Source organism: Dryas octopetala, chromosome 5 (assembly GCF_963921425.1).
Source record: "Dryas octopetala chromosome 5, drDryOcto1.1, whole genome shotgun sequence".
In the NCBI taxonomy this organism is placed as follows: domain Eukaryota; kingdom Viridiplantae; phylum Streptophyta; class Magnoliopsida; order Rosales; family Rosaceae; genus Dryas; species Dryas octopetala.
This window is the reverse complement of record NC_141370.1, coordinates 10123879-10186462: the sequence shown is the minus strand read 5'-3', so window position 1 is coordinate 10186462 and position 62584 is coordinate 10123879. Positions and strand designations below refer to the sequence as shown.

The 62584-nt window shown below is 37.7% G+C and overlaps 6 protein-coding genes and 1 pseudogene across 6 annotated transcripts; 2 read left to right on the top strand and 5 right to left on the bottom strand.

Annotated features, from left to right (window-relative positions):
- Positions 1-6559: 6559 nt before the first annotated feature.
- LOC147284154 (transcription factor MYB106 pseudogene) lies at positions 6560-8409 on the bottom strand (annotated as a pseudogene).
- Positions 8410-23421: 15012 nt separating this feature from the next.
- LOC147284153 (uncharacterized) lies at positions 23422-24061 on the bottom strand. Its single transcript, XM_086245658.1, has 2 exons — positions 24044-24061; positions 23422-23964 (listed from the first exon to the last, which is right to left on the bottom strand). Exons 1-2 carry the CDS (start codon positions 24059-24061, stop codon positions 23422-23424), a joined length of 561 nt encoding a protein of 186 aa, XP_086101784.1.
- A 3845-nt stretch (positions 24062-27906) lies between these two features.
- On the bottom strand, positions 27907-29529 carry LOC147284152 (uncharacterized). The gene is made up of 3 exons (XM_086245657.1): positions 28881-29529; positions 28336-28763; positions 27907-28125 (listed from the first exon to the last, which is right to left on the bottom strand). The coding sequence occupies exons 1-3, from the start codon at positions 29527-29529 to the stop codon at positions 27907-27909; spliced, it is 1296 nt and encodes a 431-aa protein (XP_086101783.1).
- Positions 29530-33899: 4370 nt separating this feature from the next.
- On the top strand, positions 33900-38845 carry LOC147284151 (suppressor-like protein). The gene is made up of 5 exons (XM_086244386.1): positions 33900-35137; positions 35301-35639; positions 36592-36731; positions 37722-37888; positions 38420-38845. Exons 1-5 carry the CDS (start codon positions 33978-33980, stop codon positions 38597-38599), a joined length of 1986 nt encoding a protein of 661 aa, XP_086100512.1. The 5' UTR covers positions 33900-33977; the 3' UTR covers positions 38600-38845.
- Positions 38846-41890: 3045 nt separating this feature from the next.
- Positions 41891-44555, top strand: NIC1 (nicotinamidase 1). Its single transcript, XM_086243831.1, has 5 exons — positions 41891-42324; positions 42535-42718; positions 43059-43192; positions 43332-43517; positions 44130-44555. Exons 1-5 carry the CDS (start codon positions 42184-42186, stop codon positions 44217-44219), a joined length of 735 nt encoding a protein of 244 aa, XP_086099957.1. The 5' UTR covers positions 41891-42183; the 3' UTR covers positions 44220-44555.
- A 233-nt stretch (positions 44556-44788) lies between these two features.
- Positions 44789-48951, bottom strand: LOC147284149 (protein NETWORKED 2D-like). Its single transcript, XM_086244899.1, has 2 exons — positions 48563-48951; positions 44789-47826 (listed from the first exon to the last, which is right to left on the bottom strand). Exons 1-2 carry the CDS (start codon positions 48654-48656, stop codon positions 44999-45001), a joined length of 2922 nt encoding a protein of 973 aa, XP_086101025.1. The 5' UTR covers positions 48657-48951; the 3' UTR covers positions 44789-44998.
- Positions 48952-50959: 2008 nt separating this feature from the next.
- LOC147284148 (uncharacterized) lies at positions 50960-54033 on the bottom strand. The gene is made up of 2 exons (XM_086245504.1): positions 52585-54033; positions 50960-51480 (listed from the first exon to the last, which is right to left on the bottom strand). The coding sequence occupies exons 1-2, from the start codon at positions 53054-53056 to the stop codon at positions 51425-51427; spliced, it is 528 nt and encodes a 175-aa protein (XP_086101630.1). The 5' UTR covers positions 53057-54033; the 3' UTR covers positions 50960-51424.
- Between the last annotated feature and the right edge of the window lie 8551 nt (positions 54034-62584).

Here is a 62584-nt window from a genome sequence, read left to right as displayed (position 1 = left end):
TCTCAGCAGTTCATCCTCATGCAAGTAACTTAACATTCACTACTTCTTTTGTCTATATAAACCCACTTATATGCACAAAGGAAAGGGTTCAGATTTTTACTCACAAAAAGGCCTATCAAAATACACTCAACTTGCTGAGAATAAACCCAGAAGATCTTACCTTGTTCTTCCTTATTCTCTCAAGTTCATCATTTGTTCTTCCTTGTTCTTACTCAAACACCTTCAAATACACTTCAATGACTTCATCATCGGAGCGTATTTGGCTGGTACCACACCAGTCCTTCTCCTTGATCTTGTGTTTGTGCAGAAAGATCTCAAGTCTACATCCACATCCACTTCATCATCCAGCAAGGCTTCCAATCAGTCAGATCATCCTCCTTAAGTTGTCGCATGTCCCTTACGAATTTTTGCATCAACACTAACTAAATTACCGCACTTTATTTTTTTTAATTTCAAATTTCAAGTGCTGAGCAATTGGCAAGGGTGCCGATCCCTTGATGTCATTTTTTTAAAATTGGCCGTTGATCGCATCTTGTAGCGACCGTCTTTGCTTCCACCATAGTTTTTTATCAAGTTTTTCGACAGATTTATCTTTATAAAGGGGTAGAATTACTTAAGTTGGTTTTAACTTTGTGATTTGGTTGATTGTAGAGTTGAACTTTAACTTTAAATCGACAAATCAGGTGCCGATGGCTTGGAGTAATATTAAAATATACTGCTGCCAAGCTTATAAAACACATCATCAATGTTCAGGTGAAGGCAAACCTAGAATTAAGCAGTTTAATTACCATTTGATATACATATAGGGAATACGATATTCTCTTAGGATCAATCAATGAACACAAAAAACCTTAAATTAGATCACTCTTAAATCTTATTTTAACAAAAAGACCTCTCATTATATATAATAACGATCGAGATCAACACAGAAAAATCAATAACAGTGTGTTTGGATGAAGTAATTTCAAATTTCATAAAAATTCTTAAATGCTGAAATTTATAATTCAATCATTTAAAATTTCATCAATTGCAAATTTTATTATTTGGATGTCATGGATTCGGAATTTGAAAAATGATAGGAATTACAATTTTTATTGTTTGGATAACTCATAAAGTTTATGTTAAAAATTTAACCTATTAGGCTATTACTAACTCATACGAAAAAAAGCAAACAATTCCTTGGATATTTACTAGACATATGTTTACCAAAGCAATTAATCAAAAGAATACTAAATAGTAAGCTTGCCTCTTCACAAACAAAGAATGGTGCCTCCCTATTTTAATGGAGAAAATTCTTGTGCTGAACATATACATGCATTTCTTGGTGTTTATGGCTTCAAATGAACCCACTGATACCGACCCTCCAAAGGCACGTCCTTGAAAAAATCAAAGTGTACTTCTCTGTAAAGTGCTTTTGCTCGTACTTCTCGGCTGTGGCAAAGAACTTATCGATCTCCTCGCTCGGAACTTCGATTCTCTCCGGGAGTCTCCGAAGGAGAGACGCTACCGGTGACGAGTCCATTTCTAGCATAATTAAATAGGAAACAAAAGCAAATAACAACCGTAAAAATGACTGTAAGAACCAACAACCATAAAAATGGCAGTATGAGCCAACACCACCAAATGTAATCTACACAAGTTAACATCCAAAACTCATATCAATAGCAGGAAAAGCATAACCGACATCAATTTATACAAATTAACTCATATCAATTTATCTAATCCCAAAATTAACCGAACCTGTATCGAATTCAAACAAGAAAAAATTTCAGTTTCACAAAACCCATTTGGAAATCTACAAAAATTACACAATCTATTCAGAAAGTACGAAGATCAGAAACCTATTCTGAAGTTTTGAATTAAAAAAAAAAAACATAAATATAATGAGATGCTCAAAGTCTAATCTCAAATCTGATGAGCGTTTACAAAAAACAGAAAAATAGAGAGCAGTATTGAAAAGCAGGATGTTTAACTCAGTGCTAATACATCAAAGCTTTGATGTGTAGGAAAGTGAAAATTCCTGCTTGTGTGAAATTCACAAAATTCTATCAATTTAGATGAAATTTAAATCTGGAATTCGAGAACCTCAATTCCATCACTTTTTCCCGCACGTAATTTCAACTTTTCCATATTTGAGTTGCCAAACGAGGTAATTAGCGTGTATAATTCTTGAAATCCCAACTTTTTTTCTTCTATCCAAACACACGATAAAGGATATCGAAATCCTTTACATATATATATATATTAATATACGATTTTTTTCGTCCAAGAAAAAATAGGGCATTATTTGTAGGCGCCCTCATACATATAAAGGTATTAGCTTGAATATTGATTGAATATTAAGGTACTGATCGAGCTTGAATACTGATTGTTTATGAATAAATTCACTGAGTCCAAGTCGACCAATGACAGAACTGCACGTGATTAAGGTTTAGTAAATTACTTGGCACTCTGACTTGTCAACGTTTTGACTAGTCAAAACACTGACTGGACAAGTGAAATACTTCAGATGGTCCACCCTTCCCATCGGGTCGGCCCAAGCCCTCTGTAGACTGCAGGAGCCGACCTTGCCAAACGCCCTAAGGCAGCATTCAGATATTACTTCACCGCGTACCCTTGAGTAGCTCCAACATTGTGTAAGATCCATTATGATAGTTTTAGGTTTGATGGGACAACCTCGATCTCAATTCCCACTACATCCGCATTATTGCTTGAAACATGCTTTAGGTTGAGACTTGTATTTAGTATGTTATCATTTAAAAAAAAAAAAAAAAAAAACTTGTCTGCAACCGTGCCACTGAGGTGGCATTCTAGTGCATAGAGGAGGGTGGGCATCAGTGGGACCCACCCTTTGCCTAACCTTCTCTCTGCACCGGGATACCACCTCAGTGACACTGGTGTGGATAAGTTTCTCTCTATCATTTAATGTACCTTTCATGGTGATTGTGCATATTACTATTCATAATTGAGGACGTGGCACCATCCATGACTCACATCTTCATACACGTAAAATATCTCACCCCTCTACTTTGCCTATAAAAAAACATGCTCATAACCATTTCAAGGGATATATCTCAACTCTTTTTACACATTCAAAACCTCCGTCAAAATCCTTTTAGACTTGCCTAACTTCATCATTGAAGAGTACCAAGCTGATATCATATCGGTACTTCTTTGGAGATAGTTTGTTCTTGTTTATCTAGGAAATGTCATTAGCAAAGAATCTTCAAGCTTGATCACCTTAACCCGAGGAGGACCCAAGCAAGGAAGATAGGGAAGACCATCCACCTCACATGCATATCGACTCTTAATTTTTGGCATCAACAGTGATCATTAACTGGATAGCAGGCATGTCATCATATAGGCTGCAGGTCCATAATCCATATATAGTTAGCTGGTCCATTTTGTTGAAAGAAAGATCTCACATAAAAAATGTGAGGCTTATAAGGGTTTGGGCTACTCTTCCTCTTTCTAATTAGTTTTGAAATGAATGTCTAAATTCCTTCGCATTTTATTTTCATACCATATATAGGACGTGCTACATATCTATATAATGTATGACATCAATACTTAATAATAATTAAGTCGCAGATCGAGTAACAAGCTAGCAAGATCAATCATTTTACTACCATTCCATATGGCCGGTCATCGTGGCCAATAATGCCGCTGTAGCATGTTTCTAGTAAACTAGACTATAAGACATACACAAAACCTTTAGGATTAGTCTAATTTTTTTGGAAAATTAATTCCTTTTCCTTTTTTAGGGGGAAGAGAATGTAAGATTATCATTCCCCCGTTTGGTAATGTTGGGAAAATAAACCAATAATTCTATTTTCATTTCATTCCATTGTTTGGTTTGTGCAGGAATAAGAAATAAAATTGGTCTAGTTTTCCAATTATACCCTTATTTATTAAACAAAAGTAATATCAGGGTTAGTTTAGTCCACAAAATAAGCAATAAATGTTTCCCTAAGAGGAAGAAAACAAAACTCAAGCTCCATCAAGCGTTTCATTTTCCCTCCAATAAGGGAAATCATTTCCCTTGGACCAGGAAATGATTTCCCTTCCATGTACTTACCAAACATGAGAATAGAATTGATTTCTTATTTTCAAACCTCCAAAACTTGAACCAAACAGGTCCTTAATAGGACAAATTTTGAACAACTACAAGCACTTAATATGTTTAATGATTGGATAAAAAACAACGAGTTATCAATACAGAAAATCAATACATATTCAATCCACTCAAAATCTATTTCCAAAGTCGTTGAAGCATACATCGCCAACCTCAAACAACTCAAACCCCATGTTGTGGTGGACTACCGGGGTGTTAATCAGTAGTTGTTGAACCATTAAAACAATTGAAATAAAATGGGGATAGAGCCCCACGTCACATAGGTGTGTGGCTGGTGCCACAAATTGGATAATGTGGATTACCTTCACATTTTGAAATGCACAAGTTGATAAATGTGAGAATGCTATATTAAAGAATAATTAGGAGATAATTATCAATTTTGAATTGAAGGTTATCAACCTATGATAAGATCAGTTTTATTTCAAATAAGGAGTTATCTCATCATATCCTCATCTCTTAGGCTCTCATGTTGCCTATAAAATAAGGTGAGCAATTTCAGAAAAGGGATTTAGAAAATAGAAAAAAAGACTGAAATGCTGAAGGAGAAAGTACAAAGAGAAGAATGTTTTATTGTTTTTTCAATCCAAGAGAGATTTACTGCGAGATTGTAGCTGAGGGTTCTATTCTGAACCCTCCATAAATCAATCTTCTCTCAAGTTGGGGGTTCAGTACAGAACTCTCCATAAATCATTTTTCTCTCAAGTTGGGGGTTCTGTTCTGAACTCTCCATAAATCAATCTTCTCTCAAGTTGGGGATTTTGTTCTGAAAACCTTCCATAAATCAATCTTCTCTCAAGTTGGGGGTTCTATTTTGAACCCCCCATAAATCATTTTTGTCCCAAGTTATACGGAACCCCCTATGAGACCTTGAAATTTTTTATAAATTATTTTGGAGAATAAGTAATTTATTTATATTTATTATGTTAATTTGGAGACATTGGAAATTATTTGAGATATTTTGGAGGTTAATAAATGGATTTGAGATTGTGGGAAAATAAAGTTACTCGAGACGAGTTCACAGAATTGTAATGAACGTTTTTCGGGCCTCGGAGTTAATTTTGGTGAATTATTTGTATTTTAAATTATTTACGTAAACCGTTGAGGAACAATAAAAATTAGGAAATCAAATTATCTGGAAAGTTCTCGAACTCACGAGTGCGTAGACGCAAACGGAACGTGATTTGGAGTTACGGTTTGAGAGTTTGGCGGGCATTATGGTCATTTCGCACCCTATGGTTTTAAAACCCAAAAGCCAGAAATTTCTTCTCATTTTTCCCCAGTTGCGTCTCTCATTTCTCTTTCTTCTCTCTCCTCTGTCTCTTTCTCCGATCTCCTTCTTAAGCGTGTGCGCTGCCGTTCAGCGGCCAACGCTGGAGATCTTGGTCTCCAACTTTTCCTCTTCTCCTCCTCAATCTCTTTTCCCCTAGCCTCCGATTGCCGACGACGAAGAAACGATGCGAAAACCGAGATTAATTAACCCTCGCCGGCAATCTCTGTTTTCCAGCCACATCTTGACGTTGGACCACCACCAATAGCTCCCTCTCGACGTACTGAGCACTGTGGTGTCTTCCTTTCACGCCGACGACCACCCACAACGGCGGATCAAAGCCACAAAGCCGGTGGCGTTCTTGGCGATTCTCCGGCAAACCTGATGGTGAAATGGGTCGAGTCAGGTATTCATTTTAATCCTATCTTCATCCTCTACATGATTATGTGATTGATTTGAGCCAATTGTAAGTAGAACAGAAAACCCCAAATTGAAACCCACGTACGACCGCCGTGGGCTCCTCTGTGTATGGTGGCTGGTTTAGGCTTCCTTCATTCGATTTTCCTCCTTTTTCAATCCTTGGACATTAGTGAGATGAATTCTAAGAATTCAGTTTGGCTGTTGTTTTGTATAAAACCCATGTTAGGTAGCTGCTGAAAGTGGCAGCCATTGTGAATTTCGGCCACCCTTGACTTCCCGACAAGTATTGGGTCATTCTTGGATTGATTGTTGACTGGTTGGTGATATTGGACAGGTTGTAAAAGCTTGAAACTCTTCGATTCGAGGTTGATCGATTTCTGAAACCCTAACCGAGTCGCGGAAGGTATCGAACATGAGAAAATGTATAATTCAATTCTGTTTATTTTGCGATGCTTGTGGGTTATTGGGTTGTATGTGAAATAATTTGGTTGTGATTGATGATTAGAAGTTTGAGCATATTCGAAAAGCTCAATTATGTAATTAGTCGGTTACCGAACGTGGAACCGAATTGACAAGGTGGTTTAAATAATTCGGTGAAGCTAGGTTTGAAGACGTACGTTGGTTTTGTACAAAACCAACTTTCTCAAATTGTACAAAACCATTTCTTGGTACAAAATATTATAAATATTCAAATTGGGTAATACAATCATAAATATACTTAATTATCACATTTTTATTCAACAGTAGTAGTACTGACTGCAATAATATTCATTGCCAGATTGGCCTAAGAGTTGATGATGATCATCTGAGATATCCACCATGCTTGATACCGATGCAGCAGATATTAATGTTGGAGGCTCAAAACCACATGAACTAACACCAACATTAACATTACCAAACGAAAGAAAATGATCTTGATCAGTGACGTTGGTGGCACCACCGACACCGCCATCTTTGCCGCCTACAGCCGCTGTGACTGACTTTGACATCAACAGGCTTTCCCAAACTCTTTTTAAGTCAAGACATTGTGGTAGTGCAGCAAGCTCATGATGATTAGCAGGCTTAGAGTAGTAGTACTCTAAATCTGATGTTGGGTCTGCAGGATTAATGGCATTAATATTATTATCATGTTGGTGTATTGATTTAGAGTCGCTCACAAATTTTGCTTCTGCTTCAAGCCTAGCACTTTCCCACTGAGCCATGTGGGCGAGTTTTGACAAATTCTTGGCTGCAGCCTTGGGCTTGTGGGTTACAGGATCGAGCCCTAACTTGGCCAGTCGCTTCTTGAGATGTATGTTCCAGTGGTTCATTATCTCATTGTCTGTTCTCATTGGCAAGTGCGCAGCTATAGCCGACCACCTACAGTCGACACATATATATTTACATGCACTCATATACCATTAACATCAAGACTTACTGGAACACATCATCTCTATTATATATATTTAACATGAAGACTAATATATTGAAACACATCATCTCTACTATCTCAAGTATATTATAAAGCCAAGACCCACACTTTGGTTACAAACTTCATCAAAGTGTTGGGTTCACCTAAAATAGTCATTATTAAGCAAACTAGCTATTAAAAGAAATGAAACTTTAATAAGAATATGAGCTTTTCGTATAAACCTGATCTTTTAAATTCTAAATTTAATCCTTTTTCAAAATACGTATTTGAAAATACCTAAACCTATACACCTAATTGAAAATACTAAACCAGTAACTAGGTACATACTACATATATACACACAAGATGATACAAGTAGATAAGTTAAAAGAGGCTTTTAGATATCCAAATACTCAAGTCGCTATTAGAGTTAGCTCAGTTTTTGTTTTCCTTCCGTTTAGGATTTTAGGCCCATTGACTTTTTAGTCTAAGTCAAGATAAATAATTCTTTATTTTTGTCTTTTCAATTTTCCTCTTAAGAAAAATAGGGAAAACAAATCAAAATCTTGATTTTATATAACTTTTTCCCAATTTTGAATTACTCCTAACATACAAGCTGACAAATTAGAACTGAGCGCTTATGTAAAAATATTTTACACAATCGAGTGCTCGACAATAGTCATTAAGCGGTAGGCATTATGTGCAAACGTCCACACCTAAATGAGCATGTATATATATATTAAATTAAGACACCCTAAAATTGTCCATATATATTATATATGCTTAATTACCTGTTGCCTAGAAGTGCATGAAGTCGAATGATGGTTTGGTCTTCGGCCAAACTGAAATTTCCCCTCTTAATATCAGGTCGTAGGTAGTTTTTCCACCTTAGTCTGCAGCTTTGGCCGCATCTTTGAAGACCTATATATAAAACACAGGCAGCAAGTCCCACATACAACACAAAACAATATTAATTGTTGAGATCGAATAGAATTGAAACTGTGAAAGAATAGTAGCTTATTAAATAGCTATATATAGCTTGAAGAGTTGAATTGCACCAGCTTTCTGGGGCAAGGAACGCCAGTTTCCCTGGCCATGTCGTTGAATGTAGGCTAAGAGCTTCTGGTCCTCTTCAGGAGTCCACAGACCTCTCTTTTTGTCCCCCGATGATGCACCACCGCAAGTCGACTTTCCCATCTGATGTTAATTAAAAACTATACAAAATGAAAAAGGAAGAAGATCAATTCATGAGTGTCCGATTGATACGATTGTAATTCGATTCTTTGAGCTAGCTTCAAGTACAGTACTATTGAGAAGTTAGCTAGCTAGCTAGATGGAGAGTGGTATATATATATATATATATAGAGCTCAATTCTATGTGGGATTCCCATAAATAATTTTATTTATAAAATCTCTCTGAACGCTTATTCCATATAGTATTTCAATGATCCGAACGTTTATTCTTTAGGTCTCTATTCAAATATCATCTTTTAAAAAAATTAACTGAATCGAAAATAATTTGTCTATTTAACTTTGACCAAACAAATAGACGAACCAAATATTTTTGACAAAATCATCTATTTGTTTGATCAAAGTTACATAAGCAAATGATTTCCGATTTGGTTACTTTTTTGCAATGATGATCTATGAATAAAAACCTAAAAATAGACTGTTCATGTGTTCAAAAACTACATAAAGTGGGCCCATTTACCCCATCCCACAATTAACACTAAATGTGAGATCTCACATTTGAAGCTCTTTATATATATATATATATATTACATACCACATTAATAATTAACCTTTCTCGATCATTTCCCTTTCTACCACTGCAACATATCATTTCTATTTATTATATAGTAACTTAGAAAAATTCCCTTCAAATTCATATTTTCTACATTAAAATCTATGTCATTATTTTTTCGCGTGTGTTAACCTCTTTGACTACTTACCAACTAATCATTCTTTTATTTTTAATCAGTATTTCTTAAATTTTAAACTTTGTGAATTCCTCATATGTCTTCCGAAGTTGACTTTTTATTTTAGGTAACGTCTGTATTTACTCTTTACAATTTTTTGTGCTTTAAATGCTAATATTCATTGTTGGACGTACATTTTTTTCGAATGTCAATCATGAATATGTCCATATATGATTTTTTTTGAATTATGTTAATAATCAAACCCTTTCCATTGAGGAATTCCTTAAATAAGCTTATCTAAAGGATCTTTTGTGGAGTCCACTTCACATTGTATTTTGATGATCGGAACCGTCTATTTTTTTTTTATCTCCATTTAAAGATCATCCTTATAAAAAATTAAGTTAATCGGAAATCATTTGACCGTTAGTTAAATGGTCCTCATTTCACGTGTTTATCGAAAATATTTTGTTCGTCTATTAATTTGATCAAAGTTTGATAGTTTAATGGTTTCTAATTTGTCTAATCTTTTGCAAAGGATAATCTTTGAATATAGACCTAAAAAATAGATGGCTTAGATTGTTGAAATACAATATAGAGTGGGCCTCATGAGGAATCCCTTAAATAAAATTATTTGAGGGATTCCTCAATGGAATGAGAGATTTTTTGGTGTGACCAATACACCGTCGCGTGGTGTAACCAATCCAACGTGTCATAATATGGGTGGATGTTATTAATATTATACCCTAGGAGAGATAAACATACCGTCCAATAATACCCTTATACGTTTGATTGGTTACACCACGTGGCGGTGTGTCGGTTACACATTAAAAATTCTCCAATGAAAGGGGCATGTGTTAATAATTATAAACAAATAAATAACCTACACAAATTAAAGAATCTATATGAATTAAAACACCTACATTATAATGTACCTATAGACAATTCTCGGTTGTAGGTTTCTTATTTGACTCAATCATGGTATGAAGAAAAAAGAATATATATATATATATATATATATGCCCCTTATATATATATATATATAAATATAAACGAAATACCTCATCATGTTTAATATTAAGGCATACCTCAACAGAAGATATATTTATTTATGGGAAACTTCCATTTAGGTCTTTTAATTTTACAATTTGCTGACTAAAGCCTTATGACTTTTAAAATTCTAACTAAAGTCCAATAATATTGTAATCATTTCATGTTACATAATATTAATCCATTATTTTCTATTTTTTTCATACATACCAGGCGCCAAATAGTCGACGGTCATTTTCGAGTGTTCGGCAGTGCATTTTTACTTTTTCGTCAAATCTTGGTTTGTCGGCTTTATATTAGGTTTTCACTCTGAGATTTTGGGCTCACCCAAAATCTCATAGTTAAAACTTAATATGCAGCCTCTATAAACCTCATTCTATACCCTAGGAAAGTAGAGGTTAACATGTACCTTATACCCTAAAAAAATAATGACATATTTCTTTGACAAGGCAATGGTCAAAGGACATTATTTAGAAAAAAATAAGGATTTTATTTGGGAAAAAAAAAGTCATAAGGTTTTTTTCTAAATAAGAAATGGTAAAATGACTAAACTGTAATTTTTCTATTTATATATATATATATATCACACCATAAAAGGTGTCCTAAATTAAGTTTTTAATGAATTTAAGGGATTCATTTACTACCTAGAGAATTAACGGCAATTAAAGAGTGACACAATTTAAAAACAAATATTAATTACATAATGGCACAATTTGTAAGTAGTAGAGATCTAATGGAATAATGTTGTCATACCTTGAGCAAGATTTTGAATATGAACTTTAACTATTAAAAGTAAAGTAATGGTGTTAGACTCTTAAAAAAACAATGTAATGGTGTAATATCGAAATCACTAATTTTTAAAAAAGCAATATGGTTTAATAATGTTTAAACATGTTTTTTCAATTGAAAAAGTTTAAAACATTTTGTTGTATGTTCTTATAGCAAGCTAGGTGATCATAGTTTAGATCTACCTGTAGTATGTATGATGATTTTTATGTACGTAATTAATTTTGGAGATGTTCCAAATCGTTTTCTCCTTCGTCCTTCCAGAAAAAAAAAAAAAAAAAAAAACCTCTCAATGATAAATAATTTTACACGAATTATAATTTGAAAGAATTAACATAACCACACAAGCATAGTACACCATTTAAAGGTGCTTGTCTTTTTCTCCGAATCCGGGCCTGGAGCACTTGAACAAGGACTATTCCAAAAACTGTAGCATCCCACAAAGCGTCAAAGCTCACTTCAACATGGACCACGTATACAAGACATATTTGTTTGACGCAAATATTTCTTTTTAACGACTTATTCACCATTTAAGTATTTAACGACTTAGTCACCATTTAAGGGGGTGTACTCAATCAAGACTTTTAAAGACTTTTGTTAAATTAAAAAGTCAGGAGGTACTCAATCAAGACTTTTATATACTTTTAAAAAGTCTATGAAAATCAGGGGGTACTTAATCAATACTTTTTAAAAGTCTATAAAAGTCATACGGTACTCAAAATGTCAATGACTTTCACAAATTTCTCAAATTTATAGATTTTGAAAGACTTTTGGCATTAAAGTATACATACCAAATCTTCTTATTTCTCTTACATTTCCCCTCAAGACTTTGAAAGACTTTTGAGAAAAGGCTTCCCATTTTCTCTCTTCGCCTCTTTTAGCATTGCATGCCTGCGTGTATGTCCCTTCCAATATTGATACATCTATCCCTTATATTGTCCCATCACTATGCCATTACATATAAATAGACCTATCATATACGGTTCTTGGAGATTATTCTTTCATCAGCTTGTCATTTTTTGTTTGATTTCACTACTTTTTTATTGCCCTTCTGTTTGATTTCATTGCGTTTTCATTGCCCTTTGTGATATACGGATGCTATTATCTTATAATATTTCACAATGATATTTGTATAAAAAAGTCATTGAAAATCTATCAATGTCTATGAAAGTTTTTTAATAAAACTTCATGAAAGTCTATAAAAGTCTATAAAACTCTTTGAAAATCTATCATAATTCTAAAAGTCTATGAAAGTCTATCACTTAAAAAAAGTCTTTAAAAATCTGGATTGAGTACACCCTCCTTAATTTCATTTTGCAGCAAGCGAACAATAGGGAGAATAACCAATTGAAAGCAAAACACAGTAGGTAGAGATATGATGTGCTGCTAATACACGTGCAACTATTTATTTATTATTATTATCATTTTTATTTTTAAAATAAACTTGTCGAATTATTGGTGAATTTTAGGATTTTGGTTTAAGATTATAAGAGTATGTGGCAAACAATAAAAATGAAGCTAGTTATTGACTTTTTATATATATTACTTGAGTTTAACGTATACAAAATTTATAGGCTTAAGTACAAATACATATATATATAAAATAATATATACATATATGATTTTTTTGAGGGACCTTTTTTTTTGTTATTTTTTATTAGTTTTATTTTTTTCATTTTAATTTATTTAGTTTTACTTCTTTTTAATTAATTGTTAGTTTGAATCTTTTTTTATTTTATTCTTTTTAATTTAAATCTTTTTTAGTTTAAATTTTTTTAGTAGTAATATTTTTTGAAGTTTTTAGTTTTATTGTTTTTTAGTTTTAAATTTTTTAGTAGTAATCTTTTTTAGTTTTACTGTTTTTTTTAATTTTGAAATAAAATTAAAATTTTATTTAATATGAAAATATTATTTTATCTCTTATTTTGATAAAAGTGATGATTTCGTCCTATATTGATATAATTTCTAGATTAATATCTTTCGTCGATACAAAACTAAATATGTATTTGAAAGAAGTATATGTCATATTTAAAAGAATTCCCTTTATAAATTTCTTAACATTAAGATTTGAGGTCGTTGTCTCTTTGACTCTTTCTTCCATCAAGAGTTTATTATTGCTGTCTGGTTTTAATTATGTTACGATGCTCGCGAAGTCGCGATCGTCCTGACCATAGCCCTGTTCCCCCTCCCGGGTATTTTATGTTGGGCCAGTGGGTGTCAGACATTGGATGCAACAATTAATAATGTAAATGATGTGCATGAAGTTGAACATAGTGAAGGACACCCATATTTAAAAAATAATAATAATACACGTACAATTATTGTCAAGTCCACGGTCCACCCAATGAAAAAAAATAAAAAAAAAAGTTTTCTGAATTTGTCTCTGCCTCTCCATTCCTCACCGGTCCTTTTTATATATTATTCTCTTAACCATTTAGAGATTTATGGATTTAGAGATTGAATTTTTATGCAATAGTTGTGGTATTTCTAATTTATTATTAAATATTTGTAAAATTAAATGAGAATTAATATTTGATTATCCAAATTGTTCAAGAACTCAAGAAAAACTAGTGTAATTTGTTGGATGTTGGAATATGAGATTGCTTTTAAACTCAATCTCAATTATTGAAATTGCAAATTTGGAAACCAAGTAAACTCAAAATTTTAATATTAAATTCTAGTTGCATATTACTAGAAAAGTAGGTTGCTATTGTGTGATTTTGTTTTGTAAAATATCCTTACATATCATGTTTATAATATATTACCAATAAATTATAGTTTATAATGTCGGATCATCCACAAATTTCGAAGAGAATAAAAAGTATTATTTCTTATTTTAAGAAGACAAATGACTCGATCATCTTCATATGCACTAATTTGTGATTCTGAGTCTTAAAGTGAAGAAGTTGAGACTCAAAGAGTCGAGTTTGATCCAAATATTGAGATTACTATTAGTGCGCGCTCTTGAACGTGATCCAAGATTACGTCAAGTAATATGGAAGTATTCTCTTAATGAACATGATAATGTTCGAAGAGCCTATAATGTACTTAAAACTATGTCCCCCTTAACTAGGTGTATTTTTATGTTTATTAATGAAATTTTTTTGTATTGTTGAAGTTTTTTAGCCCTCCCCAATTCTAATTCATGGATTCGTCCCTGGCCATCAAAGTCATTTTTTTTTCTTAGGTGAAATTGAAATGCATATTCTATTATTATTAATAGTATTGCTAACATTATTACTATTAACGAAACTGATCATTAAGTCTATTTTAAAAATTTTCTTGATAAAATAATTTATTTAATGTGATTAGTCTTAAAAGGATCCAGATAGTTCACCTAATAGTCCACATAGGTGTGTGATCATTTTTATTAAAGAGATGGTCTATAATAAAGGGTGTCAAATGGGTTAGGTTGATACGAATATAGTACAAACACAACATGATTAAAACGAGGGGGTTATGAACAAAAAATGGGCCGAGTTTGCATAAGCACAAAACGGACCTCATGACACAACTAAATAGCCCGAATTAGGTCGAAGTTTTTAGCTCATTAGGTATGGCACGAGACGAGCCAAACACGACACAAGCACAAAATAAGTCTGAATGAGGCACGACTCGTTTAACATTATTTTTTATCTTTTTAAAGAATTTTAATTTGGAAAATGAAGAAGATAACATATTCTCTACCCAAAAAAAAAAAAAAAAAGAGAAGATAACATATATACCTTGTTCTTTCTTTTTGGTCGAAACATACAAACCTTGTTTATATAACAAGTTTGTGGGGAAGATAATAAGTTTCCTCGACGTGCATAACAAGTGCAACAATTAAGAGAGATAAAGAGTGGGAAAGAGAGAGGGTTACATGATAACTGTCTTTGTTTATTTTATAATTTCATCTTTAAAAGTATAGTCGTTTTGTGAATAAATTGTGCTAGAAAATGCAATTTTTTTTTTTTTTGGTCGAATAGAAAATGGTATTTCAAGTAAATAAATTTTTGATAGATCTATAACACAAGAAGGTGTGGGCCGTGTGGCTTAAGGGGAAGAAGAGTTCAGCCAACTCATTATTGCAATTTCACAGGCTTTTATGGTATGTCATTTTGTTGTCCATGGCTTTTTATAATATGTCTGACAATACACATGCTGAATAAATATGGAAGAGACGAAAAACAAAAGCATAAAGTGTAAACGCCATAGGTAATTACTAATTAGGTCCCAAGTCTACCAACTCACCCACCTTATTTACTCGTTCAGCAAACGCTTTACTGCCAGAAGTTACTCCTACACAGCTGTGGTTAACACGTGTCCATGTTAAAGATAAAAAAATTATTGCCTTACTCTTAAGTCTTATTTAAAGATGGCAACGGAGTTTGACGATTCTTGCCCCGCTGACGTCACACGCTGACATCACACGCTGACATCACACGCTGACATCACACGCTGACATCACCTACACTAGGCCTCCTTAGTTTCATTGTTCAGATTTTAAAAATAGTTGTAAAAAGATTTAGAAATTAGAACCCCAACTTTTGTGTCTTAATTTGTGTTTTAATTTAATGTGACAAAACTAAACAACACACGTCATTATTTTCTTTATTATAATTATATACATCCTTATTTATTTATAATATTATATTAAAATTATTTTTATTGAAAGATTATTGTATCCCTCCAAAATTCAATTATCCTAATTCATCTTATCTAATTTTCTCTTTCAATTTCTTCTCTTCAACCCTACCATTAATCCTATATTTCTAATTCATTTTTCATCTTTCTTTCTTTCAATTCCTTAGATTTTTAACTTTTCATTTTGCTTATTTCATCTTTTTATATCATGTCTTATTTATTTTGTTTAATAGATGTTTCCATTAATTGCAATTAACCATATCTTGAATATAATTGCAGGGGGAAAAAACAGGTTAGGGGTGTTGGGGGGTAGAGAGAGAGAGATTTATTCTGTTAAAAATATAAAAAAATAAGGATGAAATTAGTATTATAAAATTTGTTAATGTTTCCTTGGCATGAATATTAGTTGTTCGACATCAAAAATGGATATTAATTGTCGGTCGGTTTGAGAGAATAACCACAAAGCGATATAAGCAACCAAGATATATAATTGGTGCCAAACAGAGAGAGAGAGAGAGAGAGAGAGAGAGAGAGAGAGAGAGAGAAAAGAAAAGGGTTGGAAAGAATTAAGTGGGGGGGGGGGGGGGAAGGAGTGTGGAGGAAGGAATGGTGATGGTGGAAGAAGGGGAAGAATGGTAGATGCATGGTGGCTATGGTGGACGGTGGTTATGGTGATCTGAATTGAGAATCACAGTAAAATTCGTAGATCATTTTTGTATTTAACCCTTATTTATTTTATAAATGAAATTTTTGTAAATTCATAAAAAAGGTTAGAATGGTATTTATAAAAAATAATGTGATAAATGAATAATGATATATATTTAACTGAAAAAACATTTTAATTGACATGAATTCCACGCCACTGAGGAACAAAATTGAGGCACCCTAGCATTACTCATAATAGTTATATTATAGAACCAATTACAAAAAAAAAAAAAATCAATAAATATTTTCAATACTACATATTAGTCAATGAACTTTTTTAAAATACCATAATATAGTCACAATTGACTAAAATTGAATAATAGAAAGAGATAATTAGACTTAAGTTATTTGAGAAAACAATTTCTAAACAGAGACCAATGAGCTTTTTAATTCATAGTAAAATCATTTTAATTCATAATAAAGTCTTTTTACTAAGTTTCATGTCACAATATTAATTACCACTACACAAAAAGAGCATTTCCATGATACTTGAAAAATGTCATGGAAGGGTTTCGATGAAGTTTTTCAGGTGCCATAGAGTATGTTCTAGATATCGGTGCCATGGAAAGTATAGACTTACTATGACACATGAAAAACGCCATGAAAACTATTTTCTATGATGTGTTTGAAATGTTATTGAATTTGTGACGTTTATGTGATGCCATTAAAACGTTATAAACGCTATTGAATAATATTAAGTTTATATGGCGTTTAAGGCTTGTCATCTAAAACCTTTAGACGACATGTTTAGATTGTCATTGAAAGGGTGTGGAATTAGATGACATTTTCTTAACGTCATCTAAAGGCTTTCCATGACACGTTTGAACTGTCATTGAATTTATGACATTTCCTTAATTTGATGTCATTAAAACTTTTGTTATGACATTTTTAAACGCCATTGAATAATATGAGTTTTAAAAGTAATAATAATAATCAACTAGTTTCAATATTGAAAGTAGTTTTTTCCCTGCAAAAACAACTCATCCTTAAAAACAATATTTTCATCAAATTTATGATCCCATTGCATTTCGTAGAAATTCAAAAGCCAGAAATTTCGTAACATTCTTTCATTACCACTAGCAACCACCTTTACAAATATCTTTACATAGCTTACATAACAATTTTGTAATTAGAGATCGAGAAAAGCTACAAGAGTACTAGATATAGCAAACTACAATAGTAAATATTAATCAAGTACCAAAGATGTTGATGGAATCCTATATGCTTCAAAAAGTAATTGAGTTAAGCTTTTGATACTATCTTTTTTCTCCAAATTGTCTGATATGAGACTAAGAATTGAGTTTCTGCGTGAAAGAAAAAACAAAACATAAGAACACATTAAAAGCCTGCTTGAACAACCACGTACTGCAGATACAAATTGAAAGATCTGCAAGACTGCTTGAACATCCACTGCAGATACAAGCATCATCGATCTGTTTGCTACAAAATCTATTTCAAAAAGAAAACGATGTTAGTCAGAGAAACAAACCTTGCAGCTCTCTATTCTGACATTTCACTTTAAGAATACATAGTTGATTTATATTGGATTGTTGGTGTGTGCATAAAAGAGTGAATTCATAATTTTTTATTTTTTATTTTAAAAAGAGTGAATTCATAATACTTTTGAAGATGTGTAATTACAATTAAACTTATGTACCATACATGCACACCCATAGTATCGCATAATAACCCTAGTACTTGCAAAATTCTTTTTCTAAAAGGAGTTAGAGATATATTAATTACAGCGATGACATATTTCTTGGTGCAATGAATCATAAACACCCCCAGGAGTTATAGATATATTAATTACAACGATGACATATTTCTTAGTGTAATGAATCATAAACACACCCCCCCCAATAAGTTGCTTGAGTTCTACTACGTACTTTCTCATTTTTTAACTAAACCATCTAATTCTCACCACTTTTTATTAGTCTTTGGTTGGGTTATTCTTAAAAAAAAAAATGTAGGATCTGTAATGGAATTTTTAGAGTTAGCATGAGTTATTCTCATTCCTACTTCATTGGTTGTTTGAAGTTGAGATTGTACAAGTTATATAATGTTTTTCATCAGATAATTAATTTGACATGTGTTGATGCAAATTTCCGTAAGATAGATGCAACAACTTAGAAATGGTGATCTGGATGATCAGAAGCCTTGCTGGATGATAACGTAGATGTTGAATCGAGATCTTCCTGCAGATGAACACAAGATCAAAGGAGATGGACCGATGTGGTACTAGCCAAACACGCTCCGATGATAAAGTCAGTGATGTGTATTTGGTGGTGTTTGAATGTAAGTAGGGAAGGAAAGGTGATGAACTTGGGAGAATGGGAAGAATAAGGTAAATGTTCTGGGTTTATTCTCAACAAGTTGGGTATGCTTTTGGTGAGTGAAAGTTTGTGTAAGTGTTTTTCTGGTGATAGATAGATAGATGGATTTGTGCATGAGAGTTGGTTTATATAGGCAAAGGAAATTGTGAGGAGTAAGTTACCTGCATGTGGTTGACTGGTTGAGAAAGATCCACGCGTTCGGTCATGAACAGTGGCATGCACAGCTATCCATCTCCTTTGCATTCAATGCTGCATTGAATGCAAGTATGGAAGATTCAAGTAAACCCCCCCAATAGTCATGAATGTGAGCTGGGAAGTCTCATCTGTTAGAAGATTCTATCAGGTGCACTTGAGTATGGCGGTTCGTCCCAACATGATCTTCCTTGGAATGACGGTGGGAAGCCGAGCCGAGCCGACCCAAACACATGTCTTCACATGTAGACATAAAAACCCATGTGTGATCGAATCGGGCATGGACAGTCGAACCGAGCCGATCCGATAGGTAGAGATCCCTTCAGGTTGTAGCTGGCCGTGACTAGAGTCTGAAAGGATGTTCGTCCCAGGGCCGAGCTGAACCGAACCAGGATGACCGAGGAAAGATGAACAGTCGATCCTTTGGAAGATCCTCAGTTCGGGTTGGACCGGGTACGAAGGGCTCGTCATGATGCTCAGAACTGAGCTGACAGAGAAAGTGCCGAGCTGCGTGATGATGTAGAGGTCAAAGTTTGTCCACTGAAAAGTCAAACACTGAAGTTGGGTCTGACCAGCCACGTGTCGATCTACAATTGGTTATTAGATCGGTGTAGGTTTATCCACAAACAGGAGTCCCTCAGCTTCCGATCCGAACAGACAATGATGGATTGGAAGTTGAAGAATGGTGGCCCATAGAAAATAAGATGTCGCCTGATCCGAGCTGAACTGGATATGTCTATTTTCCTGAGGGTCCGAACAAGTGATGACTTGTGCTTGGCCAAAATATCTCGAGGATAGGTGAAGGGACATTTGGTGTCTGCATGGGGGAACGTAAGGGTCACCTCATTTATGGGTATTTTGAATATAGACAGGTGGCATGATCTGGGATTTGAAGCGCCACTTTTGGAGGGCTGTGATCTGTTTGCATGAGGGTATAAAAGACTGTATTCTCTTTCTTCCCTCTCATTTCCAACTTTCAGACTCTCTCTCTCTCTCTCACCGAAAAGCTCTCTCTCTCTCCCCGCGAATTCCACCCTCTCTCCGTCGCTTAAGTGGTGGTCCGATCCCGATTTTGACTAGGTACGGTCGTAGGCGAGGTGGTTTAGAGTGTACAGGGGGCGGAGAGATTGGCCGGACAAAACCAGTAAGTGATTCTGTCCATTTTTGAGTTTTTCTGCATTTTCGGGCACTTTTTGATTCAAAAAGGTAAGAGAGAGAAAAAAGAAAGATGTTTGTGATGTCAAGCACCGATTTGAGTGGTCGGCTCGGCTCGGAGGGTGCCTTTGAAAGGGATAGTGATGCCGAGTTGAGCCGGAGCCAACCAGGGGGTGAGGCAGATTAGGACGAGCTGTCCGAGGAGTTGGGCGAGGTCGGCTCGGCGTTGGAACACAACCCAGGCGAGGAACGCCGACCTCGAGGGAATGAGGAAAATCCCCACAGTTCCAATCGGGAACAAAATGAGGATGAGGAAAATGACGAGGAGGGCACCGATGCCGAGCCGAGCTCCAGTGCCCTAAGAAGGCTCACTTCGGTGTCGAAGGGAAGGGACAAAGGTCATGAGGCGTCTACTTCAGCTCGGCAGGTGACAGGGTGTCTGATCGACCCAGACTTCTACAAGGAGCTGGCATGGAAGGCCGACCAGATCCCCAACGAGATGACCGACTTTCATCTCAAGGATCTGAGAGAAAGGTACGGAGTCCCCGAGTCCGTACTGATGAGGTTGCCTATCGAGGGAGAGAAGCCGAGCCGACCCCCCAAAGAATGGGTGACAATGTACCCAGAGATGTTCAAAAATGGGGTTCGGCTCCTCTTGCACCTCGAAAATGGACTGGCTGGCCATGATCGGCGCGGCGCCGCACCAGCTCAACCCTAACGTATATAGGATCATCTTGTCCATGCACATCTTATGGCACAAGGTGCACAAGTGTGTGCCGAACAAGGATCTGCTGATCTGTTCCTACGCGTTAAGGTTGAAGAAGAAGACCAAGCTCGGCTTCTACAACCTCCAGGCTTACTCAGGGCCATTGTTCACAGGGAATCCCTCTTCCGAGAAGACTTGGAAGAGGAGGTACTTCTTCGTCTTTGGGGATTGGGAGTTCGCCGATCCAAACAATCCCCCTCCGGCTCGGGTCCCTAGAGTTTTTAGGATTCCAGGTAAGCATTGGATGTTTGGGAGAGCCGATCTGAAAGTGACTTGTATATATATATTTTTTTGTAGTGACATATGTAGATATGTTATTTTTTGAAACTAACTCTTTCTATTTCATTCTTGCAGTTAGCTGGGGCAAGTATAAGCTTCGAGGCGAGCTCAGGGATCAGATGGCCGTGATAAGGAACTCGCCAGCGGAATACTTGTCCACCAAGTTTTTGCTCGGGGAAACCCAGGTCAGATCGAGTGGGATCTCCTGGTTTATGCCCAGGTGGAACCCAAGGACTGAGAAAGGGATAGATCCCACTGAGATGGAAGCCCGGTTGAGAAAGTGGGCGGTGAGGAGCGCCCAGAGGAAAGCCGGGGCTCGGGTCCCTCGCCGAGCCAGTCCAAGCGCCCGTCACAGCGGCAGCCCAACCTAGTCCTTTTGTGCTGAGGTCGGCTCGGCATGGAGAGAAAATGAAAGGCCTCCAAACCGAGGCCCGAGTGGAGAAGAGGTCTCGGGCCGAGCCCAGTGGTTCCAATGCCGAAGTCTCTGGTTCGGCCTCTGTGAGGACGATAGAAGTGGACCCCTCCATCGAGCCGTTCATCACGGGCTTCAAGCGCGTGATCACGCCGAGGATAATGGAGGGGCTCTGGGCTGGTCAGGAGGTGCCGAGCTTCGGTAGCAAGGCTCTGAACGCCTCCCGCCAAGCCATGGCGGTAAGTATCTTTGACCTCGGTTTTTATGCTTTTCCCGCTCGGTTCGGATTAATAATTTCTCTTTTATTTTGTAGCTCGCCCTCAGGCAGTTTGAAGCAGCCCAGGCCGCCGTCAACGCCGAGGAGAAGATGAAGAGGCTTCGGGAGAGGAACGGCGAGCTGAGGGAGAAGCTGGCTGAGGCCGAGCGGTCCGTCGGTCTGCGGACTAGGTTGGCCGAGCGGGAGATGCAGGTTGCTCGGCTCGGGAAGGAGTTCCTAAAATCTGAGTAGAAAGTGGCCAACCTGGGCCAGTTTGCTGACGATCTCCAGCGAGACGTCGAGGCTGCCGAACGGAGGGCTGTTGAGGCTCGGCGTCAAGCTGGTATCCCGAGCGTCCAGGCACTTGCTGATGCCCAATTTGAGGGGTACCAGGAGCTTCTGGGGCGATCCGGACGAAGAGGCCGGACTGGGATGTGTCCTTCCTTGCTGAGTCGGACGGCGAGGAGGATACCCAAGAAAGCCAGCAGGAAGAGCTTCCCCCTCCCGATCGCCAAGCTCCAGCCGAGGTGGTCGTGTCCGTGGCTGAGCCGACTCAGGAGGATCCTTCGATGCCTGAAACCGAGCAGATCCCGATTCCCTCAGTCCCCGATACCGATCCCAATGCTGAGCTGCAGATCGAAGGGGTCGAGGTAGTGCAGCTCGGTGATGAGACGCCCGAGGAGTCTACCGAGCCGATCCTGGAGGGGCCAGCCGAGCGATCTGCATGATTTATGTTATTTTTATTTGATTTTGTTGTTGTTTTTTTTTATTCCCGAGTCGGTGTGTGGCTCGAGTTTGATATGTCATTAAACAGTTTAACTTTATTTTTGAATCATTTATGTTATTTCGGTATCTTCTTCTGTTCCAAGTTGCTGTCAGTTCAGCTCGGGAAGTAAACTAAAAACATAACAAGTAACAAATGGATAAGAAAAGGATGAAAGTAACATTCATGAAAACAAAGGTATTTTGAGATCGGCTCGACTTGACGATCGCAATGGAATAAGATGTAATGATAACTTATAACTTGTTTTCAGATCAGCCTGATAAGCATGATGAAAATAAGCAAGAATTAAAAAACCCCTAATGATTCCAGATGGACTTGATATATCCATTGAGATATTAGGAATTTTGTTTTTGAGAAAAATATTCAAACTTACTTTCAGATCGGCTCAACATGCGCGATGAAAGTTTGGGTTTGAGGGTATATTTTTCTTTTAGAAATGTCATGTCGGACATTAGGACTGTAGAAAGTCACTTCAGCTCGGACAGAGATTTTTATAGACCTGATAAGTCTGTACTATGCCGAGCATCGAGCCGAAAATGGCACGCCAACTCGGCACAAGAGTTTATAGACCTGATGAGTCTGTAATATATCGAGCATCGGGTCGAAAATGACGCTTCAGCTCGACACATGAGTTTATAGACCTGATGAGTCTGTAATATGCCTAGCATCGGGCCAAAAATGGCGCTTCAGCTCGGCACATGAGTTTATAGACCTGATGAGTCTGTAATATGCCGAGCATCGGGCCGAAAATGGCGCTTCAGCTCGGCACATGAATTTATTACTTTTTCGAAGGAAACACTTAGATCTTTTCTTTTTGTTGGGGGTGTATAGGAGTAGAGTCCCCAATGTTTGCTTCGAAAAACGAGAAAAAGATGAGTCTAGAAGGTGTTCATCTTTTCATTGATTGGAAAGAATGTTAGGTCGGACAGTCCCTGATCCTAACTACATTTTACTGGTAGTAAATCTTCAAATGTTCAGCATTCCAGCTATGCTTAAGAGGTTTCTTAGCCAAAGTGGCCAAGTTGTAAGTGTCAGGCTTGACTATGCCGGTGATTCTGCAAGGTCCGGTCCAGTTCGGATCGAATGAGCTTTCTTTGATGGCCAGAGGGTTCTTCTTCATGGCGAGGCTGCCCAGTCCGAAGCTTCTGGGTTTGACTCTTTGGTTGTAGTATTTGGCTACCCTCTGTTGGTAGGCGGCTCGACAGAGATTGGCATCGGTTTGCCTTTCTTCGATCAGGTCAAGACCGAGTCGAAGTCCGGTGTCGTTGGTCTCCGGGTTGTATGTGCCGGTTCGGAATGAAGGGGTCCCCATTTCGACCGGAACAACAGTATCGGTTCCGAACGCCAATGCATAAGGTGTTTCCTTCGTAGAGTTGCGGTAGGAAGTTCGGTAGGACCATAGCACCTCTGGCAAAAGTTCAGTCCAATTTCCCTTGGCACTATCAAGCTTGGACTTCAAGGTCTTCTTGATGATCTTGTTGACGGCTTCAACCTATCCGTTTGATTGCAGATGGTAAGGGGCGGCAAAACGTAGATTGATGTTCAGACGTGAACACTCTTGAACTTCTTACAGTCGAACTGCTTGCCATTGTCCACGATGATGGTGTGCGGCATGCCGAACTGACATATAATGTTCTTCCAGACGAAAGTTTTCATCTGTTCGGCTAGGGGTGTGATTTGGATTGGAAAATCCGAATCCGACCGATTCTTATCCGAAAATTTTCAATTTTATTCCGAATCCGAAAATGTCGAATCCGAAAATGCCGAAATCTGAAAATTTCGAAAAAAATTGGATTGGAATTGGAATGTTTATGTAAATTCCAATTCCGATCCGAATTCCGATCCAAAAAATTCCGAAATGTTCCGAAGACATTCCGATCTGATATTTCCGAAATTATGCCAATTTATTCCATATTATATATTTTATCATTTATTTAGTATGATACATATAACATATATTTTAAAAAAGATGACTAATACTATTAATATAAATATATGTACATTATAAATATATGTGTATCATAATAACATAAATGGTAAGTTGGTAACACAAATACCCACATTTTTCCGTACATGTAATTACTATTTTTTTTTTATTAGGGAGGGGAATTGAAGATATGGAGTAATTCTACAGTTGTTCTAACTGGAATATCCCATCAATTGTAATTAGTAATTACTAAATACTTAAGCTTATTATATTCAAAATTTCAAACATGATATATATATGTGAGTAACATGTATCTACTAATGACATTTATTCTAACAATGTTGGATGAGCTCCAAAGATTAATCTCCCACCTCTAAGATATGTGCTATTAAGCCTATTATACATTCATAGTCACATTTATTTCTCTTATATATTATGTATGTTATAATATATAATATATATCATTAAACATACACAATATATATCATACATAATTTATTTCTCTTATAACATACATAATCTAGCAATGAAAAACTTGCTAAATTGCATCTTTTTTTTTTTTTTTTATGGTAATGGTATGGGATGGTATGGTTCTAAATGTTATTTAAATTAATATTTTGAATTTTCTTTTTAAATTGGACATATATTTTAATTACATTTTAATATAAATATTGAAATGCATCATAATCTATTGTCTTTTAATTTTTATTTGTTTGTTAATTTCATCACTATTCTAAAAAAAATCCAAACATGTTCTAAAAAATATTATGAAAATGTGAAAATTCCGATTTTTTATTCCAAAATTTCAAATGTTTATCCGAAAGTTCCGAAAATGTTATATTCCGAAAAATTCCGAAAATTTTGAGAAATCCGAAAATTTCGAATCGGAATAAGATGTTGAAATTCCGATTTTTTGGAATGGAAATTGGAACATAAATTCCATTCCAAAATTTTTTGGATTGGAATTGGAACACCCTATTTCCGATCCGATCCGGCCGAAACACACCCCTATGTTCGGCTGTAGTGGTGGCTAGGGGTTCAGCTTCGGCTCATTTGGTGAAGTAATCGACTGCTACCACGGCCATTATGACTTGCCATTTCGCCTTCGGTATAGGGCCGATCAGATCGAGTCCCCACTGCGCGAATGACCAGGGACTAGATATAGGGGTCAGCAATTGACAAGGCTGATGGGAGACTGCGGCAAACTGCTGGCATTTGATGCAAGTGCGGGACAGATGATCTGCATCTTTGTTCAGCGTAGGCCAAAAGTAGCCCTGCCTGATCGTCTTGTAGGCCAGTGCTCTTCCTCCGGAATGGTTTCCGCATATTCCTTCATTGATTTCTCTTAGCACATCCTGACCCTAGGCCTCTTGGGGGGTGATACACCGTAAGTAGGGTAGGGAGAAGCCCCTTTTGTAGAGCTAACCATCAATTATGCTGAACCGAGCCGATCTCGTCTTGATGAGACGTGCTTTGTCCTTCTCCGAGGGAAGAATCCAGGAGATCAAGTAGTTGGTGATCAGCGTCATCCAGTTCGACTCGGCATCGGTCTGCATGGCGGTAGCCTCTTCTTCGGCGGTGCTAGGCCTGTCCAAGATTTCAACTGGGACGTGCCGAGCGGATCCGGTATCTGTGGCCGAGGCAAAGCACGCCAAGGCATCAGCTCTACAATTTTTTGCCATCGGGATTTGGGACAGTTTGTACTCTTGAAAGTTCCCGATCAGTAAGCGGATCTTCCCGAGATAGGCTGTCATGCTTGGCTCTCGAGTCTCATATTCTCCCAATATCTGATTGACGATGAGTTGGGAGTCGCTGAAGATGTTTAGCTTGGTTGCTCCGAGCTCCTGTGTCAGTCTAAGGCCGGTGATGAGTGCTTCATACTCTGCTTCATTGTTGGATGCTTGAAATCTGAAGCGAAGAGCATACTCCATCACGACTTGTTCTGGGGAGATTAAAACATGTCCGGCTCCGCTTCCTATTGCGTTGGAAGATCCGTCCACGTACAAGGTTCAAGTGAGGAGGTCAACTTGGGTGCAATCGCCTGTGTTCGGATCAGACGTGTTTGGGATAACACCGGTGTGAAGTGGATGTTCCACTGCGGAGATGGACTCACAGATGAAGTCTGACATGGCCTGGCCCTTGACAGCCGTTCTGGGACGGTAGGCAATGTCAAACTCGCCGAGTTCGATTGACCACTTGATGAGCCGACTCGAAGTCTCGGGTTTGGCCAGGATTTGCCTGAGTGACTGATCAGTCAAGACGACGATCGAGTGAGCTTGGAAGTACGGCCTCAGTTTCCGAGCCGAGCTGACCAGCGCGAAGGCCATTTTCCCAAATTTGGGGTATCTGGTCTCGGCGTCGGCGAGGGCTCGGCTCGTGTAGAAGACCGGATGCTGTACCCCGCCGACCTCTCTCACCAGAACCGAGTTGAGAGCCGAGTCAGAGACGGAGAGGTAGAGAAAGAGTTCTTCACCTTCCTTCGGTTTGGATAAGATAGGAGGTTTTCCCATGTACCTTTTCAGATTCTGAAAGGCCTACTCGCATTGGGAGGTCCATTATATGCTCTTCCCTGCTCTTTTTAATGCTTTGAAGAAGGGGAGGCACCGGTCAGTGAATTTTGAGATAAACCGGTTCAGGGCGGCGACTCTTCCAGTCAGACTCTGGATTTCTTCGTGTTTTTAGGAACTTCATGTTTATCAAGACTTGGATCTTCTCCGGATTAGCCTCGATCCCCCGTTGGCTGACCAGATAGCTAAGGAACTTGCCTGACCGAACCCCAAAGACACATTTGGCTGGGTTCAGCCGCATCTGATATTCCTTCAGGACTCCGAACATGTCTGAGAGGTCCTTGACGTGGTCGTCTGCCTTGATGCTTTTGACCAGCATGTCGTCCACATAGACCTCCATTGATTTGGCTATAGAAGATCTGAACATGTGGTTGACTAGCCTTTGGTAGGTGGCTCCAGCATTTTTGAGGCCGAAGGACATGACTTTGTAGCAGTACATGCCGCGATCGGTTATGAAGGAGGTGTTCTCCTGATCAGGTTTGTGCATGAGGATCTGGTTATACCCATAATAGGCGTCCATGAAGTTAAGAAGCTTGTGTCCCGCCGTCGCATCGACAAGTTGATCTATCCTGGGTAGTGGGAAACTGTCCTTGGGACATGCCTTGTTTAGATCGGTGAAGTCCACACACATCCTCAATTTCTCATTGTTCTTCTTCACCATGACTACATTGGGAAGCCAATTGGGGTAATTGACTTCCCAGATGAATCCGTTGTTTTGCAACTTGGTCAGCTCTTCAGCCATGGCTGCATATCGGACTGGATCGTACGACCTCCTCTTTTGACTGACCGGTTTGCATCTCGGGTCAATGTTCAGCCTGTGGGTGATCACGTCAGACGATATGTCTGGCATGTCATCGTAAGACCAAGCGAACACTTCTGCGTTGGCACAGAGGAAGTCGAGTATGGCCGATCGCTATGCTGAACCGAGCTGAGCTCCTACTCAGACGAGCCAAACGGGGGTGTCTTCCGAGATCGGTATTTCTTCCCAAGCCTCGGCCAGGAGAGGTCGAGAGTCTGCGTTCGGCTCGACGGTGAAGTCGAACGTCTTCGCCCTCGGCCACCTGCCTGAATTAGCGATGGAGTCCAGCTCCTGGAAGTTCAGCAGTTGGCCATTCTGCCTGATAGAGGTGGCGTAGCAACGAGCCGAACATTGGTCCCCCTGGATGACAATGCAATCATCGCCCACTGGACATTTGATGAGGAGGTTGACGTAGTGGACGATGCAGTCAAGGTCGACCAGAGCCGGTCTGCCCAGGATGATCTTATAAGCTGATGGTCGCTTGACAACGATGAAGTATGTCATGCAAGTTTTCTTGACTGGCCCCTTCCCGAGCAAAAGAGGAAGGTAGATGTGTCCGAGGGGTTGGACCATTTCTCCCCCGAATCCGATCAAGGCTGGTGTGTCAGCTTCCAACTTATCCTTGCTGATGCCCATCTGCTCAAACGCAGAATGGTAGAGGATGTTGACTGAACTCCCCTCGTCGACGAAGGAACGAGCAATGGTGATTCCGGCCACTTCAACAACTATGACCACCGGGTCATAGTGCGGGAAGATGATCCCATTCGACTCGTTCGGCCCGAAAGTGACCAGTGCCCAGTCCTTCTGTTGTCTTTTGGAAGTGCTGGGTTGTCCTGCTTGGATTGACAGGGATTCGTGAGCATTGGCCGCCTGTCTGACGTACTCCTTCTGGGATCGGTTTAAACTTCCCACGAAGGTTGGGCCTCTGCCGATTGATCCAATGAAGGCATCCCGGACGTCAATGGTGTTGGTGGGCTTCTTTAGCACGGTCTTGGGTACTTTCGGCCCGCCGATCAAGAATTGGTTGATCTTACCAGCACGGGCAAGAGTCTCAATTCCGTCGCGGAGGGCGTAGCAATCACCCGTGACATGGTCATGGTTGGAATAATACTTACAAAAGATGCCCTCCTTGATCTGATCTGGGGGTGGTCCCTTGATCTCCCTTGCAGCTGGGAGTTGATCTTTGACCTTGGAGAAGATTGTCTCCAGACTGGCATTAAAAGGGGTATACTTTGTGTACTGGACAAATTTAGGCCCCTTGCCCAGTAGTTGGCGCGGTTCCTCAGTCCGGGACTTTTTGGTCTGGACCTGAGGCTTGGGGCTTGCTACTTCTCCCTCCTTCCGCTTGGCCGAGGTCGGCTTGGAATTCAGGGCCTCCACCTGAGCATCCCACTCTTCCGCTCGCGCCCATTTCGTGGCCTCGGCAGAGAGCTCATCATAGGTGGAAGGAGGGTTTCTCATCAGATGGGAGCGCAGTCCCCTCGCAAGCAGGCCTTGCATAAGAGCATTCTTAGCCGATCGGTCATCGCAATAATCGCACTTCGTGTATTCAATGTTGAAACGGATCAGATAGGTCTTGAGACTCTCTCCTTCCTGCTGTTTGATGAGCGATATATCGTTCAAGTTGTAGAGTCGTTCGGATACAACCCGATATCTCGTCAAGAAGGCCCTCCAGAGGTCGGAGAAAGAGTCTATCGAGTTCGGCTGGAGAGTTCGAACCATCCCCGCGCCGATCCCTTCAAGGTTGAAGGGAAGATTCTGCATTTTGTGATTTCAGATGCCTAGCGGGCTTCTATGGCATATCTGAAGCTGTCAAGATGATCATAGGGATCCTTAGTCTCATCGTACTGATCCATCTTAGGGGGTTTGGTATCCCTGGAGACTTCGACATCTATGATCCTGTTGGTGTATGGGAGGGGGAGTTCTTCCTTGTGGTCAGTTCTGCCGAGGTACCCCCTGGAGACTTCGACCTGGCCGAGCCGATCGTGGACACTTTGAATTTGGTTTTGGACCAAGGTTCGAACTAGATTTTCCACATCAGGTGGGTTCGGCTCGGGTGCAGTCTTCACCGAGCACTCGGTTCGGTCACCGAGCCTCTCGTTCATTGGTTGGCAAGTGATCCTCTCGCTTGTCGGACGTCGGTCAGACATGACCATGGCGGGTTCTAGCCGATCCCCCGCGGGCCGTCTCCCCGAGTGAATTCCTGAGGTGGAGGGGTCTTGGCTGGTGACAGGGCCGAGCCTGCTTCTGACTGGGCCCCTGGGTTCGGTCGAGCCAATTGGACTGACAGCCCTCAGTCTGGATCGGACTGGAGATCGTTGACCCGTGTTGGGATCGGCTCGGTTTCTCCTAAACTATCGAGAGAAAACTTCCTGAAGGTCGTCTGTTTTTGCTGAAGGAGACGGTGGGCATTCAGGAACTCAGTTTGTTCGGCCGGGGGCATGTCCTCGAAGCTTGGGAAGGTGCAATCCGCATCCTGCCGAGCGGGCTGGTTGTCCACATCGACCGGAGCGCTCTGCCGAGAAAGAGATGGTGAAAAAACCTCATGCTCGGTTCGGGTCTGACGTGATCGGAAACCTGATCTCCCGCTGTTCTCGAGCTGGGAGCGATGATGCGCGAGCTCCCCAGCCAGTTCAGCCTGTTTGGCGAGTAGCTCATTATTTTGCTTGAGAAGTGCATTCTCAGCGGCAAGGTGTCGTTGGTTCTCCCTAAGGAGTTTGTGAGCAGCCTTGATCTTCGAAAGACCTTTGGATTTTTGCTGCTTTGGGAAGCTGTGCTTTTCTTGTCTTCTCAGGTGTCTCAGGTTGATGTTGTTCATCATTCTGGGACACTCCTGAGGAAGAGCTGCTATCACGAAAGATGGTAGTCATGGTGACTCGTTTGAAGAAAGAGCTTAGCACTTGTGGTGATGAACACGACGGCTGAAGACAACTTTCCCACAGACGGCGCCAATCTGTTGATGCAAATTTCCGTAAGATAGATGCAACAACTTAGAAATGGTGATCTGGCTGATCAGAAGCCTTGCTAGATGATGACGTAGATGTTGAATCGAGATCTTCCTGCAGATGAACACAAGATAAAAGGAGATGGACCGGTGTGGTACCAGCCAAACACGCTCCGATGATGAAGTCAGTGATGTGTATTTGGTGGTGTTTGAATGTAAGTAGGGAAGGACATGTGATGAACTTGGGAGAATGTGAAGAACAAGGTAAATGTTCTGGGTTTATTCTCAACAAGTTGGGTATGCTTTTGGTGAGTGAAAGTTTGTGTAAGTGTTTTTCTGGTGATAGATAGATAGATGGATTTGTGCATGAGAGTTGGTTTATATAGGCAAAGGAAATTGTGAGGAGTAAGTTACCTGCATGTGGTTGACTGGTTGAGAAAGATTCACGTGTTCGGTCATGAACAGTGGCATACACAGCTATCCATCTCCTTTGCATTCAATGCTGCATTGAATGCAAGTATGGAAGATTCATGTAAACTCCCCCAATAGTCATGAATGTGAGTTGGGAAGTCTCATCTGTCAGAAGATCCTGTCAGGTGCACTTGAGTATGGCGGTTCGTCCCAACATGATCTTCCTTGGAATGACGGTGGGAAGCCGAGCCGAGCCGAGCCGAGCCGACCCAAACACATGTCTTCACATGTAGACACAAAAACCCATGTGTGATCGGATCGGGCATGGACAGTCGAACCGAGCCGATCTGGTAGGTAGAGATCCCTTCAGGTTGTAGCTAGCCGTGACTAGAGTCTAAAAAGATGTTCGTCCCAGGGCCGAGCCGAACCGAACCGGGATGACCGAGGAAAGATGACCACTCGATCCTGTGGAAGATCCTCAGTTCGGGTCAGACTGGGTACGAAGGGCTCGTCATGATGATCTGAACTGAGCTAACAGAGAAAGTGCCGAGCTGCGTGATGATGTGGAGGTCAAAGTTTGACAACTGAAAAGTCAAACACCGAAGTTGGGTCTGACCAACCACGTGTCGATCTACAATTGGTTATTAGATCGGTGTGGGTTTATCCACAAACAGCATGTTATGTTATTATACTATTAATTTGATATACATTTGAAAAATAAAATCATATAATTAGTAATTTAGATTGACAATTTAAGAATATAATATGTCAAATTATCTCACTGTTGCATGCAGTAATTTGTAAGACCACAAAGCGACTTCACCAAATACATACCCGACCCATATATAATCACTTACAAAATGTTGGATCAAACTCCAGACCCAAATGTTGGTCTATGGAATGCAATGTTAAGAATGAGAGTCATAGAGAGGTTATATATAGTTTTGTTTGGTGGGATGAAGAGCATGGACATAATGCCCAATTGCTTCACATTCCCTTCTGTGATTATATATTGTGGAAAACTGAATCGGTTGTTAGAAGGTGAAGAGGGGCATTGCATGTACGTGGAAACGACGCTGATTGAAATGTTGCTTGAGCAAAAAATATCCATGGCTCATTATTCGCATATTGGGCTGTAATAAGGGCTTAGCTAGTTGTAAAGCCCAAATAGGACTACGGGTTTACAAGGCCCAATTGGGCTTCATTTATTTTATTCGCTGGGGCCTGAGTCCTTTGGATGACCCAACTCCCAAGGCCTGAATTTAGAGGATGTCCTCATTTAAAAAAAATAAGAACATCGTTTTTAAGGATCATCGATAATGTATTTCAATGATTGAAATCGTTCAGTTTTTAGGCTCTCCCGAAAAGGTGATTCTTGTAAAAAATTAACCAAACATATAATATTGTACAAACAAACACAATCTGTTAGATAAAATTAAATTGTTGTTGGTGATAATAAAATGACTAAACAATATCCGATTTTATTTTATTTTTTTACATATAATTTTTGAAAAATATTCTAAAATACGAATGTTGATCATTAGCCTCGAAGTAAGGTGTCTTTTTTGTTTGATATAGTTTAGTAGCTATTTTGCCCTCTAACGTATGAATGTGTGCCAAATCACGCTCAAACTAAAAATTTGATTTAACTTATTTATTCATACTCGTTTTAGTCGAGCAAAACTAGGTGTCGTAAAAATAAAAATGACGAGACTTGGGTGACGTTCGGATCGTTGTTTGCCAAGACATGGGCTAAAGAAAAAATCCAAGAGACTAGAAACATATCTATGGGCCCGAAAGGTCTAGTGGATGAGGTAAGGTCTAAACATGGGCTCAAGTGTTTGGGCCTCACCTCAAGGGACCAAGACCTGAAGGCTTGGTGACCAAGAGAAGCGATGTTAAGTTTATCCTTGGTTTGGACATGGGCAGTAGCTTGGGATGAGCTGGCACTCATAAATACGAGCGCTCGATACAATAAAAGCGGAAGGCCGCTAAAGATAGCTTAGCCTTGACAGTGGTAGAAGGCCCAAGCCCAATAATCCAGGCTTAGGGCTTTGTCATAAGGGAGTCACAGAGGCCCACATTCAAGGAATGCCCTGGGAAGGGAGGTGTTCTGGAGATGACCCGATACCGCTATTAGCCTAGGATTACACTTAAGGACCCATGAAATGGGTCCTAGTAAGTGAGGTTTGTGGGCGACTATGGTGGAAGGAATGAGTTTTTTAGTTAGAAGGGCCGACTTGAGTGAGAGTTAGCTTAGGAGAAGACGTGTTCTACTTAGACAATGAGTCATAGTTTATCCTCAGTTACGACTTATGCGACAAACTATCAAGAACCTTAATCCAACAAGGACAAAGAGACCCTCGGCCATAGTCATTATAAATAGGGCACTCAAGCTCTCATGTAAGGGATACAACGATTAGCTCTCTAGAATACTTTAAAAGAAAGTGTGATTATTGACTTGAGAGTCGAAAGATCGTTGGTCGGTACCAAACTGATGCCCCTTTATGCGTTTCCGCTTAGTGTTCTTTGCTTTAGTGTGCATGATAGAAGAAGAGTGAAGCAGACTTTGACGTGGAGGTCAAATGTTAGATTGACCACGTGACAAATTTTACTCATCAATATTACTTACAAAAATTTTCATAAATAGGCAAATGTGACACATTCTGTGGATTTGTTAAGATTTTATTCATATTTCCTGTTTAATTTTGTAAAGGAAAACTTGATATAAGAGAAAGGCTGTCCAAACATGCCCTTCTATTTTTATTTGCCACGCTACCTCTCTCTCCCCCAAAACGTACATTCACGAAATCAGCAGAAGTGAGAAGTGAGAAAGCACACCGCTTGAGCAAAACCAATGGCGGCAGCAGCTCCAGACCCGAACCCACCATCTTCTTCCTCCTCCATCTTCTCCCAGAGCAACTCCAGACTCCCAGACGACACCGTTTTCTACGCCATCTTCCCCGACTCCTCTCTAACCTCCTCCACCACCACCGCCTCCCTCCAATCCCTCCACCTCCAAATCCTCCAAACCCTCACTCCCTTCACCGCCGACTACGTATGGCAGCACGAGCCCTTCACTCTCTCCCTCTCCGCCTCCCCAAAACCCTCGTGTCCCTGCTCTCCGCACCACCACCTCCCTCACCTCCACGGCAAGCTCCGCGTCGGCGACAACCTCGACGACGAGTGGTTCACTGTCTTCCTCCTCTTCGAACTTTCCAGAACCTTCCCGGACCTTTCCATCAGAGTCTGGGACTCCGACGGCGAGTTCCTCCTCATCGAAGCCGCCTTCCACCTCCCTCGCTGGCTCAACCCCCAGACCAGCCTCAACCGCGTCTTCATTCGCCAAGGTCACCTCCACATTGTCCCCAAGCACCGCCTCCCCAACCCAACCCTCCCCGAGTCCTTGAATTTCATTGCCAATTTCGGCAATGACTCGGTTGCCACCGAACCGGTCCAGCTTGCGGTGAAGAATCGGATATCGGACTATCCGGAGAGGGCGTGGAGGAATATGCACGTGGTTAGGGTTAGGGTTCCGGCGTCGGTCGCGCAGGTGCTGAGTCACGAACCGTGCCTGATTTCTCTGGCCGTTGAAGGTTTCTACGACCGCGACATTGATACTATGAAGTACGCGGCGAAGATGGAGAGGTTCTTGAGCGGAGGGAGAGAAGAAGAATTGGTATGTGTATCGGTGAAGATGTCGAGGGCAATGTATGCACAGCTGGTGCAGCAGACGTTTCAGGCGCCCAAATGTTATCCTATGCCGAATAGGAGCGATGCACCTGCGTATATGGAGGCCGAATTGGGGTTGAAGATCGCTTGCGGGTTTGAAATGATGTATCAGCAGCGAAGAAAGGAGGGGTTGGAAGGGAAAGGGAGTACTTGGGAGGCGTTTAGGGAGAGTTTGGAGAGGACTGGGTACTTTGGAGGGTTGCTTCCTGGCTCGAAAGAGTACCAGAGGTTGATGCAGAATGCGGAGGAGTATTATCGGAACAGTGCTTCGTTTTCCAGGGCAAGGTACTTGTGTTTATGTCTATTTGAAGTTTATTAATCTTGTGGTTGCGGTGATATAAATGTTTATGATAAGTTCTTATAAATTGTTAATGAAAAGTGATAATTCAGTGTGGGTTTGTTCTTCTGTTAGTGTTAGGAATTAACTTAGGTGTTACTATTGTTGCAGTGAGATTATGAGTGCTCCAGTGAGACGCATAGAAGAGATTCTTGCTTTACCTTATTCAGCGGACGATTTTAGGGGTCGAGAGGTTCCATCTTCCGATGATGATTCTTGGCTTTACGATGGAGAGGATGAGTTGAACTCTGCACTTTTAGAGAGACAAAAGGAGATGGAACTTTATAATGCAAAACATAAGAAAAAGCAGAAGTCAAAAGAGCAGGATGATGTCGGTCCTTCGTCCAGCTCTAATGTTGATGGGTTCGATCCTAGTGATATAGCAAAAACCATGCAGGCATTTGTCCATAAGGTGTCGAGCTACAAGGGAGCTGAGGTTCCTGAGAACAGGTTAGTTACTCTTCTGTTTACTTACCACTTGTTCATGAATTGTCAGTTTGTCACCCATTTTATTGTAAACACAGAAATAAAAGCACACTAACATGGTTGTGAACATGCATTTTTAGTGCTGGTTAGATTTTGAAATGCTCCCATCTATCATAAGAAAGTGCAGTGGCTGTAGAATACATCTTCTTGTCTCCATTACTATTAAGAAATAAAGAACTTTGACTCCCGCAGCTGTTTTATATATAGAGTTTTTTATGGGTTCACGTGCCTCTTTCATGTTGCGTCTAAGTCTGGCATAATTGGGCACGGCATGAGCATGGGCACTGTTAAGATTGTGGCTTGATATGAGGCACGAGGCATGATTGGTCCCATTACCTGCACGGACCATTTTACACCTCTAGTTGCCTCTGATCAACTACCTAAACAAGGGGTTTTAATTTTTAATTGGATGAACCAGTTGCTGATATCATATATCAGTTTTCAGCATGTGGTGCCAAGTTGTAATTATTCCTTCAACTGGTTAGTTTTCCTAAGCAACTTATCATATGTTTGCAGTTTATAATGCCTGAAGCCTGGGTGCTGGATGCTTGTAGGATTAGACTGTGCGACTAAAGTTACTCACAAATTCCATAAATTTTTATCTGAATTTTGATCCCATGTAATACTTTCTTGTGTTTGTCTTGTTACTCATGTGATCTTGAGTGAGTGGTTTCTTTGCCTTTGATGAACCGAGCTAAATGCTAAATTACAAGTTTTGATTGTATGAATTGGTTATTATCAAGATTAGTAATTCAGCACTTGGTGCCAATTTCTAGTTATTCCTGAAACTGATTAAGTTCCCAGTTGCTTATCATTAGACTCTGTAGTAAGTCATTTTTGAGGTTTGGGTGCGTATACAAACTGATTGAAAGATGAGCACTTGATCTTATTATATTTTGTATTCTTCTTTCTGAAGGAACCTAAAAGAAGTAGACCTTGATGTGGACCGTTTCATTAAAGATGTAGAATCAATAATGAAGTGCGATGGTGGTGAAGGTGCTGCTAGTGATGATGATGATGATATTGAAGAAGGGTCTTCATCTGATTTGGATTTCGGTAAGTTGTGCATCTTTCATCTTTTCCTTTAATTCACTGGATTTTTCACTTGCATAAATTGGTTTTGAAATTTCAGACAAAAAAAAAAAATTGGTTTTGAAATTGAGAACTCTTATTGGAAGAAACACATCTTTAGCTCTATCTCTCTCCACCAAAAGAAAAACATAAAAGGAAGGAATACAAAGAAAACTGGAGCCTAAATACACAGGTTTAATCCAAAGCCCCCATTCCATTAAATGGAAGTATCTAATAAAATGCACAATATTTAAAAACTTCTAGAAAAGACTTGGAGGTGTCAAATCTAGAATGCACTACAAGTCTAGAAGCCGTCACTAGGGCTTTAAAACAAATTGATCTTAGCTTGTAGATGGAAATTCTATTTCCATCTAGTGTGTGCTGCATATTCAAACACATCACTTAAAAGGAAAGAGGCATGGCTTGCTGCCTGATGCCTTGCATGTTGTTATTCGTCACTCTCCACCAACTACTAAACTAGTCAAAGAAAGACCTTTGGTATAACCCTTGAAATCCTGAACAAAGAAAAACCAAGTACCGATGTCCATGCACATGGAAATTGTGAAGCAATGATGAAAGGACTCTCCTCTTATAACTTGTGTAGAAACTGAAATTTCATGCTGAAAATGTATCATAATAGTGATATGTTGTCTGGACCATTCAAGTTCCCCCACCCCCCCACCATCCGAAGAATGACTCAACTTTGTTACATGATACTTGTTCGTGAATAGTGATGCCATGAGTTGAAGTTGCATGATCGTAAGATTATTAAGCTGCTTGGGTTGTTGTTTGTTTTTCTTTGTCTAGACAAAACAGGTTCATCATGTGTGCTAAATGCAACAATAGTTGTACTCTCAGTTTCTCGGCTAACATACTTTTCGTTTTGATAGTCATTAAAATCCATTCCTCCAAACGATAGCAAGGTAATTTCATTTTATTTAGGAAACTTTATAATGAAATTTATGATATTCACAGATGAGTCCGAAGATGAAAGTGACATTGCAGAAGCTTTTGAAGATAATGAGGATGGAGAGGACACTTTCATGCATTCTTATTCTGATGCTTTGAATGATGAACTGAAGAGTACAACCCTAAAGAAAAGTTTCGTTCGTGCTAATGAAGAAACCCCAAAGAAGATTGAGGTATATTTCTGATCTCTAGTAAATGGAGATTGAAAACTGTTTTTCTTTTTCTTTTTTTATATTTTTTTATGGTATGCAAACATATACCATTAAAAACACATGCCATGCTCTGTACGATACAATAATATGCATTGATTTGCAATTTGGTCTGTGAAGTTGTCTGTATGTAACCATCGATTTCATTTGCAATTTCTTCTGGGAAATTGTCTGTAACCTTCAGACGGAGAAAGGAGAAGGGCAAAGAAAGGGTGATTTTGTTTCTGGTGACTGAGATACCGTTGAAATTTTTTACAATCTTATAATTTCTATCTCCTGGCTACTTATGTATTCCTTATTGCTCTACATATTGGTCTATCTGAAGTGATAATGCATGCATATTTGGATCCGTGGTTTAGCATCGTGTTCGCTGTTTGCACTGAATGATGCACTTAGCCTGCTAAAGAGTCCTCGGGTTAATTGATGACTTTTTTTTGTTTTTAGTTTTATTGACTTATCATTCATATGAAAAATTAATTGAATTTGTGCATGCAGGGAACATCAAATGCCACAGAAGATATGGAGGAGGATTTCACTCCTGTGGATGTGGATGTGAATCTTGTGAAGAGTTTTCTGGATTCCTTTTCTAGCCAACAAGGCCTTCCTGGTCCTGCTTCCAATTTGCTTGGGCTCATGGGCTTGAAACTCCCACAAGATGACAACAAGGGGAAATGAGGTCTCTTCTCATTTGGTCGTCTAAGCCCATTTGTATGCTGAACCTTGTAACTCTTGTCCCCTTTTGCTCTAACTTCCTTTCCACTGTGGTGTAAATGTTTCTTATAATTTTTTTTCCCTTTCGTTTTTTTGGTAAATTTTAAGAGTGAAGAGAGTAGTCAGCTATGTACCTTTTCTTTTCCTTTTGTTTGTTAAAAAGATGGTAAATGCTTTATACACTGAGAGTGAAGCGACAAAATTGTTACATGAGAAACTTTGGATAAGTTTTGCACCCAAATCAATAGAAATTATCAGAACCTTTGAAGTAAAGATAGTAAGTGTTAAATGTAGAAAATTTTATGTACTAAATTGTTTGTACTATTCATTTTGTGAAAAAATAAAAAATAAAAAATACTACAGATACTATAGTAGAATGTAATTTTGGGACCTCAAAAGTGTGGGCAAAAGAGTGGTAGATTTATAACACTCTACACCAAAGGAGAGGACGCAACAGTTTTACTTGCGGTGGCGATAAAGAAAGAGACCAATAACCCAGAATCCAACACAGGAAGAGAGAGAGAGAGAGACACAAATAACAACTTTGCTTTTGTCCTTTCGGTCTGTTAATATCTATGTATTTGACACCATTATCCTAGAAAACATTAAAAAACAGTGATCCTTCCAGCCAGAGACACAATTACATGGTTATACAGTTATACTACATTGGACAATGTATAGTATGATACTGAGTTTATTCCATTCACACGCAAGACCAAGCAGTACTGAGTACATTGACACCAAGCAAGTCCGAGGCCTCCTTTTCAGCTAACTTATCTAATCCATGGAATTGTATGTTGTATGACACATTCAACGGTGCAAACCAATTCACCTTGATGGCTTGATTCCCATTTTGTTTCTTTCCCTGTGTTATAGAGTGCTTTTTAACAGTATTTACTGGTGAGTTCTAGTTCGATCATTACTGAACCAAATTGATTTCCGAACAAGTTTAATTTGATTTTGGTAAACATTTTTCACAATTCAAAATTGAAAACAAGGACCAAAAGAAAAAATTGTATAAGCAAAAAAAACTAAAAAACATTTGTTTGGTATGAAATCGAGTTTTGAATATTATTGAACTGGTTATCATTGAAAAAATTAAAATATATCGACCTATTATTATTTGTATATATATACACACAATTATTTCTTTATCCGGATGTAAATTCCAAACAAACGCTACATATTAGAGGTAACACTTTTTGACACGGCACAATAACACGACTCAAACTCGATATGAAGTTAGTGAGTTTGGGTTAATCATTTCTAGATACAAACATGAATATAACACCAAATGCTAAAAACGAATAATAACCCATGGCGATTCGAGAAGGAGGAAGAGAAGGAAAGAGAAAAGATGAGAAATTGAAGAGAAAGAGAGAGAGAGAGAGAGAGAGAGAGAGAGAGAGAGAGAGAGAGAGAACTCATCGGCATCAGCGATGGGGGTAGGGGTTCGGTGATGCTGGGTTAGGTGGGGCTGAGGTGAGTTGTTCATTTTTTTTTTTTACTTCCTTTGTTTTTCATTAAGTGCATAATATGAATTTTTGAGTAAAAAATCACCAAAATTAAAAGAACATAACCAAATTGAAAATTTTGTGAAAGTATATATAAGGATCAAAAGTATCATTTGGCCAAAAATTAAAGAGGATGGTCAATAAGGCATTTTAGGAAGGTCAAAATAAAAACACTCTAAAGTTTTTAGGGGTAGAATTAAGAAAAAAAAACTTTAGATTTGTTTTATCCATTATAGATCGTTAGTAGGGAAGTTTCGCTCAAACCAAAGATTCCCGCTCTATCTGTACCCCCGAAACCTTTTTCTCCATGGATCAATCAATAGATGAGATCACCCCTCTCTTTCGAGAGAGTCAATTCATAAATAGTAAGAGAATTGCTATATGAATACCCATTGTTCATTCATTACACACCTTTCTCTTGGCTTTTTATCACAAATAGTCCCTCAACTTTGACAAAAATATTAATTTGGTCCTCCAAATTTGTCACTTCACATCAATGTTGTCTTTCCGTTCAATTCCATTTAAATTGCCACAAAAAATATCACATGCGTTGCACAAAACATTTTTTTAGGGGTCAAAATGTCTTAACATGCAAAGAAGGTGTGTTAAGACTTGGTTGGAGATGATTTTTTTTTTTCTTGTATTTTTTAATTTTTTTAGTAACTTTTTAATTAAGGGTAAACTTGGATTGTAAGGTCTTTTTGGATGATTATGGGACGTGTGAAGACCATTTTGTCCCTCAAAAAATGGTCACATGCACTGCACATGATTATTTTTTACGAAAATTCAGATGAAAGACAACAGAAGGACAATATTGTGTGGTAGTAAAATGGAGGACCACATTGAGTGAAAATGCACTTTAAAAACCAAATTGATATCTTAATAAAAGTTAATGGACCATTTGTGATAAAAAGCCCCCCCTTTTTTTTTTTTAGTGAATTACAATTTGAGCTTAAACTCAGATGACCAAAAAGGACAACCTACCCCAACCTAGCCATCCCAAGTCCCAACCCCACACTCGACCTCCGACCCCACTGCTCGCCGCCACCTGTCATCGGCGGTCCAACCTACCGGCCTCCCTTCCTTTCTCTCTCTCTCTTCTCTCCTATGTCCCTCACTCTCCGGTTGTTGCAGAGGCTGGTGACCTTCTCGACCTCTAGTATGGTGGTCAATGTCCACTTATCTGGAGGCCGACAAGGTCGTGGGCCTCCGCAGCAAACGGGTTGAGAGGTACATATGAGAGAAGATAGAAAGGGAAAGAGACAGAGAATGAAGGAAAGAAAGGGAAGGGAGGCCAGTGGGTTGGACTGTCGGGCGACAATGGCAATGACCACGAGTGGTGGGGTTAGCGGTTGTGCTGGGTTTTTTTTTTTTTTTTTTCTTTTAATGAAAATATTTTACAAATTTTAAGAATGTGTATTAAGAAATTAAATAAATTAAAAAGAAAAAAGGGTGATGTGAGAAATACGTGGTGATGTGAGTAGTGTACCAATAGTAACCCTAAAAAAACAGTGGGCAAGAATCTTGTCGCTTCCGCGTTCCGCATAGATGACCGATTGGCTGGAAGAAAGAATCCCACTAATTTTGTTTTGATTTTTTTCCTTAAGGCTGTAAAGCTAAAAGCCACAAAAATAAGTAGACAAACCCCAAAAGCCAAAGTTGTTTGTTTGTTTCTGTCTTTCCTTTGAGTCCTTGGGTTTATTTGTCTGTTTTTAACCACCATAACTGTTGCATCCTCCTCTGCATTGGAGCCTAGGATGTAAAGACTTTGTGTATGCTTACATACTTCAACCCAAAAGTCCCAAACCCCGTGACGTACTCAGTCTGAGTCTGAGTCTGAGGAGGTTTCCTTGTCAACGAACTTATCTAATCCTAGTCCTCCACGTTGTTTGTTTGACAATCCAACGGCGCAAAACCCATTTCACCTTGAATTCCGAATCCCCATTCTGTTTCTTCACCAACACCGTTGACTGCGCATCATATCATATCATAAGAGTCTTCTTCCTTATTCATTTCATTTCGTTCTTGTGAAAAATGGTTCCTCAGACGATTGATTTGCTCAAGGAGGAGCTGCCCGTGCACCAAGAATCGCTGCAACTCGCCGGGGACGTCAACACCGGTCTTGTCCTCGTCGACGTCGTTAATGGGTTCTGTACCGTCGGCGCTGGCAATTTGGTAATTTCATTCTTCCCCCCCCCCCTCCACACTGTTTTTCATGACCCAGTTTATCAAAAACAACAAGCTTTTAGATTTATTGACCAAAAACAAAACAAGGTTTTAGATTTGTAATTTGTCGTATCTGTTTTTGGTTGATTGCCCACTTTGTGCTTTTTGTTGGGTTTGTGTGTATTTGTGCATGCTAATTGCTACATGTATGTTGAATAGGCACCAAGAAAGCCTGACAAGCAAATCTCTGAAATGGTGGAGGAGTCAGTGAGACTTGCCAGACTGTTCTGTGAAAGGAAATGGCCTGTCTTTGCTTTCCTTGATTCCCATCACCCTGACATTCCTGAGCATCCTTATCCTCCTCATTGCTTTGCTGGAACTGATGAAGCAAAGCTAGTCCCAGGTACCTTTTTCTGCCTGTTTTTTTTTCTTCCCCAATTATTTGGATTGAAGGATTTGAAATGAGGGATCTGGGTTTGAATTTTTAGAGTAATGCTAATTTATTATGTTAATAAAATCCATGTATAAATTCATTAGGAAGAAAATGAGGAATTTCAAATCTCTCCTTTTCTTAAATAATCAAATTTATAAAGTTCAATTAATATTAATATTTCTAAAGTTCAATTAAGCCATTTATGCTAAAAACTCAAATCCAAATCCCTCAATTTAAATCCTTCCATCCAATTCAAATCGACCTTTGATGTATTTCATTATGTTAGTATCTCACTTTTAATTATCTGCAGCCCTGCAATGGTTGGAAAATGAACCAAATGTGACACTTAGGTGTAAAGATTGCATTGATGGGTTTCTTGGTTCGATTGAGAAAGACGGCTCTAATGTGTTTATCAATTGGGTTAAAAGTAATCAGATCAAAGCTGTAAGCATCTCCTAAACCCTGAAAAGTGCTCATGTGCTTGTTATTGTGCAATTTGCATTTGATGCTTTGTTCTTATTGGTGCTTTCTGAATTCTGTTACTTCTGTCTAATTTTGCCATTTCCTTTTCTTATTTTTGAAGATCTTGGTCGTGGGGATATGTACCGATATATGTGTGCTAGATTTTGTATGTACCACTTTGTCTGCAAGAAATCGTCGTTTACTTGCTCCTCTGGAGGATGTGATCGTGTATTCTCGTGGTTGTGCCACTTTTGATATTCCAGTTAATGTTGCCAAAACTGCTAAAGATGTTATAGCTCATCCCCAGGTACTTCAAATCTTTGTATCACTAGCTGCATTGTTCTGGTTTTTCTTTCCTTTTTCCCCTTTTGACAGTGTGTACCCTTTAAAGTTGGTTCTTTTCCTCAAAAATTGTGTTCCAAGTTATTTTTATATATTTAATAAACAGTGCTCTTAGTTCATCACTGTCTACCTACAGTATGGGTTAGTTCTGGCCACAATTGTGGCCAGATACTTTAAACTTGTGATATTTTGAATACACAGGGCTGATTCAGGACTGAGACTGAAAATTAAAATGTAATCCTAGATGGTCGGAGGTACAAGCAATGTGATCAGAGAAATTTGATTGCTTTTCTTTTTTGTTTTTTTTTTTTTCACTGAGCCGTTTCTTGCTAGTCAATGAGGACTGAGGAGATGTGAATTCTCCGTCTGTGTGCCCTTGTGTGTATGTGCGGTTTTTGTTCATCACTCAACATTGCATTTACCTGAAGATGGTAAGTTTTGAAGGGAGTTGCAGACAAAAATAATCTTCTTGAGATCCATCCTCAAGTGCAGAATGCTAGAATCTACTGCTTGGTATCATAAATTTGTTTCTTAAATAATAAAACTCTTCTTGTTTAATATTTGTTTCTCCTGACAGGAGCTGATGCACCACATAGGCCTTTACATAGCCAAAGGAAGGGGAGCCAAGGTAGTGGCAGAAGTATCATTCAATGCAAAAGAGCCATGATCTTGATCAATACGTGGATTAGTATTGCAGCTTTCTCTTTTGCGAGGGGTGCCTTTTATCAATAGTAAATAGACTTTCCCTATACGGTGAGCTGTCTTAATTAGGTAGCTCAAATGTTGGAGTAAAGAAGAAAGGGTATCTGAAAGTGGTGTGTGTTTGGAGATGAGAAATGTTCTATGACTATGGGTTGGAAGCTGGAAGGGTCACAGCGTAAGAATTAGCTATATCACCAATAAAATGTACAGAAACGCTTTACATTTTGCATTATAGTTCACTGAATAATAAGCTACTGTTGTATGCTTTATGACCTTGAAATGTTATTACTTTTTCCTGCAATTTCATTTTTATTCAAGTTTCAATTGCATGTTCATCAAGGGCATGCAAGGAAAATTCTCTCATCAGCTGTGTTTCATAGAGTTTCATCTGATTCTAATATGGAGAAAGAAATCATGTAATACTGGCAAAAGTTGTAACTAAGCTTCTAGTACTTGGAACTCCAAAGAAAAACACAGCACCAAAACTGGATTTAAATGTCCATGTCAAAATCGTAATAAATGGCTCAAATGCTCCTCTTGTTTTGATACTTACAAACTACAAAACATGTATAGTAAACAAATAACATACACTCCCAGATCAAAAACAAAAACAAAGAGGGAGACCTAAAGGAAAAGGAAAAACCCCACTGAAATCTGTTAAAAATACTGTTCAAAAGTACAAAAACAAAATCTTTCATTCAGGGAATGAAAGCAAAGAAAACAAGCAATGCGCGAGGATACAATTTACAGCTGGGATGGCCTAGATTTCGAACCGTGGTATCTCTTATGCATTCCAGGGGCCATAACAGCGAAGATTGATCGCTTTTGCTTCTTTGGTGATACACCAAAGATAAATGACCTCAAGGGAACTCTGGACCGACTCTCAGTGTGAGTCAGCTGTGGAGACTGTTGCTTCTTTGATCCAGAGAACTTGAATTCCTCGTTCAACTTTGCCATAGTCTTTTCTATTTCATGTTGGAGTGTTGTCACATGTTCCAGTCCTGTTTGCAATTCATCTCCAACCTTGTTATTCTCTTGTTTCATATTTAAAATCTCGCCTTGGAATTTTGCAGCTTGGTAGCTTGTGAACTCGAAGTCCCCATCCTCAGCACTTGTCTTCAAAGCTTTTGTTATTTCTTCTTGTATGTCGCACAAAGAGGAGAATCTGCACTGCAGTTCATCTTTGAGTAAGGAACTCTTTTCCAACCAAACATTTAGTTCAGTCTGTATCTCCATTAGGTGCTTGTATATCGGCCGTGCATCTGATTTCATAGAATATTTTGCAGTACTACTTCCATCTTGCTTCTTTCTTTTCTCCTCCAGCTTTGTGATCTCGGACTGTAAATCTTGGATGCTAGTTTCAAATTGTTGTATCTGATGGAATGAAGTGCTAAATTTTAACCAGAAATCTAAGTTCTCCTCCAACAGTTCATCAATGCTCGACCGGAACTTTTCTTCGATTGGTGATGTGGTGTGAGTTTGGTGAGTTTGAATTCCCTTGATTTCATCATTCTCTTCCTTCTCTGTTGGTGTACTCGTTGGGGTCTGCCGGTGGTCTAAAGCTTTGAATTCTTCTTTGTTATTTTCACCTAATTTCTGTAGCAGAAGATCCATTTTCTTGTTCAATGATTTAATCTCTTCATCCTTCATGGTATTGGCACTCTTCAGTTCTTTTATCTGCACTGATGTTTCAAAGAGGTCATTCTCAGCTTCACTGAACTTCTTCTTGAGATCCTTATAGTTCCGAAGATTTGTAGTGTACTCTGCCAATAGAATTTTTTCTCTGTCCTCCATTCCATTCACAAACAACTGCTGCCAGTCAGGTTCGTCATCTTTCATTGTTGCCTGTTCCTTCGGTTCCTCATCATGAAGATTATCCACGTTCTGCAATGAAGTTTGCTTATCATCTTTGTCCAGAAGTTCCTTATCTTGGTCATTTTTTGTCGAGGAATGTAAAACATCTTCTCCTTGATCGTCAGCGGAGGCACTGAGAATATCTTTAACTTTTGCAGAACCATCACCAGGTTTTGGTGTTTCCTCATGTTGTGTAGACTCTTTTGACTGTCTCACTTCAGCCAGAGATTCTTCATCTTTTCGCAGAGGAACTTTAGCCTTCACTCCCTCATCTGTCTTCACTCCCTGCTGTATCTTGGATCCATCAACAGGAGTAACTGCTTTTGCTTCTCCTTCAAACTGTTTTTGCAGCTTGGCTTCACCAAGAGATTCCTCTTTTTTTCCTGATGACTCTGTGACATTAAGCTCCTCATCTGGCTTCACGGTTTGCAGTTTATGAGAAATGTGGTCAAGATTACTATGCGCTTCAGTAAAATGTGTCTGGAGATTGTTATTCTGGGCTTCAACACTTTGGTTTAGATCCTGTATTTCATGCAGCTTTTCCTCTAATTCCTGCAGCTTTTTGCTCAAGTCCTTCTTGCCATCAATGAGATTTGCTTTATCATCTTCAAGAATTCGAATTTGTTCATGAATCTCGTCATTTTCACTTCTTAATCTCTTGACTAGAGCAGTCTGCGTTGAAACTGCACTCTCTAAGCTGATCACTTTATTCACAAGCTCATCAATCTTCTCTGCCATTTCAGTAACAGTGAGAGATGTATTGGACCCAGCCTCATAATGTTCCTTAATCTTCTCTTGCAGCAACTCTAATTTCTGTCTCTCTTGTGTCACACTGCCCACTTCCTGGTCCAAGTTTTTCTCATTTACTGCATTCACAGATTCATCTTTTGCAGGAGGCTTTTCCTGATTGCTCGGATCATGTTGAAACTGATTTTTGAGAGACTCTAAGTTCTTCTTGGCATCCTTAATCCTTTGGGACTCAACTCTTGCTTCCTGAGCTGAACTTTCCTGTTTCTCCTGCAATTGAACCAATGTTTCTTGGCATGATTTTAAAGCAGCTGCCGCCATCAAATTCCGAGCCTCATTATCTTCAATGACCATTCCCTCGCCAAATTCATCTTGCAAATTGCTTACTTTCTGTTGCTTTTCCTTGATCTTGTTGTCAATTTCCCAGTACTTTGCAACTCCATTCTCGTAGGAGCTCTTTACAAATTCTTTCTCAGTTTGTAGGGCCAGAATCTGTTTCTGAATCTTGTCAATCTCTTCAAGTCCCTGAGGTTTGCTCAAACCAGATTTCGGAACTGTTTTAGCAGAAGTTGCTGTTTTCATTGACGTCTGAGGCTTCAACTTATTTTTAGCTGAGGCTTTTGTAAGGAGACTCCTTAAATCTTTACTAGGCCCCTTTGGAACCTTTGGGATATTCCCTTTTGAGAGATCTGGAGGCCTTCTTGACATTCTAGGTGAGGGATGTTCATCTTCTTCATCCATCGCAATTTGAACTTGTTCTGGGAAAACAGAAGCAATTGTGTTGTTGGCATTCTGTAGCTCTCTTGAAATGTGATCATACCGTTCAGCCAAGCACCGGTATGCTTTGTAGGTTTCTTCCACAAAGTTTATCAGCTCTGGTCTCTTTTTGTAGTACATTTCTGCTCTCTTGGCAAAGGAGTCTCCATCCTCTGAAATGAGTTTAAGCACAATTTGCACCTTTTCCTCCATATCTGCAATTCCCACATACCATATTCAAGTTTCAGCAGACAGATAAAACTTCTTTTTTATCTAAATTTTCAATTTGATATACAGCACAAGGGAATCAAATATTTACATGGGCATTAATTCTCTGAGATAAGATGAGTGATACACATTAACATTTTCTCACAATATCTTATATTGAAATATCAAAGCATTCATAAATCTCCACTCATCCAATTACACCCTCTGATATGAAACATTATATTTTGCAAACCAGTGAGTTGTAAACTTGTAATGGTGAGTAACTAAGAGAGTCAACAGACCAATATTATGATACAATGATTTCACAAGAATCTAGATCCAGCAATGTGTTTGTCTAAAACAACATATATAATTGGATTATAATGTTTGACTCAGAAAATAATCACATAGCCAAAATCATCAAAACATATCCCCAATGGCATATAAACTATAAAGATATGAAGGGTAATTCTCCTATACGCATAACAATTTGTGCATAGGAGAGTGCACTGTGTACATATTGTTATGCGCTGTTGAATTTCAACAACGCATATACAATTGCATGTCGTTGGCCATCCAACATGTACTCTTATGTGCATATGAGAGATGTGCTCGGGATTATGGTTCAAATATTATTATCAATCTGGAAATGGATCATACAAGTAATATTAAAATTTAGAAGATTGTTCAACAGATCGAATATACCAAACCCAGTTACTGTTTGATAGAAATAAAAATGGGTACCTTGGAGGTTTTGCTCCAGCCATTTTGATTGCTTTGTTCTGATGTGGCTCGCCCACCACCATGAATATGCATTGCTTGCAGCTCTCTGCAACATTTTCTGATTTCTGATCTGATTCTCTCTCTTCAGACTAAAACCATGCAGTGACCCTTTTTCTCTCTTCAAACAAAAAACATGAATCACACTCTCTTTCCAGGCAAAAGCAATAGAGAGAGTTTTGATGAATAAAAAGTAAGAGGGTATATGTTTGAATCAAACAGAAAAAAGAAAATGAAAAGAAAGACAGGCTTTAAGAATGAATGTGAGCAGCAACAAAGGTTATGAGAGTTGTAGGTGATCAAATCCCTTTGGGAGATTAAGGATTCGGTCTCCTCCAATGTAATGCAGTAAACGTTTTGTTGAAAAAAGGAATGCATATGATATGAGGTTGACAGTATTACAAAACCAATCATGCATTTTTTAATTTGCTAATTATAGGATCATGGATGGGAGCAAACTTCGCCCGAATATTTTGTCAAAGCCTTGCTTTCCCTTCTTTAATTCTTTTTTCTTTTTTCAATGCCTTGCTTTTCAAAAAACACAAAGTTCCTCCATGAAAACAAAGATGCATTAAACATAAAAAAATGTATTTAGGAAGCTAAGCCAGAATGTAAGACCACGTGGCATGGTTGCTTTTCCAGGGTGTGAAGGGCCTGGGCACCCCTTTTTCTTTTTTTTTTCTTTTTTTTTTTTCAGTATATTTAGCTATGAATTTTGGTGCAGAAGCCGTGCAACGGTGCAAGTAATCTGCTTTTCAATTTTTAATGTACTCTTTAAGAAGCAACCTAAATTTGATAACTGGGCACCCCCATTCACAAGGAGTGGCCGTGGACCAAGCTTGGGTGCCCAAGTTAGTGGTACAAGCAGGGGAGGGACAGGTATTTCAGTTATTTTTGGAGGGACGCTGTTTTTTATTTATTTATTTTTTTCTTCTGGCATTATGAGATATCAGGTATGTGGGTATCATCTCTCAAAACAAAACTGCTGATAGAAAAATCAAAAGGCACTTTGGTAGTCTCATTACTTACATGATGATGTCTCAAAAAGAGTTTGTCCATAGTGCGGCTTGGTACGTCACATGAATAGATTATAGATTCGAAAATTCATAAATCTAAATTCATATGTACACTATAAGTCTATAACAACAAAATGGTTGTATGATATACAGATTTATAGTATAAAAATTATATAATTTAACTAAAACTAATCAGTTAGTGATTAATGCTTAGAATGTCCGATGTAATCTCACATATTTATTTGAGTTTGGACCAATTAAAATGAATTACTTATATTGGCTGATGTGAATTATAAGGATCGATAATTATTTTATATTCTAATACTTAGGAAATACTCTTTCATAAAATGTTTTTCTATTCACCCTAAAAATACAAGGGTTCTTTTCAATGAAATTTGATTCTTAAATGGATAAAAGACTATCAACAAAACTAAGGTCTACAATCTACATACATATAAAGAGAGAGATAAGAAAGTCCAAGGAAGTGGATGCTCGTGTTGATGTTCATATCTTGGTCTCCACCAGAAAAGTAAAGCACAGAAATCTTGCTGTGAGAGAGAGAGAGAGAGCATCCAAACACATTCTCTCTTCCACTCAATGAAAAGGGCCTAAAAAGAACCTTTGAACATTTCTTGCTGAGTGCCAACCCTCATACAACACTGCTGGAGACATTGATTTCATCCCTGAAGCCTCAAATTAAACATCTGCCAACCACAATTAAGGTGGTCCACTCTCAGCCTCACCATACAAACCCCAACGGGCCATGCCACTACCAACACAAAAATCAATTACATCCCATTTGCAAGTTGCACAACTTTTTTAAGACCAAACATTAAAACCAAAATTCAAGGAGGGGCTCATCATTGTCACTGTAATTCAGAGCTACAGAGCAGGAATTTAATGGCATCCACAAGCTTAAAGGTACTATTGTAATTGGCCTTTAATGAGCCTCTTTTGAAAGCCCATATTGGAACAAGTGACTGCAATGATAGCATTGGTTGATCCCAATCAATTCCAAATCATGACAACTGACAAATAATATATAGGAAACCAAATGAATTCAGTGCATGGTGCCATGGTGGAGGACACAAAGCACCATGACCTATGCTTCTTTATTCTTTTTTATGCATGATCATGGGCCTCATGGCCTAAAACAAAGATTACAGCCCATGACAGAGCTGATTGCCAAAAAGATTTGACTAAACGCATGTGGTTGGGATTTAAGGCATTACAGAAAAATGAAGGAAGAACATCGCAGTCACATCAGGCACTGACAAAATTTGCTTGATTTATTCACAAATGGAACATATAATATTGCAAGCACAGGAATGAAGAAACTGCAAAATTCAGTAGAAACTAGACTGGCCATTGATTAACTTTAGAGAAAGAGTTTATCTACAATAGTAGAGAGCTAAAAACCATAACAATGATGATCATCATATTCACAAAAGCCGTATTCACAGTAAAGAATCTCCAATATATTTCACATTTCTTTTTGCACTGCTTGATGTGCGCCTAATAGTAGAAGGATGACAATTAGCATACAGCAAGCTAGAAAACAAGAAGTGTCTTCCCTGCTCTCTTTAAAATTCAAGGCGCTTCTTTGAGTTGTCCTAATTGGATGAAACATCCTCAAGTGTGATGGATGTTAAACTTCTGGTGCTTTTAGGCAGGATGCTGATGCAGGGCCTAATACTGTCTATCCTATCCTAAATTATTTTCTACTTTTACCCAAATATGTAACAGATATGATTCTTCAAATAGATCACAGAATGAAGAACTCACTAAAATAGATATACAAGAGCTAGTTTTAGGCATCAAAGTTCTGAAGAGAAGAAATCCATTGTGCCATGTAGTTCTTGCAATCTGCATATACAACGAAAGTGCAGAGACAACTTAGTACATACGACATGTTTCAAGCGTAAATAACATAACTTAGCACTGAAAGTACATTTCAAGCATAACAAACATAACTTAGCACAGATGATATACTTGAAGCCTGAACACAACTTAGCACACAGATGAAACCAACAAGCATTTTCTTTCCTCATGTAAATGAATCTGATTTTAATCATTTAAATGTATTGATGGGTCACCAAAGACAGGTATAGTAGTAGCCAGTACAGAACTGTCAATTACCATCCCACCACCACAAACAAAAAAAACAAAAAAACACTCTAGAGTTGTGTTCAACATGGTATCTGTGATTTTGTTCTCATGTACAAGTCGCAGTTTCTTGGACGTGTTCTCATGTGCTATGACATCAAAATTAGGGTAAAAAAACCAAGTGTTTCTAGAAGTTTGGTGAGGCTCATGCATACAATCTGCCAACCAGAGCAGGGTGTCAAGGTAGTGAGATTATCAAAGTGGCAGATCAATTAACTTGATCCTCCAGTAAAATCTGTCCTGCAACCTTATGGACGAGTGCCAAACAAGAATTTGTCACTTTTCTTTTTTACATTACTAGAATTCGGGATCCGAGGTCCCCATGATATTATGCATAGCACAGTTCATTTCCACTTTCCCCATATATGCTTTCTGATGGCTTTGAAATTTGAAGCCGCAAAGTAATTTGTGTAATTATAGGATTGGACAAATATAGTATGCTTTAATGACTAATTAATTTTCATTAAGTAGATACTAATTGACAAATTATCCCACATAAAATTAAAACCAAAACAGTGACATTGATTTCTTCACTATAACAATAATTGATTAAGTTTCCCTAGAGTAGAATTATTTTGAAATGAAATGAATAATCCAACTTTATTTATTCCAAGAGTAAGTAATCAATCACCTAACAGAAGATTTTGTATGGTCAATTAAGAAGCATACAGATGTCAATTAACTAAAATTCTCAATCATGCTGTAGATGACAAGATATTTAAGAGGAACAAAGCTCAACAACAATATGCAAAAATTAAAACGGTGAAAGAAATACAGAGTTAGAAAAGCAACATAGACTCTTACCAGGAGAGAACTCATCTGGGAGGTTCTTGATGGCACTCAAAAGCTCATCATTAGAACCCTCCACCACCTCCTTGCAACCAGGGCTATAGCAAGGGACCAGCACTGCAAAACTATTATCCGACTCATCATCACTCTGGAAACCAGAGCCATGAGGCTCTAACCACCCAATGGACCAGTCCGAGTCATCGGATTCCGACCCTGACAAACAGCCACCACCATCTGATGGCACAAGCACAACATCATACTCCCTATCAATCCTCCTCTCTTCCCTACGCTGCCATTTCCTCTTAACCTTTCTTGGCGACGAGGCCATTTTCGTGCCCTTAACCGAAGGGAACTGAACTGCTCCAGGTTCCCTCAAGCCACCAAAACCCCACTCAAAAGAAGAATTTAGTGCAGACCCATTATTAGCAGGCTCTTTCTCCTTCCCACCCCACCACCACAATGAAAAACGAGTGAAAGAGACTGCCATTTTTTTTTCTTTTGAACCCAACTTTTTTTTGGAAGGCTAAAAGATGATGATGATGATGATGATGAACCAGCAACACTCTCTTTGAAGGCAAAAGAATTGTTGGAAAAAAAGAGTAGAAAGCCAGAGACTCAATTTGAGACCAAACGAATGGGAAGCCCAAAAAGGAAAGCACTAGTTGCAAATGGTTCCAGCCTGTTGCAGTAACCACTGTATTAGGAATTGATCACTTGATTCACTAACCAAATTAAATCATCAGATCATACTAGGAAAAGTTATAACTAAATTCAATCTAACAAAACCATTAACCTTAACAACGATTAAGATGGAAAAACAAAAAAAACAAAATTTTTTTAAAACAAATCTAAATAGTGCAAAAAAGGGTCATATCCAAGAAGGGAAAACTTAGTCCTCCAACGTTAGACTATCTCGGATGACCCATCTCAATTATCTAAGCAAGAACTGTCCATTAATAGAAAACTCTCAAGAATATTCAAACTCAAGCACATAAAAAGCCAACTTGAACTTTAAATCAAACTCCAAAAAACACAATGACCCAATAGAACGAATTCAAAGAATACTTCAAGTTCCTCCCAATTCCCCTTTTTTAGGTCCAAAGTTACCAACCAGACTTGAAAATGATCGGAAACCCCAAAAATCACAAACCCAGAAAACAATCACGAAACTTATAAAATCCCACTTATAGAACAAGAAAAAATCAAACAAGGAAGACTTGGGTCACGGTCTGAGGGACAAAGTCGGAATTTTTCCTGACTTCAAGGGGTGAAAACGGTCATTTTGCTTCTCATGTCACCGGAAAAACCAAAACTTTTGGCGACACACACCGGCGATATCACCGTGAAAGCAAAATTTCAGAGAGAGAAAAAGACTAAAATGGGTTCTGAGGCTCTCCAAAGTCCAAACCTCATCTTCTTCTTCTTCTCCTCCTCCTCCTCCTCCTTCCTTCTCTACTCTGAGAAATCAACTAACAGAGCTCCTCTGCTTCTGAATTTATAATAAAAGCTCTCTGTTTTTATTTTTATTTTTATTTTTATTTTATTTTTTGGATTTGATTGATCGTGGCACATTCAACGGTTACGATCTTACCGTGCGGTTCAGATGGTGCGGCGGTGCATGGATCTTACTGTGCGGCTCCAATCATTTAGCTGTTTTTGCATTATGGGATTAATTAACGCCCAGCGTTAATTGGGTATGACAAGTGGGGTTCAGTACCGTCCAAATTTGCTGACGTGGGTCGTTCCAGACCCAATCATTGCGTGTGTTTGCGGTGCAAGTTACCGACACGTGTAATTAGGTCAGCCTCTGGATTAGGAAAATTAATTAAAAAAATGACTGGATAGTACAAGGTCATTGCAGTGAATTATTGAAATCTAAACCCTAACCCAAATCCTCAGTTTCCTAGTAAACGCCATTTATTTTCATTATAATTTACACAAGTCAATTCCCATTTTAATCACTAGCCCTTTCATAAGTGCTTGTGAGATTTTAATTTTATATGGTATGTTATGATGTTGAATTAGGACCGTTGATCTGATAAAATTATATCTAAATGTATGGCAGAGTATGATAACATAGCATTTTCAGGTAATATATTAAAATGCTTAGATAATAATTTGATTTGATCCTAGAGAATTAATGAGCTATCTCAGAAATTTGGTTATATTTTGGGTAATGATCTCAGAAATTTTGTTGAATACTTGAATAAGAGCTCATTTTCAAATTTGATCCCGAGAAATTAAGAACAAAATCTTAAAGATTATGATCAATGAAGATCAAGCATTCTGACCATTAATGGCCTAAAACCTTGAGAGTTCTATTAATAAGAATCAAGACAAAGGACAATTGTTAGAAGTTTTATTCTTTTGTTTATTAGCTATGCTAAAATTCAAGAATATTATGTCGGTTTGGTGACATCCGATATAAAAATTCTCAATATTATAGTATTGATTTTACTTCATGCAAGTCTTTTAGTTTATGCATTTTAATATCTGTTTTATGTTAATTGTCTTTCAATTATAACTTTGAATAAAAATCTCATTTATTTATCTACACACATGCTCTCAGTTTGGTTTTTTATTTTTTTTATTTTTTATCAAATGAATTGATAGGGAGGGGTATCAAATTTGTCATCTTGGAAATGCTCTTAATCATTAGGCCTACAAGCTTTCATTAATCAATCTTAAATGATTGTTCCCTAAGGCATTGAAAATAATTCAAGCATTAATTGTAAACAACTGAAAACAAAATACATAGATCTTACGTACCCCTCTTAAAATACATAGATTACCTTTTAAAATAAAAACTGAAAACAATTAATAAATCATTCTTTGATATCTCAGTCTCTTCCCTTTCCCAGTTTATCTCTCCCCTCTCTTAATTAAAGAAAAAAAAAAAAACAAAGACTTAACAGTTTAGTAGCTAGAGACCCTTTTCACACCATTCTTATGAGGATGGGTATTCCCTGGCCAATGAAAAAAACATTAAATTTCAAAGAGACCTTCTCAGTTTACTACTCTAATGCCAAAAGGCTAAAATACTGCTAATTAAAATTCCTCTCTCTTTAACTTCCTTTTTTTTTTTTTTTTTTTTTTTTTTTTTTTTTGGAGATTTAGGGAAGGGGGAATCAAACTTGGGTGCAGTGGAACAAACTTTACGGCCCTTCCAACTCGGCTGCCCACCAACTGTGTCTTCGATTTCTCTTTAACCTAACCATTCTATAAACCAAAAAAGAAGAAGGAAATTAGCTTGCCCATTAGTTCATTTTACATTATAGAACCATCCTAAAGTACTATTTTACCATGGGAAAATCATGAAAGAATATTAATTTAGTAATTATAAAAGGAAAAAATGAAAAATGACAATATTGGCTATTGGCTACTACTAGATCCAGAGGGAAAGTTGGATAATATACATATGAAAGGAACCCTTTTTTGCAAAAGTCTTCCTAGTTATTAGTGAAGGAAGGGAAGGGCACTAAGAACTTTCCTAATTCCCTGCAGTACACGAAATATCCTCCCTTAGACCAAAAGATTGAAAATATTCCATAGAGAATGATTAATATCAAATTACAGGATTTGGAAGACTGGAATAATTAATTAAAGGATTAGCGAAAAGAAAAAAGAATAAGCAATCCAAGGAGATCTTTGTGTTATGTTTGGTGCATGTGCTGATGTGCATCCTTCCTTAGTGGAGCGGTAATAGATACATGGGATATACTAAGGGAAAAATTAAACTTAACAATGAATGAATTAAGGTCTTGCTATTTTTACCAAGCCTATTTAATTGGTTTATGTATTTGAAGGCAAAGTTGTTCAAACAAATTATAAATTTTGAGTAATTGTGAGGGACAATGTATAATCACCATTCAATTGAATTTGTAAGTATTAGAATTAATAACTCATCGATTCATTAATTATATTAAATCTAACCATTAAATGCAATAAATGCTTAAAATTTGTCGCTTAGGTGAATAACACTCATTATCAAGCACAATTAATCTCTCATATATATATTCATGTATATACTAATATCATATCAAGTGTAAGATTTTTGAGATTGTCACAATCAGCTATATATAAAAGGGAAGAGAGGTGAACTTTGGAAATCACCTAAAAGGTAGAGTAAGGGTTGACGTACATGAACGACATTAGCATTCTATAATCAGGTGGCTAGGGCTCAAGGGGTGAGCTAAGGTTTAAGTACAAGGTAGGTTGTTGGCTACATATACTCAAGAAAAATAATTAAAAAAAAGAGTTGGGCTACATCCTGAACAACCTATTTAGTTTAGTTCCGTCATTAGTAGTGGGTTTGAGACTTTGAGTTTTAGATTAATTCTAAAACAAAGTTTTTAATATATGAGTTTGTATTTCTGTCATAGTGAAGATGGTGGTACGTGTATGATTTTGTTGAACCATATACATGTTGATGTGTTTTTGTGATTGTTCATTACTATTTTTACTTTTTTTTTTTTTCTAATTATTATTCATTATTTATCGTGGCGAGAGAATTTATTGCCAACATTTATCCCCCATATATGTCTACATTTTAGTGAGACAGCATAAACCATTCGCTTAAAGGCTTAAACTCTCATCGCCCTAGCTAGTAGGCTTTTCTTTAGTGGGAACTGGGATGGGAAGTCTCTCACCTTGGAATTGAAGGAAAGTCTAACTCTCCCTTTAACTTGCCTTTTGAACTTTGAATCATTTCTAACCGATGATGATGGCTTTTGTATTCATCATCCACACAGCTTGCATCCATGCAAACATAGGATACTATGTTAATTAATTAATTATATATGTGTAGATCCTATTTGATGTATAAGATTGGATTAGATAAATTAAATGACTATATTATTCATATTCATATATATTTAAAAAATAAGCTTCCAACTTGAAAGAAGAAAATAAAAAGAAAATGAATTAGACATAAGTATAACATATGGCTAATTTATCTTCGTCCCATTTTCTTCTTTCAAATTAAAGACACTCCTTATATTTTTCTTTAAATATATATAAATTTATCAAATTTAATTATCCGCATCAAACGAGACCTTAAGATAAGTAGCTCTTACAATAACATAAAATATCTACTGTCAATGCTCTAAATTTTCCTTTCTCATTCTCAGTATTTCATGTGAGAACATATATATATATATATATATATATATATATACAAGGTATTAAAGTGCTTCAATTGCTACAAATAGTATGTCTTCATAGTTCATATATAATAAATGTAAAAGGCAAAAGGGCGTACTAAGACATGTTGTAATTGTTTTTTTGAAGAGTGCGTCCAATTGGTTTCTCTTGAACTTGTGTGTTTAATTTTGAATTAGTATATTAATTGCAAAATAAAAATAAATTTTTATAAATGTTTTTCGGATAATTAACAGTTTGTAGCTGAGTGATAGTAAGAATTACAATTGTAATCAAGTAATGATAATCTCTTATTTAGATCGATTTCAATGACCTTTAAATTTACTGAAAAGTAAATAATTTTTATACCTATTACATATTTACAACTAATAAAAGATACTCTGTTTAAATTTGCAAAATTCAGTTGTTCTATTTACAAAAATTATTGGCATGAACTGGCTTACGCTCTAATACCATATAGCTAGGATTACATTAATCGATAATTCTAATATTGTAAACATCAAAAGGGGACCCATTAATTTATTGTCCATGGGCTTGTGATGTGGTGACTAAAGAATCTCTTTACTGATCAGGAAACAAAATCTGCCCCCAATTGTGGGAAAAAAAATGGATGGGAATCACTTAAGACAAGCAGCCAATGGCCCAAATTAAAGTAGCAGTATTTTGCATACTTCCACTTGACCATTATAGTAGCTTGTTGAACTTTTCGTCCTCCAGTTGGGCCCTTTCCATGTGCCTCAGTGCACTAAAGTCCAAAGAGAAAGTTGTGTTTGCTTTCCTTCCTTCTCAGCAAAGTGGTGAAGCATTCCATGGGGCATGGGTCATAGAGGCAGGAGATTTGTTTCACAACTCATAAAATATTTTATTGATATTTAGTTAGAGTATTCAATTCAAGATTAATTAGAATTCAAGATTAATTAGAATGAGTAGAAAGGCTCTGTACATTATATGTATTGATTTGAAAGTTCTATCGTTATATGTTGTGTAATTTGAACTAAATACGTGAATGACTTATTTTTAACTACATAGAGCACATGCAGTCAAATATTTAGCCTATCTCATAAATTGCATATTCTGAATTTATGATCAAAGTGAAAACTAATTGAAAATTCGGATGAAGTCCATGATATATATTGTAACATAAGGTTTAACATTCCTAACATGAGATACAAATACTCTCAATATTATCCAAAAACGTTAAAATTTTAGAAGAGCACAACAACCAGCTGATCTAATATTGATCAATTTATTAGCAGATTTAATTTTAACCCTCAAAATAATTTTAAATTTTTTAGAAAGGGAAAAGGGGAAGAGGGGAGGAGGAGTAGAAGGAGAAATGATTAATTCTATGCGCCATATATTTAAAATAAAATATTATTCAAATATAATTTTCTTGGTTCATTATTCAAATGTCAAGCATAGCTATCATTTTGTAAAAGATGTACAAGCATTTACTCATATAATAATACTTAGGATTAATGTAATTTTGCCAATTTTCTGAATGGCAACAGCTGCAAACTTCATGTGGGTAGCTGTGAACTGAGAGGCTATGACTGTGACCTCTCTCTTCAGGAAAAGCGGTTGAATCTATATAATAATGGGTTCGCAAATTCAATTGAAGTATTAGTTCTTTAACATTAATTTCCTCATGTTTTTCAGTGGCCCAAAAAAAAAAAACATTAATTTCCTCATTAATTTACACCTTTATTAAAGTTGAAACTGCCTGTATATTTTTATTTTATTTCTTGATCAAAGTTTTATGACATAAAAAATCAAACACTTTTTATGAATGTGGAGGCAAAAGTTATGATAATGGCTTTTACAAATTATTATACTCCTCTGAATATATGACCCTGACCTAATTGATGTTGAGCCCTTCATGTTGTTTGTTTGCGCCTGTCAAATACTGGATGATGGTTAATAGCTAGTGAGCATGATACATGTAATATTGTCTATCTTGATACCATGTAAAACTGTAAAAGTAATTAGATAATTCAACTTAAAATTAATAGACAATAATTAAAGAAAAATTTAAACATAATATATGTACGTTGTTTTTGTTTTGTTTTTTATCAGGAATATTTGACGGTGTTAATGTAAAATATATTCTCAATGCTATAATATATCATAACCTCACCTTGCTAGTTGCATATATTCATGAGTGGAAAAGCTAAACGACAATATCAAAATATCGATCAACTTGCCAATTAATTGCCAAAACATGATCAACTAGAATCCAAAAACCAATATTTATATTAGCCCACCATTTGGCTTTTGATGGTTAGAGGTGAATTATAATTAATTTAATGGAAATTAAGAAAAGTACGTACTTCTGAAAGCACTTTCAAAAAAATTCCAACAAGTAAACAAATCTATAATGAAAGGAATGGTGGGTTTATGGCTCAATTCGTCAAAAGGCATTGCATTGGTCAATGGTCATAGACTCGATCATATAGAGTTATAGGCAGCCTAATGGAAACAAAAAGGAGGGAACAGTCCATTTGGCATATTGCATGAGAATGAAATTAGGGTAGACCAAAAGGCAGCCCCAAAAGATAAGGACAGTGTCACCCAATGCATAGCTACGAAGCCATCAATTAAAATTGGACATTCAACAAGCAAGCTTTTCAGCTTTGGATGGTGTAAGAGAGCCAGCATGTGGTTTGTAGTCTTTTTATTAGCATGTGGTTGTGCTCTCAATCCTTTTTATCTTCACCTTTTTGTGGCACAAAAAGGCATATCAATGACTTGCTAGTTGCTAGAGGATCCATACAAAATTAGCCTACAATTGAAATCAAGACTTGCAAGTTGGTTTGAAGAAGAAAAAAAAATGAAGAATAATAATATCATTGATGGGTGACACCATTAATACCAAATAGAGTAGTCAATTAACGAGAATGAAATTTTGTGGAACAATCATACTATATCATTATGCTATGCTCAAATTAAGTAATTTGTTTATGCTTTACAATATTTGATAATTTCGTTTTATAGTTACGATACATGAATTATTTGAAATTTTGAGTGGTTAATCATATACTAACATGATGAGGTGGTATTAATGTGATATAAAAGTTTTTCTTGAAAATTGATACCCTCTTATCCATGGGCGAATCTACGTTATGGGCTGCCTGGGCTGCAGCCCAGGTGATTTTTTTTTTTTTTTTTAAGCCTAGTACCTATTTTCAGACCAAAAAAAAAAAGTCCAGATACCTATTTTTTATGTTTGTTGTGCATTAACCATCATTGTAGTCTTGTAGACCTGTAGTCACGTGGGATGTGGAAAGATTAACCAAAAAATAAAAAAAATTTTTTTTCTGCTGAACATTAAACAAAGAATTAATAAAGTTTTATAAAAAATTTGTTTCCTTCTCCCTTCCCAATTCCCCCAATCCCCAAAAAGCAAAAGGGTCAAAATAGAAAAATTCAAAATATTTGATTCCATTGCTACATTATGTCAATTATAGTGGAAACATGGTTGGCAAAAGACTACCACTTGATTATTAGATTGATTTGTCTGGTGTTGAATCTTCATGTTTCTATATCAACGACAGAACGAGCATTTTCATCTATGAAATTTATTAAAAATCGACTTTAAAACAAGATAGAAGATAAGTTTCTTGCTAATTATATGATCATCTATATTGAACGAGAATTTTCTAATAGTATCGATAATTGATATTTTTACTTGGTGAAGAAATGTAGGGCCCAACTTAGATAGTCGATGTTTATATAATATTTGCATTGCATGTTTAATTAATTGTTGTTATGCTATCTTTTTTTGTGTAGTTTTTTATGTTTAGATATGCATTTTGATGGGTAAGGCTCATTACGTCCCCCCTAATTATGTGTAACTTTTATTTTATGACAAAAATATTTGGTAAGCTAAGTTTAGCCCAGTCTACTTAGAAATCCTGGATTCGCCCCTGCTCTTATCCAAGGCAACTTTTGCTATAACATGATTTATATTCAGTTAGAACTTGACATGTTTTTATCATGTGAAGAAATTCACTAGATTAAATAGAATTTGGCTATGTGATTGAGAGGCTTTGTGTTGTCTAATATCAAATGCTCTTATGGACCATATGCCTTTTGACAAATGATGTGCCAGGTGGGTTCCTTTGTATGTATGCATTGAGCTTCTCTCGTTTTCATTTGGTGTGATGGGAATTATGCATTTTTGCAAACTGAAAGAGATCAATCAGATTGGAATTGTCTGCAGGAAAAGCACATGCTTGGGGAATTAATGAGTATGCGCATCCCTTTCATACTTTGCTCTCTCATATTTAACTATTAATCAAAACAGATATCAAATCTTTTTCCTATATTGAAATGTCATTTCAATATTATCACATTCAAATTCAAGTTTTATTGGAAAAACAATTGTGGTTCATGAGTTTAGATTGTACAAGTTGGTTAGGTTGGGCTCAGTATGAACCTACACAGTTCATTCCCAAAAAATTTTAAAAATATTAATCAATTGTGATTACATAAAAAGACAATGTATTCAATAATTACATCTGAAATAACTGTTAAAATTAATAACTGTTAAAATTAATAACTGATTAAAATGAATTGAGCCTTTAAATGCATTTTCTCTCAAATTAAGTGTTTAAGTAAGCATAATTCATCCATTATCAACTTAATTTATCCATTTCAGTTTGCCCTAAAATGAAAGCTAAAACTAAAAATGGTTTCGTTTGACCCAATTATAGAAAATCATTTTACCTTTAATTTTCATCCCACAAAATTCTCTCTCACGACAAACTCTCCACTCCTCCCAAATTGCAGCAACTCTCAACTCTCTCCTTCAAAATCGGAGCGTCATTTTTCTTAATTTTTCATCAGCATTACC

What these genes read in the sequence shown, in the direction of transcription:
- LOC147284152 (XM_086245657.1), bottom strand. Translation starts at nt 29,529, where the DNA reads ATGCAGAATCTTCCCTTCAACCTTGAAGGGATCGGCGCGGGGATGGTT. An exon ending in GATCAAGGAGGGCATCTTTT is followed by an intron (nt 28,764 to 28,880) that starts GTAAGTATTATT and finishes GCGGGCCGAAAG; the next exon opens with TACCCAAGACCGTGCTAAAG. An exon ending in TCGGATTCGGGGGAGAAATG is followed by an intron (nt 28,126 to 28,335) that starts GTCCAACCCCTC and finishes ATTGTCATCCAG; the next exon opens with GGGGACCAATGTTCGGCTCG.
- LOC147284151 (XM_086244386.1), top strand. Translation starts at nt 33,978, where the DNA reads ATGGCGGCAGCAGCTCCAGACCCGAACCCACCATCTTCTTCCTCCTCC. An exon ending in GCTTCGTTTTCCAGGGCAAG is followed by an intron (nt 35,138 to 35,300) that starts GTACTTGTGTTT and finishes CTATTGTTGCAG; the next exon opens with TGAGATTATGAGTGCTCCAG. An exon ending in GCTGAGGTTCCTGAGAACAG is followed by an intron (nt 35,640 to 36,591) that starts GTTAGTTACTCT and finishes TTCTTTCTGAAG; the next exon opens with GAACCTAAAAGAAGTAGACC.
- NIC1 (XM_086243831.1), top strand. Translation starts at nt 42,184, where the DNA reads ATGGTTCCTCAGACGATTGATTTGCTCAAGGAGGAGCTGCCCGTGCAC. An exon ending in TGAAGCAAAGCTAGTCCCAG is followed by an intron (nt 42,719 to 43,058) that starts GTACCTTTTTCT and finishes AATTATCTGCAG; the next exon opens with CCCTGCAATGGTTGGAAAAT. An exon ending in ATGTTATAGCTCATCCCCAG is followed by an intron (nt 43,518 to 44,129) that starts GTACTTCAAATC and finishes TTCTCCTGACAG; the next exon opens with GAGCTGATGCACCACATAGG.
- LOC147284149 (XM_086244899.1), bottom strand. Translation starts at nt 48,656, where the DNA reads ATGTTGCAGAGAGCTGCAAGCAATGCATATTCATGGTGGTGGGCGAGC. An exon ending in GCTGGAGCAAAACCTCCAAG is followed by an intron (nt 47,827 to 48,562) that starts GTACCCATTTTT and finishes TGGGAATTGCAG; the next exon opens with ATATGGAGGAAAAGGTGCAA.
- LOC147284148 (XM_086245504.1), bottom strand. Translation starts at nt 53,056, where the DNA reads ATGGCAGTCTCTTTCACTCGTTTTTCATTGTGGTGGTGGGGTGGGAAG. An exon ending in CCCAGATGAGTTCTCTCCTG is followed by an intron (nt 51,481 to 52,584) that starts GTAAGAGTCTAT and finishes TTGTATATGCAG; the next exon opens with ATTGCAAGAACTACATGGCA.